A 57,933-nucleotide genomic window follows, 5' to 3' on the forward strand; every position below is an offset into this window, starting at 1 on the left:
ATTTTATCGGCCGTGCACCGATGTAGTTTCTAAAAAGTTACTACTTGTAAAACTTCCAGGCTTCGAGGTTCTGTTATCCGACATGTCGTAGCGAAATTCTGTGAGAACTACAAGTAATACAGACAAAGTTTGGGTTTCTGACGGTTCCATGTATGAGCTGATTATCAAGTTGAAATTATTGTGTGGATAGTCGTTGCTGCTGGTCCGCGGCGTGGCGGGAATTTGTCACGTACAAACATTCTTCAACTGTCAGCCATATAAACCTCTACAGTTTTCATCGACGGCTTTCGTGGTTCTCGGATATATTTCTGACAACCTCGGCTTAGAGGCAAAGTCGATGTCGTCTCGTAGTACACCCTGTGCGAGTCTCGGCCTTGACATGACACAAGCAGACATACGTCACTGTTCAGTCACATTTATTGGATGCGTCATACGGATAATTATAATATCATTATTCAGGGGGGGGGGGGTATCGGACTAAAGTGGGCACATAGTAGAGTTTTCTCAAGAAATGTAAAACGGAAAAGGACAGTCATATTATCAATTTCAAAGAATGCTGAAATGCCATAGTTTTTAATCGTTAATCGATGCAAAGTTCGTATTTTGACCTCAACGTATCCAATCGAGAAAGTAAACTTGGCATGACTCAAAGTTTGAAAATGTGTTGTCTTGTCTCCCGCGGCCTGGCATGGCCCGGAGGCACTGACGTTTCGTACTTCGAATTCTGAGAGCTATCAAATCGTCACGATCAGCGGACACGAAATTACTATTTTCAAATTGTCATCACTGAAAAAATACAGAGAAATGAGAAAACACGGTGAGAAAAAAGGCATTTCATCGATGCTGTTGATAACCTTCCTTTCGCTTCTGATCTACCCAGTGCAAAACTGGTACCTTTTCAAACCACTCATGACTCAGAACCCAACTCATTCCAACTGGCCCGATACAACCGGCCCGAATTCAATTTGTTGGGAAGGCAACGATAGCTTTTCCTGCAAACGTAGACAGACCTGCAGTGTGCACTGAAAGGAATAGTTGGCGACATCTTTTCGAAACTCTGAAAATATAGCTAAAGAAGGAGCCATATCTCAGTCAGTACGGCCAAACCTTAGCGTTCACACCGACTATGGGGACAGAGCATTTTCAAACGAAACGGAAATGTCAAGGAAAGGCGATGACTTATTTTCTAAAATTGAAGAAAATGCTTAAAATTTGGCTGTGTTAGTCAATCAAGCGAAATATTTTTGTTCCAATAAAATCAGTCTCGATTCTACCCTCTACTAGACTAAATCGACAACGGAGGGTGCATAGGTACGCGGTAGAACGTGTAAATCTCAAACAACGGGCGAATTGGTTTCGGGCGAGTTGATTCTGGGCTGTTCAAGTTGGAGAAAGTGCGAGTTAATTGTCATTCGTGCAAAACGGTCAAGAAAACTTCAGGAAAATAGGAAATCAATGAAATTTACCGCAGACGTGGTGATACACATACATGTAGGCAAAAGCAATTTAACTTCATAGAAAGTCAATGCTTAATTTACTTCAGTAATTTATCGGTCATGCAAAATGAACGGCCTCTACTTCACCCAACGGTGTTTTGATAAATAGACTGAAAGATGATCTGCCAAACTTCATGCACATAGCGATAGTGCTGCCAGCTAATCTCTTTGCGATGTAGGTATATTCCCAGCGGTTTCCCTAAGTATATTGGGGCTTGGGTGTACCAACATATCGCGAACAACGAACCACGAACAGTGAAACATAAATCTAAGGAGAGCAATCTCCAAAGAAAAGCGACTGAGGAAGAAACCACACACTGGTTTCGAAACGTAGCGTCAAAGGCCGGGGTCAAAGGATCACCCTGTCATTCGACAGCCAGATTACGGCTACGTCTCGCCATGGCTTATATCTACACAATAGCCAAACACACACACAAACACAGAGAACGAAAAAATAGTGTAGGCGATGTGTGCAGCCGCTTTCCCTTTATTACAAACGCTGTGAGATGATATTGTAGGCGATTCGATCCCTTGACGTGCCGTCCATCAGATTTTTCACCATATCTTCGTTCCAAATGCCTAAAAGACACTTGATTTCTTCCGTAGCCCAGTTGACTCCTCGACTCGCCATGTCTAAAATGATACTGAATCGTCGAATAGGTCAAAGACTACACTGCATGTCAACTACAGAGGGCGTCAACTGGGACCTGAGTCGGACAAAACGCGTTCACATACGCTGTTTACTGCTCGGCCAGAGACCTGGGTCGGCCACAAACCACCCCTCTCGACTAGGACAGAAATTGTCCGGACAGTGGCCGGCCAGAACCGTTCACACCTGTTTTTTTGGTCGGCCACGAACCTGGCTAGGACAAGGGCCTAGTCTTTTTTGGCTAATGTGAACGGCCCTATTATATCTTTCCAATGTTGACCAACCTCTAATAAGTCCACAGATTAGCATAATATATAAACCATTTATTTTATTTACTCCGATCAGTCAGAGGATGAATAAAGGAGAGAAAATGATAGAGAAAACAGTGTGAAATCTCAGTAATACTTTTTGGGTCGCCTGTGCTCTCATCAGTGCTTTCACGCTATAGGTATACTTTCCTGTGGATGAACTTCTGCTGCTCTATAAATTCATTAGCTTTCCTTTGCAACATTTCTATTATTCAATAACTACACAAGGTGGAAATCTTCTTTTTAATATGATCAATATCTCTTTTATTTACAAATTCAGTCATAGTGGTAAATATAAAAAAACACGCACAATTGTAAATTGTAACTTAAACGGAACAAGGGTACATGCAATGTTGGAGGTGTCATTCTCAAAATAATCAAACCACTTCAAAGGGTAAAAGCACAGTGGTTTTTTTTCAAGAGTCATTTTTTACCGTCAAAAATGAGAGTATTGTAGGGTTCTGATATGATTCAATACTGTGTACAGCATTGCAAGATAAATTTCCACTTATTTTGTTCTGACAGTTTGCACACAGTGTCACAAACCCTATTTCAAAATGTTCACAAGAACAGTGCAATTCATCACAGAGCAAATAAAAAAAGCGGTGCAAACTGAATAATACTCTTTAGGCACAAATAATACTATTTACATGGCACATAATAATGGTGAAATCTAGCTGTTTAGCTGCATTATGTGCTGATCTAGCCCTGATACCAGTTTAGTGGACACAAAAAGTGGCACAGAACATACATTCAAATCAAATATTATATTTGTCTCACGAGGGTAAAATGCATATCTATTTCAATAGGCACTGATCTTTCTAAAATATAAATTAAAGCTCTAGCAGGTGAATTCCCTATCTAAGAAAATCAAGCAGAACACGATTATATTTTTGAACATTTACTCTATGGAAGTGCACTTCAAAGGATCTGACTTTTAAAGCTTGAATGACAAACATTTGATCAAGGAGAAACTTTTCGGAAAAATAAATCGCAATAAGGCGCATTATTTTTTATTTGGTACATGTACCATTATTACTCATGGTTTAAGTTTTACAAATTTGTAACTTTTCACATATTTCCAGATGTAAATAATAGTGTCACCATAACATGAAGTAATCCAAACTATAGTTAAATAAAACAAACTCCCTGTACCAATACAAAATAAAAATGCACGCTTCGACTTTGATGCACTGCAAGAACACATTTTTTTTGTACAAAGTTGAAGATTTCAGTCATACAATGAAAAGAAATTAACTTTCAGCTACAAAGTTTGCATCCGGAAAATCCTTGGTTGTGAATGCACTTATGTTGCCAAAAAGATGGATTAAGTACAATATGTACAGTCATTTTCACATTCCTAACATCCTGCATAGACTCAGAGTTTTGTAAGACCTTTCTTATATGGACGGATTAAATAAGTACTACACCAAACCGACACTTTTGAATAGCACATCTTGTGGTTTTAAGTTTCTACCCTGCATGAAAAGCCTTGAAATATAATACTTTGAGGTCTTTTAAAAAAAGCTTCATGACTTTTACAGCATATTTGATTCACCCGAGCTTCAGTCTCTCTCCGCTGCAACACTTAATACAGCAAGGAGGAAAAGTGATAAAAAGTTTTAAAAATTCAAGGTTTTCTTTCACACCAGTAACAAAACAGGTTCAACCACCAGAAGTCATGAAGGGGTGGATGTGTACTTTCAGAAATTTCACTTTTTTGCTTGTTTGATATATGTGGTGTATGTACCACTTGAATTCAAACACTAAAAGTCTCTCTTTCCAAACTTTGGAAGATTGTACTCACTGATACTAAACAATGTTTTTTCTGTTTTATACATGTCTTAAAAGCCCTGTAAGTGTTTTGTGCATGCACTGAGAATATGTCTGAGATAAAAACAAGAATATACTGGAACTCTTATATACAAGGTGACAAGCTCTGTCAAAAGTGTAATAGAAAAAAAGTGAAATGTGGTTTTATACAATCATGAATGGTTTGCAGATACTCATTTACTTGTAGTGACAGTATTGCAAAATTTGAAGGAAATGACTTCTGCAACATCCCCCTAGCAAAATAGCCTTCGGATCTCATTGGAAATAGCAGTGACATCAATGGACATAGAATTGTAAGGATTTTTAGCTGAGTGGATTAAAGAAATGAGGAGTGATGTATACAGTCACATGTATATGATCTTCTTTTTTCTTTGTTTCTAACCATTCCACATATTTATGTTTTTATTGGAATAGTTAAGGGTGCTGGGTTTTGTAACTTTTGACAATCTACATGTGATGTCTACTCAATACACAATAGCACTTACGGAGAACCCATAAGACAGAGATCAGAGAGCAAATCATAGTTTTCTTTTGCGGCGTTGTGAGCTTGTAACTGGCAAATTCCATATGTCTTCAAAAGTGTAGAGTCAGAAAGGTCTGGAGGTTTAAGACTGTGAAGGCTTTGTGGGCATGCAAATTTTGAGGTACACGATATGGAGAAGAAAAATCCCTTTCACATTTTGATGGCATCCTCCCCTGGCAGGTCAAAGTTCATCTATGATACCACCTCGGCACTTTTGATCTTGTTAAACGGATTACCAGGTGGCACAAGAGTAACCATCTTTGACATGTGAGAGAGACGCTTGTAAGGTGAGTCGTTGGCTTCGATCGGTATTTTACTGCGAAGAAAAGGAAATATCGGTGTTTTGATGAACTTTGTAGATGCAAAACATAGAGGAAAATCACAGGTCTTTTGTAGTTAAAGTACACTGAAACAGCATTCATTGACAATGTTACAAAATAAACATGAGTTCATTTGGTTATTCATCAATAAAGAACAATTTTAATTTTTGTTAAATCCAATTCTAATATTTTTCACATGACATATAAAAAGCAGAATACAAATGACTTTGGGAAATGTTCATTGTATAAAAAGAGACAGCTGTTCTTGTTGATAAAAACAGCTGTTACACACAAAAAATGTAATCAAAGCTCTTGCAGAATTCTTCATTGAATTCCATATTGGTATAGCTCACATGTGATTGATAATTACACTATACACTGTATGCTTTGAAAGCATTAGTGCTTTGTATTACATGTGTTTGCTTAATGTGTTCCCTTCAGGCATAGTCGTTAATGCAAGTTTTCTGAACTGAACTCAGTACAACTGTCATTTTATCTCATACAGAATGCTACAATTCAATACAGAAACCAACAATCCTTACGTAAGCATGGTTTCCTTTTTGCTTCAATTCTCTCAGTCTAATATTCATTCTGGAAGACTTAATGGTACGCATGCATTTTACCTGTGAACTCTTGCTGTACTGGGTGGAGGAGGCGTTGGCAATGTGCTGTTTGTTGGCTCTCTACTCTGCCAATGGGTACAACCTGCATATCCAGGGATATTTGGACGACTGCAATAATTAAAATATAAATATTGATTAAAAAGGCATAAGGTAATTGAAACGTAAGAGCAATGGCAAGATAGTGATTTGTATCCTGCCCAAGGGATGGTGCTCATGACTGTAATATTGATGATGCCTAAGATGAAGGCGAGAGAATCATCAATATTACCGTCATGAACACCATCCCTTGGGCAGGATACAAATCCTGTGCCATTGTGAGTTATTAATATCACTTCACCAAACAAAAACTTTTGTTTTCCATACTTTGCATAAAATGCAGTCATGTGTCGAGACTTGCATCAGTGACATGTTCCATTTCTTGCTCGATCCCAGTGCTCCATGAAGTTAAAGGTCAACTTAACATAACATCCAAAACTGTGCTGTTTACACTTTTCTTGTACAATGTACAAAAAGTTGTCTAATTCAAGTCAAGCTAACTTCATGTACCTTTTCGAAGGAAATGCTGTACATAAAATACCACGTAATGTACATGATGATGTGATATGTACAGAAATAAAGCACTCACTGTCAAATAAGTCTACCTATTTTATAAGGGCACATCAAACTTCAGGAATGTAGTACCCATAATTGATAACGCAGGAAATGGAAGATGACTGACTTATAACTTACTGTGCTGTGTCTGTGTATCTTGGCTTGTTAGTTCTAAGTATCGTTGTTGGCAGAAAGAACTTCCTGGGATCATCTTTATCTTCAAAGTCGTATCCTCCGATACAGCCTGTGTAGTTTGGTATCTGATCAACCTTCTTGCTTTGACTACAGCTGTGAATAAAAAGGCAGATTAATTGGAAATGTTAAAGAGATGAGATTGAATTTTATAATCCTTTCATCTCCACATTTTAATTCATATCCACAGTTTTTTCAACTTTTCCACTGTGTGCATCCACAAAAAGGGAGTTTGATAAGGAAACAATTCTCAGCTAGCAGATGCAATGTCTTCACTTCTTTTTCATCACAAGGAGGTAAAGTGGTTGAATCTTTATAAAACGCCACAAAAGTTTATGATGTGGTATTCAGGTATTGTGATAAATAAGCTTAAATAATCAGTCTTACAAAAAGACATGTTTCTTGGAACATATATACTACATATTTGTATGAAGTTTGTTGTGACAGTACACTTTGAGCAAGACTTGTTCATATACAATTCCCCATCATAACAGTACGATAGTGACTTACAATTCCATTGGTTTTTGTAAATGATAACCATTTCTAACTTGGAACCAATCCCATGATCTTCCAAAGTTCTGGAATGAAGATAAAGAGTTGCTGGAATTATCAAAGGGGGCCTTCTTCACTCTTCATGGAAGCAACAACATTTTTGAGGAACTGAGTGCCTGTCCATCCAGCACAATGTGTTTGCCAACATTCCTCAATTTCCTATCATCAAAATGTGTGTTTCAATAACAGCACCAGTCTCTGTTCTAGGTGCCATATTAACTATTTCCTTTTCGAAGAATAAGAAGAAATGTTACCACTTTAACAGAATGGTTGAATGTATTAATTGGCATTAATTCATAGCTTACACATCCCTTACAAAATTTTTATACGAACCATGGTAAAAGTGTATGGGTACTTTGATCAAACCAATTTTTGAGAATAAGTGTATTTGCCTTTGTATTATTCAAGATCTCTGAATAAGACAATGAATCTAAGTGGCACGTGTGTGCATATTTCTATTTGTCAAATATTTCAACTGCCAGAGAATCACCTGCAAATTGCAGAGGAAGCCCAGCTGTGTAAGCAGGCCAGTGATATTTGCCAAGCACGGACTTTCTTTCATTAAGCTCTTCACATCTCAGTGATGCAGGAATGGCAGACGGAAACTTAACAGCTTTGGTCCGGAGAAGTGTAAACCTACCTGCCATTGTTCCGCTTCAGGTGCATAGCGTTTGTTTATCGTACATCTATGTGAAACCATGTCAGACTGTTTCTCCAGAGTGCTCTGCGGAGGTTTAACTTTGGGCGCTAACGTAGAATCCCAGTCAACTTCATTGTATGCCCTGAGTGAAAAAATAATATCAATCGATTAGTTAATAAAACAACAAGTTCACTGATTGAAATTACACCACATTAATGACTGAAGACAACTGACATCTCTGATGTAGTTATCTCTTGAGCTTTTGATAAGAAATATTGATTTCAACACTGTTGAAAATTAACCTTGCTTTCTGTGATACAGTTACTCAGTTTGTATGCTGCAAGAAGCTTCTATACCTTTGCCTTGTAAGATGTCGGGAAGAACACTTTTTTAGCATAGCTGCAAAACCGAATTATCATTACTTGTGACTTCAGCACTTACTCGCGAGTAAAGATGGCGGTCGAGTTTGAATTGACTTTGCACCCAAGTCATTAAACTGTGATTTTTCAGCTTCAAGGAGCTTAGGTGACCATTGATATGGGGTTACAACGATTCTAATATTATCTGGAAGCAGTAGTATGGTGAAATTGCATACCGTAAGACAAGATTTGCTGAAAAAGTGGCCCCGTGAGTGCCTTGTGCATGCACTACAGATCTGCAGTGCTGTTTATGTAGGCCAGGTATACGATGGAATTGTAGCCTTGGTTGGGCATCATGCAAGTCACACAACAGAGACCCAAGCCACATGACCCAGCCCACCAAGGCTACAATTATTGCAGCTATACGGGAACTTGACATACTGTCGAAATTGGGGAATTGCCAACTCTGTCAGGCATGATCTTCTTCTAGGCTGTGATATCAGTCACCCTTCTTCTAGGCTGTGATATCAGTCTCCCACAAATTGACCAACTCTGCAAACATTGTCTGAGGAGGTCACGCATAGTCAAAACAACACTACACACATCCCTCTAACCCTCCAGAATGCGTCAACTGCAAATGTTGTTTGTTGGTGGTGTTGTTTTGACTGACTCCTTCCAGGTAATGTTTCAACTTTTGCAGAGTTGATTTCATTATGGTTGACTGATTACCGCTAGACGATAGTTACACCTGACAGTGTTGACAATTAACTCCTCATTTTACACAGAATGTCCAGTTCCCTTATTGCCAATGGTTCAATGCAAACCACTGTATCTCAGTACCAATCTGTTGCAAAAGATATGCTGAAGAACCTACCTTTGTGTTGACGATGTGTACATGTATCTAAGAGCTAGCTTGTCTCTCCACTCCCTGCCCTGATCTTGGAGAACATCATTGACAAAGTGGCTCTGTTCATCGGACAAAATGTTGGCATGTTAAAAAGACAATCTCTTATCAACAGAACAACTTTATGGTATGATCTTTGAGATGAATCATAGCAAATATGTCATATTCATTTTGCACTAGTTTTCTTCCTCTGTCTGTCAGAATGCCATGCCTGATTGTCATAGATGACTGGTTTATTGTATAACTTAATGATAGGCATATTACATTTACTTTAGTGAAATGTGTCATTTGAGTCTCAGCAAATGGGAAGGAAAATGTTCCATGACTATATACGCATCACCGCCGGATATGACTTTGGACAATTTTTCATCATACTAGCTTTAAGATATGTATTGCAAACAACATTCTTGAAATATTCTAAAGAATGGTGATTTAACTTAAATTATTCTAAACAACATACAAAGACAGACCATATGACAATTCTTGATAGTTAATACATGAAACATGCCATGTATGAAATGTTGCTGTCAACATTTGCTATAACAAACTGACAAGTAAATATCTTAATTAATTTTGCATGATTTGTAAAATTTTTTGATAAATATATGAAAAACCAACAACTTTCTTTCTTTTATGATTGAAAGTCACCTTCATTGACAAGGGCAACCAGTTCTTCTTGATACCACTGATATGATAACAATAAACATTTATTACTGATATGAACAGTACCACCGCCAAAGGTCAATGGAATCCGTGGTCAAATGCATTGATCCACATTTTTACAGGCAGTGGACTCATTGACAGCTAAGTGGCATGCTGTTTGTATTTCTACAAGTTTGTGTTAGCTGGAACTGATAGCATATGCAAACACTAAATACCAGACAAACTAAATACAGTGTGAAAAAAAATCAGAACTTGTCAATCGGAGCTTCAAGTGAATTCTAACTCAAACATTATTTGGGAAATTTTGGGAACACTAAAACCTTGTCAAAAATGTTGGAAGATTTTGTATCAACTTCTTCTTTCAAATCCTCATGGCCGTTGTAAAGTGATGGAGTGATTTTTCATAGACATGTTTTTATAGATTATATAGTTTAAATTTTTACATGATTTTACCATAGTGAGTTCAGGAGCTAGGATGTCCTTTCTACTGTTCTGAATGTTGCAGTTTTTGTGACATTAACCCTTTGAGCGATGAAGTCAATCTTTGTCGCCTTGATAGAATACGTATCCCAGTCAATTTTTTTCAGATTTTTGCCAAAATTTTGATGAAAAATTGTAGCCAACGAAATGTTTGCTCTAAAATTATTTTAAAAACTCACCAAAAATTCATAAGAATTGGTAAAATGTTGCACTGAAATTTTGGTGGGAAAAATTACAGCACTCAAAGGGTTAAGATTGCCATTTCTGTGGATGTAAAAATAACATCTTTACACTCATGGTTCAGAAAATACAGTCATCTGTCACTGTAAGTTTATAGGCTAAACCATCACTTTTGTATCAGTGTGTGCTGAAACTTACGTGTGTCTTTTGTAGTTGCTCAAACTTCTTTTGCTTCTCTGCCTCTTCCCTTGCGACTTCTCTTGGATCCTTGTCACTCGTCCAGCCTAGGGTATATCAATCATATGAGAGAGAGAGAGAGAGAGAGAGAGAGAGATAGATTAGCCTTTGAGCTTTCAGTATGAAAATGCTGCTAGGATCGATATTATAGGATGTTGTTGCGTCGCCATGAACTTGTTCATCAATATTTTACATGTTCACTGGCAGTGCGATACTGATAAGATAATCGCGGACAAAAGACAATTTTTGACATACAGTATGTCTCAGTGATGAATATGTCTATAGTTTTTAGCTACAAGTATAATTTTGCATTTCTCTCCTGATTTTGTAATTAGGCCTAACTGATTTTTTTCCAACCTCAGTTTAACACTTCAAATCAGTGTAGATGGATGGAAACGTGGGTGGTTATAAAGCCTAACAAATGTCGAAGTATTGACACAATCTCTCCACTTTGCAACAATATTGAAACTTTGTTGCAAGTTTTTTGCCAATTAAGGATTAAAGCATTGTCGAACACACTTGATTCTCCGACCGACAGAGCTGAACTCTTTTTTATGATACAACGATATATGCATAAACTTACCGCCTAGTTGGGCTCGTACGTAGGCGTCACTTATTTTGCGTCCACTCCATGGCCCTGGGTCGGTGATCGACCTGTGATATGGAGGTGCAGTGTAGGGAGGTTTTGCTAGAACTGTTTCCGGTGGCACTCGATTGCTTTCGGTGCTGGACCTGACATCCCTGGCCTCGATGGATGTCTTTCCTATTGGATGTAACGGCGTCACTTGGTTTGGTGGGTTGTCAATTTGTTGCATAGAAGGCAGTTTGGCGACGCCGGTCAATCGGTCGACATCGCCTCCCGCCGATACAAACCCAGAAGTGGGGTCCAGTATAGGGACGTTGTCACGATTCGGTGCCAGCGTGTCGTCGTTATACTTCACAAACCCAGGGCTGTTGTGAAGCTGAAAACTGTCAAAATCTCCTCTACTGACCATACGTGGAAACTTCATTTGTCTAAGCCGTTGCTGGTGCCGTATTTGCTGCATAGAATTACCTCCGGCATTGGAATCAGACATCATGACTGTCTGAAAATCGGGACGCGGTCTCAAATATGCCTCCGTCATTTTGAGTTCAAAAGTTTCTAACAAGTCCTACGATGAAAACAAGTGAATATCGTAAGTTTAAAATACGTAGTAACCTATAATTTAAAGCGGAGTCAAAGCAAGGGGTTACCCGGACGCGACTTACATGTACCACCCACCGTTTCAAGTACAAGTCCTTATCCACGCTGCTCCGCTGGTCGACATTTAGCGAGTGACAACAACTAGTTGCTAGGCCTGTTATCCGCGAAGCATTGTTTACAGGTTGCCATAAAAGGTTAAGAGCGAGCTCATTCCATTGATCTGGAGGGGTGATTAATTATTAGCAGTTCAGTCAAATACTGCTACGCAGTAAAACACGAAATCCCGCGATTCAGAAACTTGATTTCCCATTTCTGCAGTGCATAAAGAGATAAAATTAGAACTGGATAAAAAGAGGTTAACGTAAATCAGATTTATGCAACGAACATGACTTACTCTGTAAGTGACAATAAAAAAATTACTTGCAATTTGAACCATGACAGTGGTTCCAAGATAGAAATGCTATATCTCACTCGGATACTTGTATTCCAGCGTGATTAATAAATACAAATTGCGCTTGTCAAAAACAATGTGATACAACATACATGTACATTTTGCCTGCAGGGACCTGAGGTTGTCGTTCTCCGTTATGGTTTGTCCCAGCTAATGGTCATGATAAACCGTGACGTCATCACCATCAAACCGGGAAATCCAAAATGGCTGCCAAAGGTAGCAGGAGACACACGGGCTCAGGGTCAATGAACGAAGGCCAAAGTCACCACCAGAAACCCCACCAACATACATCGAAAAGCCTACATAGAAAGGGAAAATTTAGAGAAGTCGATAGGATGGAAGAACCATTGACGGATACTAGCAAATCTCGCCTTGCTCTTATCTGTTTTATCGGTAGGTGGACTCCAAACTTACCGGTTATACGTCGCTTTCCGCATACTGCTGTCTGCAATTATGCAATTATGTGGTCTGCAACGTACAACATTTAGGAAGTTAGACTTTGCACATCCGGTTTATCATAGATGTTGCCGATGTAGAGATCTAACTTTTTCCTCTTCGTTTTTGTTTTGCAGCCGTGGTCGTTGGGATACTGCACAGGTTAGTGTCAATTATGGCTATTTATGTCCCCGCTTCAGTTGTAAATTGTGCCGCGGATGTCTCTGTTTTACATCCGTACCATAATAACATAATTGTGCTCATTAAGGGACTGGTCAGTATTTTCAGCCTGGGGGAAGGGGACTGGTGGATTATTTTTGCCGACGTCTAAAAGTGGCTGACCCGCCTATTCCAACTTTCGAAAACAGTATGACCCCCAGTTCCAAATTTCAAAGACAGGGTGACCCCCCTGCTTGCGACAAAGGTAAAACAAAAGGTGAAATACAAATTATATATATATATATACATATATATATATATATATATATATATATATATATATATATATATATATATATTATATATATATATATGTGTGTGTGTGTGTGTGTGTATGTATACATATATATATATATAATATATATATATATATATATATATATATGTGTGTGTGTGTGTGTGTGTTGTTGTGTGTGTATGTATACATATATATATATATATATATATATATATATATATATATATAGATATATATAGATATATATGTATATATAATTTTGGGGGTATATTTTAAACATTCTGTGTTTAGTCATTCTGTTAAAATAGTTGTTGTGTCAGTTGTAAGATAGGAATTTCAAAGTGTCAGTTTTAAAGGTCGAATACAGTATTTTTAAATTGAGATGTACAATTTATCCTTCTGCCTGTTGCAATGTTGGAGAGGTACTAAGTTTTGGAAACATCTCAAAATACTGATTTTTTTCACCGTGAATAGAAACTTAATAACACAGAAAGTAATTGAAAAAGCAGGAACTCATGCCTTAATCCAATGAACTGCAATTTCAGATATAGCTGGGCATTGATGAGCTTATCTTCAAAACATATCAAGTATGGTCTTTAAAAAATTATGGAAATTTCAACATGTTGAGAGAGAAACATTGTCTTTATTTTACCAGCTTTTGATGAACACCTCCCTGATGTGGAAACTAATTGCTTCGTTTGTTTTAGATTTGCCTGTTGCCAGGGAAACTGGTGCTCATAATGAGGTCTTCCAGATCAGGCTATTTCATGCAAATGAATAATTGAATAGATGAATGGAAATCTTTCTATCAATGGATGATTATAATGTTAATAATTTGTAGGTTATCAAAAAGTACTTATGGTGTTTTATTCAATTTACCAAATTAGCTTCAGTCTTCTATATAGAAGTGTAAATTTACAGTCTAATTTGTAACATATACAAACTTATACCATTTCATTTGTACATCTAATCATAGTCTGCAGTCGACAAGAAAAGTATTGGAAAAAACTGAGAGTCCAAATATCTGTCCAAGAGGTGCATTCTACCCTGAGTCCAAGAAATAGCTCCCCTTTCTGTTGACAGTATAACCTAGTATCAAAATATTCTAAAGGACTTCGATTTTAGCATTTTGGCAAAGTCTAAATATTGAGTGTGCTTATTAAAGATGATGTAGTAAGCTTCTACGGAATTATTTGAGAAAAAAGAGGGACTGATGCATAATAAATGTTAATATCAAAAATTGCAAGGGCCAGAACTTGCTGTTAACCTCCAGCCTTTACCACTGAAGACTTTGTTTACATGTATATGCAGAAGATTTTCAACCAATCTGTGCATAAAATGTGTAGCTTGGTCTTTCGCAAATTACACTGTAATATATTGGTATGGTAACTCGAGATTCAGAATATGTGCAGTCAATAACAACAAAAAAACAAGACTGCATATGTCCTGCAAATATGGTTTTCTCTAATGTGCAAGTTTATAATTACATCTCACTGAATGACAATAAGGCCAAAAAAATTGATTTGTTTCTGGTCACCGCCCACATTACTTCAAAGTGTGCGCGTCAACTCTTTTTTTTTCTTTTTTTTCCTTTGCCCCTATGGAAAAAAAGGGAAAAATGTATCACATACCACCTAAATTTTAAAAAATTGAAAAAAATGGTGTCACCGCATCATTTTTGCGTCATGTCAATGACAAGCAAACCTGTTATTTATTTTGGCCTAATATCCCATCCATCAGACTCAACATGTATGGCAAACTAGTCAAACATACGGAAAACAACGTATGGATGAAATTTCAAAATCATTTGGCAAATCTCCCAGCATATGGATCATATTCCTTCTAAATTCCGTCACAAAGTATCCTCTTTCTTCCTGATCTAAACATGCATACATGATTCAAATCAGGAAATGAAAATATTTCATTTTTTTATTGTGATTTCAGTGGTCATATATCCAGCATGTTTGAAAATGACCGATTTTTCTCTCATTTATCTGACTTGGAGAGAGAAATGACATTCAGAACTGAAATGGTGAGTAATCTTTCCGACAATTAACACTCTACATTGCTTATTTACATTTTTCATTTTATGTCTTGCGGATATATGAACTCTAAAGTCATTTGTAATCGGTATACTGTAAGTAAATATTTTCCTTACTTTCAGATGTAGTTCAATTTTCATTTTTGTCCCAGTATAGTAATACTGTGTTTGATGTACATGTACAAAATTATCTTCGTTTGCTTTCATGAACATTTAATGGTGGACTGCAGATTTTATGAATTATGGAAAACACATTAACTCTTTCCTAAAACAATTTAACTCTTCTACCACCATTTTGCTGTATATGAGTTCAAGCAATCTATTGAAAATAGTGAGTATGTACAATTACTGATTGGTGCTGACACGGTTAACGCTACCTTTAATTTCAAGTCACTGAGCAATATTTTTCAAGCATGCAATAAGCACTGGAAACTCATCTGGAAAATCTCAAGGATACCATTGTCTTAATAAAAGCAATATTTATGAAGGAGTTAAACACATTTCAAAAATTCAGACAGCTACTTATTGAACGCTACAGTGTAAACAATGCTGTTATATTGCTTGCTATGACCCCTACCCTTATCATCACCCATACAAACATTGATTATGTCAGCCATTGCTGTGTCCAAACACCCACAGGCAGCACTTTCTTCAGAACTTCTCAAGTATAAGCCATGGTTGTCCACAAGGGGATTTTTGAGTAATCTGTTCATATGTTAATAACTGTACAAAAGAATACATTTTCATGACAAAAGAAAATGCAAATTATTTATTGTTATGCAAATTGTTTTCCAAAGCTGTGGAGAACACTACAATCAAATGACTTTGAAAATATCATATTTCATTTCTCACAGGGCCTGTATTACTCATATTACAAAACTATAATCCAGTCACCTTCATTCATGGATGGTTTAAACTCAGTCATGAAGGACAATATCACAGAGTATCCAGACACCATAAATGTTCTGAAAAGATTCAACCTGTGGCCAGAGGTAAGAATAAAGTGGAGGATTTATGTATATTATGTGTATGTGTATGTGCACTGTGAATATTTATTGGGCAATTACAAGTAGTTACATCAGCACAAAAGGTCCAGAAGGATAGCCCACGAGTGACCATTGATAATCCAACCACATATGGCAGAATGAAATCGTGCATTTACTGGATGAAAATCAACAGTCGAAAAGAGATCTCACACAAAAATGGTTTGCTAAATAATAAATGGGTTGTATGTTGTCTAGGTAAATCTTATGTGTTACTGTATCAGTTTTAACAGACTTCATTTTTTCTGCACTTTGTCCAAAAAAAGCTTGTCCCCAAAGTGTACTTTTTTCATCATGTTTGACAGGTAGTTTTGGCAGCAGGGTTCAGGGTGTATGATGCTGTGACTAAGGCACTCAAGATTCAGACCAAGTATTGTTACACAGTCAACAGAGGGAAAGACCTACCTCCTGTACCCAACTGCGAAGGTAAGATCTAATGAAAGAGAAATATGAAAGATTGTGAATTTTTTGTTAAGAATTGAGTATACTAGAAGAAAAAGTACCAGTTATAAACAAAGAAATTCAAAATAGAGTACACTCTGTTATTATTTCTCGCAAAAATCCAGTAACATTGTCACTGATATTCCACAATTCTTACAGTCAAGTTATTCACAGTACTGTCGCCTGGCAATTTCTCTAATGATAAAAAATGTTAGAGATTTAATGTAATACTTCCATATCCAATGTCTGGATTCCTCATACTATCAGCAAGAAACTACAGAAAGTAAGCTACAGTAGATTCATTGTATCTGTATGTTACATGCAAGCCCTTGTATTGTGGAACCTAGCATATGTTGGCAATGTACATGTACGTTCCATGGCAGATTTTGCCTTATTCACCACATTGACTTAGGATTCAGATTCAGTCTGCCAAATGTGATGGTATTTATATGTGTGCTGATCATGATTACCCAGATTCCAGATGAAAACTTGAATCTGTCAGTCAGCCATGACTTTGTCATTTCTGGGTCATTCTTTTGATCCTGGTATTCATACGCTCTTCCACAGGAATGGGGGACCCGGCATACTTCTACATCAATGGTGTCTTCTTTGAAAATGGTTTGACCATGAGTACATTCTTTCTCTATGCAACCTACCTCAGTAACAGTATCCTAGGTGGACTGCTGGCTGTCATCTCTTTCTTCTACAATCATGGTGAGGTAAAATCTCAGATTTATAAACTCTATAAAACCTCTTTGGATAACTATACTTACCTACGACAGATATACTGTCCAAAGCATTTCTTTAACAGTTGTTAAACATGTATTTTAAATTAATCCATCATCCAAAAGTCCAGTTAACTGGATTAAGTACCCACTGTCCTTTACTGGCTGAAGCAATGAGGTGTAAAATGGCCTGCTAAAGTCTGGAATCACTATCCCTAATAGTATATCTACTACCCTTACCATCATCTAGGTTTTGAATACATTAAGATACAGTGACTCAGGTACCCTACATTCTATGCCACGATGCCTCCATAAATTGTCTTCTGAGTTAAGGTGTCTCTTACGGTATATACATATTTTAATTATCGGGCAAGGAAAGTCTGGTAGTGTGCTACTCAAAAACGAAACACTTTAATTTTTGCTCAAACCTTCCTAAAGCACCTTATATTATAACCATTCTCTTCTAAACCCATGAATAAAAATTGGGGGTCACCATGCAAATTTTGGTAACAGACAAACAAATTACCTCCTATTCTTAAAATTAAAAATGGCGCCATCCCTGTGTTAACTCCATGAAGAAATTTTCAATTTTCACAAAAGTAAGCCCATGGAAACACGATTTACTCATGAGCTTCAAAATAAGCCTGCCACAAGTAGTGTACCAAAAAGTATTCTAAAAGTATGAGAGTCCCAAAATCTACAGGAATGTGATTGCCGAGCAACATCGCGATTTGAACTGCCAGCTGGAATAAACAGAGAGTAGAAAGATAAAATCACAGATACTAATGTACAGATTACGGAGCAAACTGCACCAATGTTAGGTCAAACATTTGATGTTCATTGTCATTAAATTGTCTTTTGCAGGCAACCAGGGTCCAGTGGACGCCACCACTCCGAGAGAGTTTTTCCTATCCATTTTTTGTTCTTCAAATGTTCATTGTCACGCACACACTCAGGTAACTAAGAGATACATGTAAAGTAATTATTACTGACTGGAATGTGTACAGATGTTTTGCTCTTAGTTTATTTCATAATCAGATAAAAATGTTGTGTCATGCATTTTAGAGCGAGTGCTTACACAATATGTTTGGTCGAACTGATGTGTAAAAAAAATTTGAAAATGTACATTTACCCTATCAAGGTAAATACCCACCTTGTTGGTTACAGAAGTCGTGCATTTTGACACTGTTCAGTGTCTTCCATTGACAGGACACCAAGACCAAGTATTAGGCACACACTAGCGATAGCTGCAGCCACAGTGTGCTTCATGTTGCCATGGCAGTTTGCCCAGTACGCTTTGTTGACTCAGGTGAGTTGAGAAGGTCCAGAAAATTGTGAAAGATTTCTCTCTCCAAATATCTAAGAGCAATATCCAAAACAGTCTCCAGTGCACACTGATAGTTGAAACAATCCATGATACACTTGCATATATGTATCCATTTATTACTTTGTGTCTTTTCATGATGATTCCAAGAAATATTTTTTTAATTACTTCTCAAATTGTTCTTAGAATTGTGTAATTATTGTAATTATTTAGTTCAGCATTAAAGTTAAAGATCGAAAGAGTGTATCGGTATTATAATAGATAAACCACTTCACATACAATGACCCACCCAATCACACCATGAATGCTAAACATTCAGAAATTAATTCATCACTTTTCCTTGTTTGCAGACAATTGCTGTCTTTGGTTGTTATGTATTGGGTTACATAGGATCAGGGAAAATGAAGTGCGTCCTCTATGGCCAGGCTGTAAGTGACGTGTAGCTGTTGTTTGATACACAATTTAAAATATTTTTCATTTAACAAGTGTGACCGCTGTGTACCCTTATATCTGCATTGGTCTTATCTAGTTAAGATGGTATGCGCCTCGAAAGTGAAAGACTTAAACTTTTGCTCCCAATTTCCTAAGTGAAACTTTCAACTATTCTCTTATCAAATAAACAATAAAAATCAGGAGTCACTATACAAATTTTGGAACAAGAGAAACAAATTACCCAAAATTATGTGATATTTGAAATTCAAAATGGCTGCCATCCCTGCGTTAACTTTAGGGGGAAAAAAATAAATTTTACATTTTTGGAGAACTAAGACAGTTACTCTTCCTCTAAGACCTTTAAAACCACCTCCCACAATGGTAGATCAGAAAAGAGTTGTAGAAATTTGAAAGTCCGAATATCTGTCCCCGTGGCATGTTGTTCCTCAAGTTACACGTTCGATGTTAATACAGAATGTGGAGAGTTTACCCACACAACTACATTTTTTTATGTGTAAAATATTTCCAAGTTTGATTGGTTATTACCAAATTTAAGCACTTCTTTTCTACCAAAGTTGGCAGAGCTAAATACAGACTGGATCACAGTTGCTCATGTCATCTTAATAACCTCCACTGGCCCTGTCTGGTGTCTTTCAGATTGGTTTATTTTGCAGTTATCATTTGCTGTTTGGCAATGAAATGCTACTTACATCATTCTATGCATCCGCTCTCATCACAGTGTGGGTAAGTTGATGAATTTTCAATCGTTCCCTGTAGTCAATGAAAACACTACTGTCTCTTTGTATAAGTTACAAAGTCATCTATATTTTGCAATCACTAAGGTCAGAGTAGTAAAAACGTGTCCAACACATAGTTTTGCAGATTCAATTATTACAATGAGAAGTTAAGCTATAATTGTTAAAAAAAAATCATACATATTATTCAACATAGAATACTTTCTACTCTACAGTACGTAATCATAATACAGCAATACAACTTTAAATAAGAGTTTGACATATGAAGTAATATGAAATTATCCTTTTTTCTCATTTAGGTAATTGTTCTCTCAGAACCAGTCGTAGAAAAGCTACGCATCAGACTGCTTATCTGGGTATGTGAATATCATTGGTGTTTTGGCCATATGCAATACAGTTACTTACCAGCTGATTGTGAAAGAATGGTATACATTGTAGATACAGATGTCGTATGGCCTGATTTTTTGACATGTAAATGATTCTTTGAGAATTGTGCACAGTAATTACTGAATCAGAAGTCAACCTTCAACTCAACACAATGTCTGAAGCTGAAAAACATGACGTATAAGTGTATGATAAGTATTGTTTGAGTATGCAAAACCTAAGATCAACACCATCGATGAAAAATATTCATATAACTCAGATCATTCACCGTGTGAGTTAGGAAAATTACACGTCAATTGTATAATTCTATTTCTCACAATCATGACATTTTATCTCTGGATATTTACAAAAAAAGTGTGTTTAGATAAGACTTGTTTAACCTTCCAGATTGTGCAGGGAAGTGTGCTCATAGCTGGTACAATAGGATTCAAGGTTCTCATTGCAAAAATTATTAAAGTTGAAGATGATGTAAGTATGTAGTTCATTCAATTTTTCATCCAAATACCTTAGGGGCCACGGATAATTAAAACATGCACACGGTAAACGAAACTAATTGCATTTGGCCTCAACCCCCTCCCCCTCCCCCCAAAGAAAGTTGGGAAGTGCAAAAATCCAACCAAGCCTCATTCTGTACCTGCATACAAACAATCGGTAATTACGTCTCCATGAAATCATGCATATGCTACCGACCTCCCTGCATACTCCCTCTAAAATCACTTTCTGTTCAGCACCAACTCAACAATGACGCAACCAATAGAATGAAATGAAACTGTGTATCCAAACTGATTGTTACGTTATTTTACTCATGCACTGATTCACATGTATGTGATGTAGCATGTCCCACCTGAACACAACCAATGACGTTATGATCAAATTTGTATTTTGTTCATCCAGGCACATGTTTTCAACATATTTAGGTCCAAGTTCTCCGACTACAAAGATTTCCACACTATGCTATATACATGTGCAGCGGAGTTTGATTTCATGCAAGAGGAGGTACGTGTGAACATGAAGGATGCATGCCAACAAATCTGTCACACCATATTGGGTTTTATGTTGGGTTTTAAAAGCTTCAATGATGGTGGGGAAAGGTTTATGTTAGGTTTGGTCCGTGCACCTGCTTTAGGCGACCACATGTATATTGGTATCCTCATTTGAACAAAAAAACCAACTGTAAGTAATACGCATGCTTCAGCTTGTACCTTGACCGAAGAGAATTGCTTGGAATATGTTTACAATTTGATCAGCAGTAAACAAATCGTGGGTCAAAGGTTTCTACTTCCAACTCCCTGCTTTACAGATTATAGGTGCTTGCAGTGTTGCTTAGATAGTCGGGTGAGGGTGGGGAGTGTGACACCAAAGGCTGAACCTTCGTAGTTGCTACAACTAGTGGAACTTTGTGACTTGTCATATCAAACCTGCAACTCTTACAATACATCGAAAATTTTGCACAATATTTCATGAAGAGTAATTGCAGAGCACAAACTGTGACTACCCTGTTGTAGCTTAACATGTAGTACACTCCACACAATCACAATAAACAACGATATTATTCCCTAATATTTTTCTTCGTTCAGCGAAGGAAAATACGAGTGACGTAATGACCGTGTCACCACGAGTCGAAGACGAGTGGTGACACGGTCATTACGTCACGAGTATTTTCCGAGCTGAATGAAGAAAAATATTAGGGAATAATATACTTATCACATGCACAAGCCAATAATTCGTTATTTTTTTGCAAAAAAAATAAGTTTTCCATGACGATTCCGCGTTTAAACTTTTGAACTACTTTAGGAATAAATATCAGTACGCCGTGCACAAGTTGTCAATCATTTCCAGTCGTCCGTCGTGTGCATTTACGCTCACGTTCGTTCGTGTGTGGAGCAAATGACAGCTCTCGGTCTACATGTAGGCTACCTTCCGCAAAGTTATACTCTATTTCAAAGATAGCATAGTCCTAGAATTTATCACAGACGAAGATACGCTATTTTTCGGGAACAAATATCGACTGAATCTCGACGGCGCGAACACTAAACGTCGCGCCTGACCCTGTTTGCAATGCGTACGGAACCCACGGTATACGCGACCAGCTTCGAGTTCGTTGTTTCCGCAAATTATTCACGTAATTCCTTCGGAATATACAGGCGGTACACTCTTGTTTTTACATTGTTCGGATTAGTAATGTCGTAGTCTGTGAAAATATCGATTTCATTACATGACTTTTGATCGTGGGAGAAACATCGGCCACCATGTTGTTTGTTTACATATTTACGAGCACACCGAAGATCGACAAAAAAAGGTCCGACGCACCAAAATTGATGACATAGACGCGGGTTGTCGTGACGTAGAACGACCAGAGAATAAATCCCGTATTTTTTGTTCGGAGACGACAAACTTGGCTTGTGCATGTGATAAACAACTATATTGTTCATTTTAGGAGGATGTATAAAGTATATTATTCATTTTATTTTCTTCTCACACAGACAATATGGAAATTTTTGCATTCCCTGTTATTACCAAGTAGTCTTGTAGCTGTGGCAGTTGTCTCATTCCATGTGAGTATCAGTTTTGCATTTCACTTTCTTTCAAGTAATATCCTGTCACAGTGAGAGATCCCCTCTGTTTGTGAAGATCGGTCTGCGTTCATCATGGGATTTAAGTATCACTGATGTGCGCCCTCAGTGACAGGTTACCAAAACCAACAAAGCATGTTGTCTCTGCTGTTTCATTTTTATGATCTGGGTTCATGCATGTATGCTGTATTGTAATTCAGATTTACTGTACAAGTACGGTATTTTCAGTCATCCTCTCAAGTTCAAGGTCACCCTTACTCACATTATACCCTGCAAAATTAAATCTGTATGATAGATATTCCTGAGAAACTTCATTTGAAAGACATATATGTATATGAACTGCAGATGCAAGATATATTGATACGATTCAAAATTGAAAATTTAAAGTAAGTGCAAGTAGTAAGACACTCTCATCTACTTACAATAATGGATATTCATGTCTAGCTCTTGTGAATGCCAGTATACAGCAGATAGCCATTGTTTAAGCAATATTTGGTTTTATATATAAATACCAAAAAGAGCTTATATGATGAGTCTGAGTGGCGTCTGTATGTCTGTATATTTGTTGGTATGTATGTACGGATTTATGTCCGTCACACACAAAGGCTCCCATACCGCCAAAGCTACCGTCTCAGTATTTGGTGTACAGGTAGATGTAGGGGTTCAGATGTGAATTTGTTCAAATGAACACATCAGTGTCAAAAATGTGCAAATGAGGTAAGAACAAGGGAAATACTGCAAGTGTGCAGGAGTGGTGGCAGTGAACTGAATCAGCCCACACATCTGAATAAGAGGATTTCGACCTTTAACCTATTTGTATGCAGGGTACCTATTATGTTTGGGAGTGGTAGCAGTAACTGAAACAGCTAATTGGTCATTTCCTGTCATTGTTTATGAACTGTGACATATTAACAGATCTGCTGAAACCATGGATGTCTATTTTTGTACATCCATGGTAGAAAGATTCTCTGCTATGCATGTTGCTAAAGTTGACCTTCAGTACCTAAAGTTTCAGACCTTATTTACTTTTGTCATTCTTAATTTTCTGGTTTAAATATTTCTTGTTGTTTTTCTTGTTGTACTGTGCAGAAATTGTCATAACATCAATGTAGAATTTTCCTGCACTGAACAGATAGAAATAACACTTATTGTTGATCTTTGGTATGTACCAATTCTGATCAAATTTGAGCGACACCGTATAATTGCGGTATTGTTTAAGCAAAATATGGAAGTAAACAGTTGTCCTACAGTCCACAACAAAGTTCATGTTATTCAATATAGATATTTATTCAGAAAAGGTCAAATTGGACAGCACATACCAAAAAGTGTTTACTTTGATTTTCATGAATTAATAGCATATGTTGTCCTTTTCTGTGTGACGTTTCCAGTTACTTCAGAAAGAATACAGAGATTTCAAGGAATGCCAGAATCAAGAAGAGCCCTCACAGGCAGAAGACAATGCAACCGAACTAATAGATATGGAAGATAGGTACGCACCTAAACTCAGAATAGTTATAATTTCAAATTTGCAAAACAAAAATGAAGTTGCCGGTACAATGACATTTTCTCTGATTTGCAGACCCTTAAAATTTGTTCTTCTTTTGATAAAATTAGCAACTTTTTTGCTCTTTGATTCTTTTGATGGCCTCCTCACAGATTTCTTCAGCGTTGTGGTTTTCTGTTGGTTTCCCTAGGAAGGGTCTCATGAAAATTTGCTCTTCCAGTTTTTATGAATAACATCAGCAAATGACGTATTATTTTGACATTGAAAGTATAATGTGTAAAATTTGGTATTAGAGTGTGTATCTTACTACTGAAGTCAACTATGCATATTACAAAACTTGAACGCATTACTATTTTGACTCATTCATGCAAACAATTTTTTTTTCTGTGCAGGGTGTGGAGATCAAAACCACATGCTGAGGTGAGTCACCTAACCTGCTCACTGGTGTCTTTACAAGCATGTACATTGTAGTATGGTTCCATTGTGTCTGTTGATGTGTTGGAGCTATATGTGGGTACCAGGGAATACAATAAAAAATTTCTATATGTCAACAGGTAGCAAGACAAACAACCCAAATGAACGAAGAAATTTTTCATAACCAAAATTACAAGAACAAAAATTGGGAAATCAAAGCAATTTCTTAGCTAGCTGATAATCAAATTATAACTCAGCTCGCAACTTATGAAGTTCTCTTATCATTTCTCAAAATTTGTAAGGATGTCTTCATCTTGTACATGAGCCATGACATATTTATATTAATTTATGCAAAGGCTATTAATGATTATTGTTTGTGAATGCAAATTCAGGGATTATAGATTATCATGGAGCTTACATATATATTACACCTGCTAGGTAAGATACATTTCGTATATTTCTTTTCCCAGATTTTGTATAATCTGTTTGAGTTGGTAGCCTTTGCAGTCATGGCCATCATTATCATGAGACTCAAGCTGTTCTTTACACCACAGCTGTGTCTGATGACATCCCTGCTGACTAGCAGACAGGTGAGAAACTACAATCGACTCAGCTGATTCCAGTGTGTGAATGTGAAGTTTTTTCATTACATTCCAGGTGTGTACTCAGGTCTGAAGATTTGAAAAGTCTCAAGGTTTCAAAAGTGAAGGCATAGCCGAGCGGAAAGATCTATGAAAGAGAATGGTTACTGTCATCGATAAAGTTGTCTGGCAAATGTTTTCTGTTTTTACAACTTTAACCATTAGAAAAGTCTAACCATATGAGTCTTTGCATTTATAGAAAACTTAGTCAATATTGCTGACATTATTTGTAAGCTTACCACAACTCATAACTCAATGATGGAAATTTTTGACCAATTTGTTTGTTATTCTCCCTCTCTTGTTGCGTGGTGCAGTTCTTTGGTTTTTGTCGGTGACAAGGCCAGGCACTATGCATTCCTGGCTATCCTGGTAGCTGTGATGAGTGCTGCCGGAATTGGTAATCTCCAACATCAGTGGAGCATCCGGGGAGAATACAGCGACATGCCGCAGGAACTGTTGCTGGAATGGGCCAAAGCTAACACATCGCCAAGTATGTCTCCTTGTATCAACCTCACTTCTCATATTTATCTGAATGCATTTACAAAGAAGATGCTGTTTTTCAATATTTCATGTTACAACCACCGACATAAGAACTGGTATTTCTCTGTCTCTTTCAGATGCAGTTTTTGCAGGTTCTATGCCTACAATGGCCTCTATAAAATTATCAGCAGAAAGACCAATTGTCAATCATCCACACTATGAAAATGTAGGACTCCGGTAAGATGGCGTTCAGTATGATAAGATATTAATTCAATAATGTCTTTATATCGCCCTATAATGAGGGCTAAAAACCAACATATAAAATTAAACAAGAAATGTTAGAAGTTGTGTGTCAGTGTTATCAAAATTTTGACATATACATGTAATTTAAAAAATACATTACTTTTGGAATGAATTAAGGTCGCTTTAGATACAAAGCACAATTCTAGATTACCAACCATGCAGAGGGAAAGTAAACATAGATTTGAACATAATGTAGTTCCTCGATCATAAACTGAAAATTTCGTCTCTGAGCCCCTGTCCGTCTGTTAGTCATGAAAATGTGACTGGCACTTTTCTCCATGCTGGCATTTTCATCTCAAATATCTAGTATTTACTTATGTGACTTTGTTTACCCTAGTTGTCTGTCGATTAAAGTCAGATATGTTTTTCAAAAGTGATGTTACACCAAATAATTTATACTGGAAAAAGTTGAACGTCTTAAATTCTATCCCCGAAGTGTATTCTACCTCAAGGTCAAGGCTGTCACAAAGTTATGATATTTTACATGTAGGTGTAGTTACTCAGGATTAAGTGAAATTTGCTTATACTTGAAAATATGTACTTGAAAGTAATATATATCAAAGGATATGGGTCAAGTTCTGGCTCATGAAGCTACTGGCTTCCTGTGTCACTATAGTTCAAAGGCCACATGATGTCACATCGCACGTCAACATTTCATTGAATTAGAAGTGACCCAGCTTGACCTTTCACCTCTACAGGAGGCGAACAAAGCAGGTATACACGATCTACAGCCGGAAACCTCTATCAGAAGTGAAGACAACCCTTGAGAACATGGGAGTTAATTATGTCATCGTTGAGGAATCTTGGTGCCGTAAAAGTCCAAAGTAAGTCTGACACAGCAAAAATCAAAAGTAGTGAATTTGCCATCTTATGCTCAAAGCCCTTCACATTCTTATTCATTTATGCAAAATGTAATAATGAATTATTTGCGTATCTAGCGATAACAAATCAGTTATAAATGGAGACATTTCTGTACCTCAGATTGTCTTCTGTGCAGAATTTATCCCATATTTCATTTTTTATTTGCCATCAGCTTAACTTGAGGGAATTTTTCCAGAATCTGCTAAGAAGATGTGAAACCAATTGTACTCGTTTTAAAAATGGTTTCCACTCTTCCCAGTATAGATGTAGCCTTAGTATAGTAGTATATGTAGACAGTTTGTAAACAAGAGTTAAACAACAAAGGAACAACAAGTTGACAGCAGGAATTTTCTCAATGTCTTTGATTTGAATATGTGTGTCCGTTTCTTACCCATGAGCAGGTAAAAACTTATGAACATGGATGTGTATCAATTCATAAAAAACTTAGAGCATATGTGGCAATGTACCTTCAACGTAAAGCTTTGTGGTTTGTTTGTGTTTTGTTTCCTCTTCTAGAATTGGCTGTTCACTGCCAGAAATCTGGGACCTTGAAGACGTGGAAAACCGAGGAAAGACGGCTGCCTGCATGCTGCTGAAGAAAAAACCAGAGCCCCATTTCACAAAAGTCTACGAAAATCAAGTATACACAGTGCTTGCTGTGCAGCCAGAGAAGAATCCGGTGGTGAAGACGAAGCCAAGAAGTAAAAGAAAGAAGTGATAATTTACAAAACTGCAAATTTTGAAATTCTTTCATTTTTCTTTCTCTACACTCAGAGAAATAACAATACATATCTTTTACAGCAATTTACATTTTCATGGTATGTGATTTCTGTATTGTGTTTTATTCTATGCCAGTTCAGTTCATTGCCTTATATCTGACTTCTTGCCATCGATCTTCCGTTTCCTTTTTTAATTTCTAAAAGTATGATAAAAACTGCTTTGTCTACATGTACTTAAGATTTTCTTTCAAAATTGTCACCAATGAGAAATTTTAGTCAAAAATGAACTTTGTCAAACGTTTTTGATAATTCTTTTGTTGAATTTGAATTTAATTTACAGGTTCATTATCTGGACTATCTGATGCATATTCCACTTTCCTTTTTTGTTGTCGTTCTGTTCGCAAAATGTATATACATTTTATTCAGATACTGTTTACATCACATCAAAATGTCCAGTTTTGAAATTGACAGTAACGCCTGCATGTGTGTGACAGGTAACGTACAATACTATTGTTGACAAACCGAGTTTCCTCAAGACTAGAATTCGTTCTCAATAATTTATTTGCACAGTTTACACTGCTGGTTGTGTTGGCGAGGCAGACGCTTTATATCAAAACATACTTCAGGGAAATGAATACGAAAATATACTTGGTTTCTTGGACAAAAATTATGAAGATATTGTTAAAAGTTACAGCTGATTTTGCCTCCCCCCCCCCCCCCCCCCCCCCCCCGGTCAGTTGTGAAAATGTCACATGCTTATCTTTCTCAGGGTTCTCATTGTTTATGTGATTTTAGTCCTTTGCTCTCCTTTAAAAGTTGTGCATGGTTAGTAAATTTGATCAGAGATAAAAGCTGATAAAAAAGTTGCTCGTTAAATAGTACTATTTTTTATATCAACAACCTTCAGAGATCTGATGGGAATAAAGGGCTTTGTTATGCTGTGAAATGTAGAAATGAAAGATAGCCATATAGAGAGAAAAAAAAATATTCAGAGAAGAAATATAGGGGCATCTGAACAATGAAATCTGAATGTCACCATCTAGTTTCATGTAGACATATTTTCACTGAGATGAGAGATACAAGGCTGGTTGGAACATGAACGTAGTATTTGTTACACAGCGCACAGTCGTGTGACTTTTCCTCCGGCATTGAGATTGACCCTTTGAGCGCAAAGTCAGTTTTTGTCGCTTTTATAAAATATATCCCCGTCAATTTTTTTTTTTGAGATTTTTGCTTAAAATTTGATAAAAAAGTGTTGCCAATGAAATGAAATATACACTCGGTCAAAAATTATCAAACAAATTTCAGAAAAATTCATAACAATAAGTAAAATGTTGCACTAAAATTTTGGTGGGAAAAATTACCGCACTCAAAGGGTTAAAGCAAGGACTTTGCTAAATGCTAGAACAAGTACCCAATCCTTGTATTTCTTTTGAAAATGAATGCTGAAAGCTGTCCTCCTATAGGATAGACAAGTCATGCTATCCTTTGTTACAAGGCGTATCCAGCCAATCGAGAATGCAGTATTGAAAGCTTTGATACCTTGTGTGTTACATGTACTTAAATTTATACAGACCAGCAAGAACAGAAAGATTTGCTGACAAGTTTCTAACGTGTGTTTTTCAATATGGAATCACTCTATTTTCCAAGCTAATAAAAGGGACTATATTTCAGCTTTACAGTCACAAGATGCAATGTTTGTGTTGAAGAGTGTGATTTTTGTACAGTAGTATCAAGAAATATTCTACCTTTGTGTAGGTCAACCATTTTAATGTGTTTTTTGAGAGTTGTTTGATCGTTTGTTGATAGTTTTGCAATAAAGAAAAGAAGAATTTTTCAATGTTTGTGAACTATAAAGTTGAGCGGCAATTACATTATTGCCATTTCAATATTGCCAGTGGAGAACTTTTACATTAATTCAATTGTCAATTCTGATGTTCATGACATCAGCAAACTTTCATGTTAATGAAATCTTGGTACTTGCATTGTTCTAACAGAAGTTCTTATGATACTACTCGATGCATCAAGCATTCATATATAAAAGATTATATAGGTAATCTCTACCACAGCTTTTTTGGTTTCTATTGATACATTTTATGAAATTTCCATGAAACTGTAAATTTTATGAAATTTTCATAAAATTGTACAGAAGACGCAAAATTTTTAGGATGCACAAATCATTCACTTTTACTTTTTCGCTTTGTTTAAGTTCATTAGAATTGTTTTCACCAAACCTGAAGTCAACACTGTCAATCTTAGTCTTTTTTCTTTTTTATGTTAATGGACAGAAAATGAAGTTTAGTCAATTTGTAACAACTTTAGCAGGTAAGTTACTCAGTCATGTAAGTTTCATGTGTTAATTTCAGCAAATCATTCAGCAGTGTTTATTTTCACCAACACAAACATTTTAGATGGCCTTCTACTATATGCGACAATTTTACACCCACTTATGCCAGCAGAAATTGCCACTTTGTGACCTCATTTAAATGTACGTCATATTTCATACCAAAGGTCACTATACAATGAGTTATGCCAGCAGCTAAAAAAATACACATTCGAAAATTGACAAGCTTGTCACTCCAATTTTTGACTAATAGAATCTGTACAACTGCTTTGTTCAGTAGGTTGAAGACCAGGTTTGGATTTTGTAGGGAATTCTAATGTAAGAGAAGAAAGTGATTTGATAGATTATGAATTAGAAATGTGGTAAGACCCAGTACATGCAATTTGAAGGTAAAACAATATTGGTAATTGAGGCCATGCAATTGTGTCACTTTTAGAATTAAATTCCCCAAAGCCAGCTCATTAAATGTGGTCAGTGGTGTCCTTGACATCAAAAAGGGAGGCCAGGAGAGAAATCTTGACTCCATGGTCTTACTCTTGATCAAATACCGAAATGTTGTCACTTTTGGCAATTTGTATCACACTCTTTGCCTGTGAATCCAGACTAAAATTATGCTGGCCAAGTTCCTAGGTCTGACATAAGTGTCCAATTTGCTCTGGCAGTGCTTGGGAGCACTGGTACCTCTCTGTGGCAGGGATAAGAATTGTTAGTTGTTATCAGGTGTCAGTTATTCATCTTTGTTCATTTGTTGCCCCTTTAAGGTAACTGTGCAATATTTTTTTTTCAGGGATTATCATGTTTGTAATTGAAATACTGCAGGTCAATATTCTCTGGTGTTGATGACAGATATTCAATTAAAGTTGACCTAAAATCACTGCCCGTGTTTTTTGCTTGTCTTTCAATCTTACATGACATTTGAGTCCCAATGTTTAGTGTTGTTGTCTTTTTTTAAAAAGGAAACGAAATTCTTTAAATAGTCCAATATGAATCATGACACGATGAACAAATTTCAATATTATTACTGTATGATGAGTGACAGTGTAGATGCAAAGGTTTATGAAGAATACTCTACTAAGTTGTCTTTACCTGCCACTGGAAGCAGGGCACAGAAATTGGAAATCATGATAGAATTAGCCCATGATGCCTGCCCATCATTGCAGTAATTTGTGTGAATCACTGCTTCCTTGGTACCTATCTCCACAGTCCCTCCACAAAAGGGGGAGGGACTGTGCTATCTCCCGTCTACCTGTATAAGGCTGTAGGCAAAACTTGTCTGTGCTGCCAATGGCACATGTAAGTATTCTTCGTAGTCGTTTAACCGCCGTGAAAAATACCGCAAAATGACAGTTTTATAAAGCGGAAAGGCTACAGATTGAAGAATTGTGTTCGATATAGGAGACAAATTCAATGACACGTTTTAAAATACACATCAATGGGATTTAGTTTATTTTCCTTGAAATCATCACGTAACCCGACTAAATTTTGATTGCGAGATTACGACAAAAACTCCAAGCTTCTAGTTCTGCAACTAAGTTTCCGTTTTCGGATCTGTGGTTCTGTAAAATACAGTCGCAACCCCGATGGAATGTATAGCGGCTGCTGTTAGTGCGCATGCCTCGTCCTTGAGGTTGATCGTGGAACAAATTAAATCTGATCTTGCGATTTGGGCGGGGGGGGGTGGGGGTGGGGGTGGAGGGGGTTAATTTAACGAAGCCAGGTCAATCCTTTTGTAGTATTGTTATGAGAAAAAAGACGCCATCCAAATAACATCGAAATAGCGCCCGTATGAAAAATGCTAAAATTCTTTAATAATATTGATGAATTGTTATTATTGTCACAATATATATAATTTCACAACTAGTCTCGCTGATGACGTAAGCCTATAATAATTATTGAACAATGTCCTATATATCATGTGAGTATAAGCTTATGTACCTCAGAAGAGGTCATATGTCGTTTTTACAGGCATTTCTTCTTCTGAAAGCGAGTGAGATCAGCTGTACTGGAACACGACCGAAACTTGATCACTGTGTTGAAAACCCCGCATGGAAGTGTGAGACGCAACTGACTTGTCTTCGATGTGACTGTAAATTTTCCTCACAGCGTTTGTGTTCTACTTGGCAGTGCATTCGACATGAGCCTCTATATAATCTTGATATTTTCAATTTTACATTTTCAAATTATTTTCCTTTATCTTCCTAGAAGTCAAATAGGCCTCCCTAAAACTTCGTTAACTGAATTCAAAATTGTGTTATTTGTTTTCAGCGTGTTTAGAGCGCGCTCCCTGTTCCCATCAATAAAAACTCAGCAATATCGCATATGATTCGCTGCACCTAAACGCAAGCCAAACTAGCATGGTATCCATGTGGAACCAAAATTCGCCAATGGCAACCAAATGGCACATTTGTATGCATGTGTCATACATTTCCAAATGCCAAAACAACCGCGTCGATGGTGGTTAAATAGTAGATGCGTGCACGTCTGGTGGTTATAGGTCCAAACATGTTCCATACGGAGCAGATAAATTTCTGCACATCGTTTGATATTCTAATCTCTGTCCTTACGTGACATTCTAAAGTCTGACAATTGAACGGGCTTGTACACTACATGTATGTCCACGTTGTAACCACATCCCATGGCTGTTGTCTGTTGGAATATGCAGTCCAATCCCTCTGCTGTTTGACCGAAATGCGACTGTGTTTAAGACGAGTCCTCTGCACCTCGTTCGGTGTTAATACGGTCGTAAATGTTCGAATTAAGCAAGTGTAATAATCGTGGTGAATAGAGCTACCAATGACAGAAATATTCCTCCTAATATTAGAAACACAATGGCTCCCGTAGCTAAGTATAGCAACACCAACAGGGAGCAACGAGTGCCTTCTATTTCAAAGCAGTCATCATCATCCCAGTGTGCGTACTCCATGGTAGCATGAACTAAATTCAACGATGTGATGAGAATGGGTATAATCACCGGAGACACTTTTTGTACACTGTTCTCTGAAATTAATTTTGATATAGGCTGTCCATCATCAAATGGAGATCGCTAACCGTGATGCTGCAGATGACGCTATGCCAGTACTAAGTCGAACAAGTGGTTGCTTGTTGAAAGAGCTGTATGAAACGCGAATGCAGGATCTTTGTCCATTTCAGCGGGGATTTGACATCGGAAAAGATGAAATTAACAGGTGTCGAAAATGACATGTTACAAGGTCCAGGATTACCGGTGCTCGTGTCAGTGTATGACGCTATAACAGTAAGTCGAACTAGTGGTTGCTGGTAGAAAGAGCTGTCAGAAACGCGAAAACCGAGGCTTTATCCAAAACAAGCAGGGATTTAACAAAAGTTGGAATCAACAGTTGTCTGCGAACATTGTTAACTTCGAGACTGACATGTTACAAGGTCCAGGATTAGCGGTGATCTTGACTGATTGGGTAAAATGCAAACCTTCAAAGCCTATAAGCTGTAAAATTCTATGAATAGAAATGCAACCTTCCTGCATAATATTTTGATGACGAGGTGAATAATAGCCGCCGTTCATTGAGAGGGTTTGCGACTGGCATACAGACTACGGTGAATCGACAGTGAGTCAGAGATACGAATAAATACGAATAAATGGTAACAAAATACAAAAAAAAAAAAATTAAAGCAGCTTCAAAGTTACAATAATAAACAGATAAACATGCATTATCTAAATTTAGAAAACATTGAACTTTAACAGAGTGGACAAAATGTTCATGGGCATTAAAGGACCACGGTCATCGTGTCTGGTCACATGCAGTATTTTTCGGCCCTCATTTAAACCCATGTCATGAACGGATCTCCTGAAAATATCTCCTGGTGGCTGATGTCATCTCTCTCTCTCTCTCTCTCTCTCTCTCTCTCTCTCTCTCTCTCTCTCTCTCTCTCTCTCTCTCTCTCTCTCTCTCTGCGCATTCCAAGGTCGTTGCTTATAATTTTGATGATTTATCTGTGAATGCAACTGTTACATAACTACAGTCTGGTGGTTTTGGTAAACATCCTTGTGTGCTTGGTCTATTGCTTGGGTATCTATCATATGGCATTGGCTTAAGTCCTGCTGTGAATATGCAAAGCTGGGATTGTGTGAGAAAGTTAGTGTAGTGCATTTTGTCATTGATAAGATATTTGGTAGACCCTGTATTTTCAATGATCTCTTGGTGTTGTACAGTTTAAAGGGGAAGGTTACTTATCAACTTTATCTAAAAGTAAATTGACCAACTTGATAAAAGTTTCAATATGCGTGTGGTGCTGAGTTACCCTGAAGAGGGTATGAGAGTGGAATGGCCATGTGCATGGTATAAGCCTGATGGGATGGAGACATGGCTGGGATATGGTAAGGCGTCGTTTATGTTTTTGTTTTTCAACAGGGAGTAAATTCCTTTGCACCCCACATTGATGGAACATGAGGAGGGCGGGAGGAAGTTTGGAAGGGAGTAAACCGCTGTGCAATCTGGTGGAGAATCCGTGTGCGGCAACCCAGTACTGTGTCCTTTGCCAACTTGTTACCCAACCACAGTCCCTCCAGACACTATGACCCAACCAACAAGAGTTACTGATCAGTCAGCATTACTGTTAGATCATGCATTTTTAGCAATGCTGAGTATGTTTGCTGTGTCAACATTTCCAACAACTATTACCATTGACAATTATCTTAAGTCGGCGAATTGCCATGCAAGACGACGTCGGGATACAGAGACAGCGTAGAGACTTGGAATCTTCAAAGATAACACCATTTATTTCTTATATATGGACATTTCATATTTTCAGATAGTCCCTTCTGCGTTTATCTAGCGTCTACCTGCACCCCTCTACCTTCTGGGCTCGTGTCCGTAAAGACACCTTCTATATACAATTCGATCAGTACAATCGGCACATACAAATGAAATGCAAACGCGCCGTGGATGATGTGACACCATGTACGCTCAGCACCTGTTACATTTTTACGCCAATTTCATTATCATTTTATGGACTTGTTTATCACTCGAGAAAAGAAACAAGTCTAGATATTATGCTAATGTGACAATAAAGTAGATGACCTCAGTAACACGACAATAGTCAGGAAAATGAATGGAGTCCCAAAAGATACTTCAATCAAAATAAAGTTTCTCAGGGAACTTGGTGAGCTCCCATGGTCAGTCTTGGAAGCATTTGACTATCCAAATGATTGTTTATAAGGTTGGTTTGAAATTCATATTAGTGTGATAAACAAATATGCTCCACGGCGTGAAAAACGTGTTGAAAACCAATGCTGTTTAATGACTACCAAGCAAAGTCCTACACTCACAAGATGGATTGATCAAAGCATGGTTATTTTTTTCTTTTAAAGATAAAGTTTTATTCATCATCAATACATGAACATGGATAACTTTTCAAAATCAATTTCTGTATATCACAACATTATACTTAATGATTCTGTTATCATCTGCAATTTGCATTATCTCTCACAGAAAACTTCCTAAATTCTTCAAGTCCTTGTTTTTCCTTATCAAATAAGCTAACTCTTCTTTCAAAATTTCCATATATTTCCTTTGTTTACAATTCTTTCTTTATACATACTAACGGTTGCAACCATTGCAAGATTTAATAGTAATAACCGTTCACAAACTAACAGATATCCATATATTACATGCTTCCATATCAGCTTTACCTGGGTTCAATATTTCATACATAATATTTCCATAAATTTGTTTAAATGCAACCTTACAGTCAAAAAGAAAATGCCTACAATCTTCTACGACATGGCATAATTCACATTTTGGGTATTGCACTTTTTTCCATTTACATATATTTAACTTGTGTGGTATTTTGTCGTACAACAAATAATAATTAAATTGAGATATTTTTTGATATTCATGCTTTTCACTTTTGTTGTCCAAATAAGATTTCAGTTGTATGCAAGTCCTAATCTGTTGGTCCTAATCGTCGGTGCATATGATATAACAACACTTTTGCCGATAAAGTGCAGTAAAAATCTTTGCACGTGAATTGGTATACATTTATATTTTCCTTGATGATTTTTTCTCAATGTTGTTATGTTTTCTCTTCGTACAAATTATGCATTCTTAGCCAACGGCATGATATTTTTCCACTCCCGTGGTGTTGCATTTTTTCAAAGTAACATATTGCTTCTTATTTTGTAATTTACTTAAAGATAGTATGCACCTCGAAAGTAAAAGACTTGAACCTTTGTTCAAACTTTCCTCAACGTATATTTCAACCATTCTCTAACAAAATCATGTATAAAAATCATTGGCCACCGTGTAAATTTTTGTACTGGAAAAACAAAACCCAAGATTTACTGATATTTGAAATTCAAAATGGCCGTCAACCCTGTGTCAACTCTACATGGAAAAAAAATAAAATTTTCGATTCTCGCATAACTAAGATGGTGAAACTTTTCTTGCACCAAAAGCTTCAAAATTAAGCCCTACAAGTGGTAGAGCAGCTAGAAAAGAATTGCAAAAATTTTGAGAGTCTGACTGTTTTGTTTGATAAAACACCATTTTTGAATAGATCTGCCGTATAGATGAAACCTGACTCGGTCCATTCTACACAAAACATGACTTTCTTATTGCTTGCAATGAAACGATATCCCCAAATTATCTGTTTACCTATATCATTTGGCAACTATGCTTATTTGTTGAAGGGAAATGTAACACAATGTCTTGTCGAGCATATGACAATAGCTCTTTCAACAGTTTTTTCTCATGCAAGTCTAGGTGATAGGCGTCCGAGCACTGTCAATATCCCCCTAATTCTTTTCAACATCTTCAATCTTCTGTCGATTTGCCCAGAATGCTGCCAAGAAAGCTAATAGAGAACTGAAAAGAATAAGGGCAGCTCCGATAAGTTCCAAATTGGTAGGAGTGTTGCCGAACAGGAATGTATCAGCTAAAAAACCGGTAAAAACATTCATGTTGAAGAGCAGGGTGACTTTGGCGGCCGTCTCAAGTTGAAGAGCCTTATTGAAAGAATAAATGTAAAGCAGAAAGCATGCAACCATTCCAGTCAAAAAACCGACATTTTTGGGATTACTTTGAAATGCCGCAAGAAGGGGCATCGTGCTGAAGAAATACACTGTCGGGGCTGTAACCACAATGCCACATATTCCGTTAAAAAGTAATATCAAGAGAAGTGAAGTACCGTCGCTCATCATTTTAGTGAAGAGCGCACCCAGTGAGAGCAGTACTGCCGCAGCAATTGATAGCACGTAGCCCAGCGAATCATACTCCCCATGCTCGGCTGTTGTACCGAAGATGAACTCTGGACGGGATACCAGCAGAATTCCGGTCAGATTGATGATTGTTATAATCACATCGATAACTTTACACTTCTCTGAGAGAAAGAGACAGGCCAACAACGATGCCAAGATGGGTATGCACCCTACGGCAATGGCGGTCGCGTCGCCGACACCTATTAAGACCAGCGAGTAGTTGAAACATAAAGTGTTACCGGCTTCGAAGGTGCCTTTCAGTATGTTTAAGATTATGTCCTTTCTCTTGACTTTCAGTAAGTTGACGGAGTGATACATCATCAGAGGAACAATAACGATCACTATCACTATCGATTTCACGAGTAGTTGCTGAAATGGGGACATTCCACCTTCAACGCCAATAACCACAAAGATATCAGTTGCACCAAGGGACAACCCGCCCAGCAGCGCGTAAAAGGCACCAGCAATGGCACCCCAGCAACCTTGCGGTCTCTCGTCCTCAACATTTCCGCTCTCTTGGTGATGAGAAGGCCGACTGTTCTCATTTCCATTATTAAGGATGGAATCGTTTTCAGTTGGTTCAGAAATGCCGCCATTTTTTCTACTTGCAACGTCACCCATACTTCCTCACTATTTTCCACAAATTGACCTATGTTGGAACTTTCTGTCAAAATGAAAAATAATGATATAAACATACTTAGTATATTAAGATAGCATGCGCCTCGAAAATGAAAGACTTAAACTTTTGTTGAAAGTTTCCTCGTGGAATCTTTCAACCACTTTCTTTCAAAACCACGAATAAAAATCGGGGGTGGGGGGGGGGGTCATCGTGCAAATTTTGGTACTAGAGAAACAAATTACCCAAGCTTTGCCGATCTTTGGAAGTCAAAACGGCCGCCACCCTGTGTTAACTGTATAGATTCAACAATATACATGTTGGCAAACATTCGGTATCCACAAAGAAACTGTGAGCATAGGCATGTTTCTGGTCTCCCAGAAGTGAATTAATGCAGTCTGGATAAAATGACTGCTAGATACACTATAGGTGAAATTTACTTGCACACTGCACTAAAGGGGAAAGGATGACCACCACCATTTATGATCATAAAAAAACAGAGGACGATGGGTGCGTTTAGATTTTTCGTAGAACCTTGTTTCATCAGTTCATTGCTCCATTTGCTGAGAACTGCGGTATATCACTACTTTCTAGTGTACACCTCGTCAAATTCTTTGCAAAACCGAAGCTATTACCATGAAACCGGAAAACTGTCCTCCAAGCAAGACTTGTGTAGTGAATTAAAAGCGTACCTTACAATCCGTGATATTTCGCGGCCAAATTATATATGTATTTCGAATAGACATATCGACTTATAGGCCAATGCTAAAATGCCATTTTTCTTTCTATCAAATACATCAAAACGACACACTTTTACAAACTTACAACATGCTATTCTACTTTCGCTGTTCACAATGCGGCCATTCAATTATTTCATTCATTTGGTTTGATGATTACGGATATCATATAGTCGAGACATGTGATTTAACTGAAGTGATAACGTGTATTCAGTATTTCGGTTTTTAGCCTAGTAGATTTCTCTATTGCCCGAATGTCATATTCGATTTTGGCGGGAATTTGGCCGAAGGGTGTTAAGGGTTAAATTGCTAGGTAATTCGGTGACATTGTGGCAAGATGTAAAAATGCAAAAAATATCGGAAAATGTCAAAGTATAAAGGGTTTATACAATCTTAAGTCCTATAGATGCGTCACAAAGGTTAAAATACCCATTTTCCAATATAACTTTTTCCAATTCCCCAAGAAGCGTGTTTTATAAAACTCAAATAGCGATCGTTTCGAATAAACAAGAAGAGTTGGAGAGATTGATAAAAGTTACTCTTACGCGGACATTTTCTTACATTTTACAGGTTACATATATCTCAAAATTTCATATATACAAAGAAGAAGGCTACATCAATACTAAACCCCTTACGTCTACTAATAACTGTGCGTATACTCACTTTTCCCTTGATCAATCAAATTTACTGGATTTCCCCGATTCATGAAAGTCGCGTACACGGAGTCACGTATGCAATTGAAGCCCGACTAACTGAGCCACATGAAGATGCTAATTCAACGTGACCTGACACAACCTCAACCAAAATAGCTCAAGGTACCATGAGAAACCACTAATTTATGTATTTATTTATTTATTCCGAAATCCTACGGGATCGAGTCCATTTCCAGTTTCCTCAAAACTCAAAAGAAAACGGTTAAGGAAACACCGCATAAAAGTGAACAAGCCAGTACAAAAAAAGTAACAAAAAATATTAACAAAACTAAAATCGAGTGTAGGATACACACAGAAAATAAAAACAAAGCAAACAAATCAACAAGAACTGCCATCAAAAATAACATGGCTCATATCAGTCTTAGGGGCGGACCATTAGATCTTGGGAGGGGGTGGTCAGAAACAGAAAAACAAATTCAGAGCAGAAATTTAGGGAAAAAAATCTTCAAACTAATTTGCAAAATAAAACAAAAATAAATAAGAATACAAATGCGTAAAAAAAATCTACAAAAGTCTTTAAAATCTTGAATTTTCTTTAGATTTTACCGACAGGAAGCAGCTTTCTGTATTTTTAGTACATCCTTCAGGCACATTTTTAATTAAGAGTGGCTGTATCCCTTATACTGGAAGTTGTGATCATCTTATCTTTTCAGGACTTTTGTTTTCTGATCACTTGAAAATTTTAAAATTATAGAGCCTGTTTTCTACTTGTTTCATGCGTACAAACCAAGCAGGTACACTAGGTAAAACATTGAAACTATGGTATGGTTGTCAAGACAGAAATTTATATTTGCCTTTTAAGATCAAGGTGAACAGATGCAGGCCACATCAGGTTCATTTTTTTCACAGCAATTTATTGCGATGATGAATGCAAGAATGGGTGAACAAGATAAATTTTTGTCTGTCGCTATGTTTCCGTTTTCAAAAAATGTAATCTTCAATGAAATCAGTGAACTGGAATAAAAGTTATAGTACACTGTCTCAGATTTCTTTTTCTTTGAGTTTTTTATATGAAAAAAGTCTAAAAAAAATACTCCCCAAGTGCCACCAAATAACACCATTTTAATCTCTGTTTTTCAAAAGCTCCAACGGCAGGAGGGGGCGCCGTCTTCTGACCCCCCCCCCCCCCGCGACCGCTTACGTGGTCGCAGCATCACTTCTTTGCCCTCTTGTAAAAAAATCCTGGGGAGAACACTGATTTCTCTATAGTTAATACTGAATAAATCCGTATGACATCGTTTGTGTGTAGCAAATTCTGAATGACAATTACCTGAAAATTTTTGCCACCACAAAAAAGAGCATGATTGATTTAAATAAATTTTAAGGGACTTATGTGGCAAATTTCAAAGAAATTGGACAAGCCCTTTCAGAGAATACAGATTTTTTGACCATGAATGGCATAAATTGCCCTAAAAAGACAATTATTGAAATTTCACCACATCCATACACATCCAATCAATTTGGACATGCTGCTACAGAGAAATCGATGTTTTGATCAAAAAGGGAAAAAATTGTCCTGAAAACACATATATGCAAATTTCACCATATTCTGCAAAAAGCTTTTCAGCTTGTCAAAAGATGATCTGCAACATTTCGCAAAATCTATCAGCAATATAAATCACTAGGCCATATGTATGTTGGGGTTACAGCACGCAATCTTATTTGCGCTAGTGATATGGATGTACATTGTATCCTCAGACAGCGTCGAACTAAAAAAATTATAAATCTGAAAATTTACTCAGAAAAAAATTAACACAGCTTTTCTCATTTAGAAAAAAAAATTTTAGAAATTTACAATTGTAACAAATTTTTTTTCACAATTTCATTGTGACCACCCCTTTCCAAGATCTAATGGTCCATCCCTTAAACGAATCATCACCTTATAAATATTATGATTGCTACGAACCAATTCATTAAAATTGCTTGTACATCCGTTGAGTGGAGAAAACTTGTACCGGCTATGGGGTAGTCTGATTGTGGGACAAAATTTTACAAGGTGCATTAAAGCAAAGCTTAAAACATTTGGCAAGTGATAACACCGGGTTTCACGCTTGTGTAAGAACACCTTGTCAAGATAAGACCGACGTTGCTCTTAAATCGGTAAATTAAAATAGTGCAGAGAACTTCATACTGGTGAGCAGGATATGAAATATGAGATTTGAAAAACAAATATTTTATGAACTTACATTGATTCCATATCTGGCTTTTGCAAAGAGTTCCAGACAACAGAACTATACTCGAGACAACTCCTCACAAGGGAAGTATGAAGAGATTTAAAAGTTTGAACCCGAGTAAAATTCTGAGAGTTTCGTTTTATAAAACCCAACATTCTAAAAGATTTAGCTACAGTAAAAGAAAATTAAAAACTTAGATTTGAGGTTAAAAGAACTCCCAAATCTTTCACTTTTTGTAGTCTATTAAGGATGGTTTCTCAAATACAATGCGATGTTAGTAAAAGAAATCACAGCAAAGTGCGACTCTATTAACATTTTCTTTAAGTTTTAAATAGTCTGAAATAGTTTAAATAGGCGTAATGAGTCAGTAGAACACATTGCATTCTTTTTATTCTGAACTAGAACCATCTAATTACGCCTGCCTTAGTATTTCACTGAGTTCAGCAGTTCAATTATTTATGTAAACTTTATTCAAATATTCATACGCTCTGAACAGTGCAGAGTTCCAAACCTGTTGTTGATATACTAAAACTGGTTGACTGCGATTAACACCCAGGAAAAGGCCAAAAAGGTCATATGTATTAACCCTCTGAGCGCCAAAGTCAATTTTAGTCACTTTTTATAAAATATACCTCAGCAGTAAATTCTTTTCTGATTTTTGCAAACATTTTCACAAAAAATTGTAGCCAGTAGAATGTAATATCCATTTGTGCCAAAAGTATCAAAATACTTACAAAAAAATTAATAAAAATTGATAAAATGTTGCATTAACATTTTGGTTGAGAAAATTACGGCACTCAGAGGGTTAAACCTTTCCGCATTAGTGTTTTCCATGAAATTATTGACTTTTAAATTTTATGGGTGCTTTACAATATATAGATGGTCCACCCTGCGGGGTATTCTGGATGAAGAAACGAGATACAGTAGGGCCGTCAGTGTCTCGTCTATTTACTTAACACCTCATTCGTTTCAACATCTTTACTCTCGTGTCGGTTTTCCCCGAATGCTACCAAGAAAGCTAAGAGCGAACTGAAGAGAACGAGGGCGGCTCCGATTAGTTCAAAATAGGTAGGAATTTTGCCGAACAGGAATGTATCAGCTATAAAACCGGTAAAAACATTCATGTTGAAGATCAGAGTGACTTTGGCGGCCGTCTCAAAGTGAAGAGTCCTATTGATAATGTCGGTCACTTTACATTTCTCGGAGAGAAAGCAACAGGCCAACAACGTTGTCATGATGGATATGCTCCCTATAATGGTTGTCGCATCGCCGATACCTAATACGTAGACTAGCGACCTAGCGTACTGAGTCGAACAAGTGGTTGCTTGTTGAAAGAGCTGTATGACACGCGAATGCACGACCTTGTCTTGTCCACAACAGCGGGGATTTGACATTGGAAAAGATGAAATCAACAGGTATCGAAAATGACATGTTACAAGGTCCAAGATTAGCGGTGCTCGTGTCAGTGTATGACGCTATGTCAGAAAGTCGAACTTGTGGTTGCTGATAGAAAAACCTTACGAAACGCGAATACCAAGGCTTTGTCCACAACAGCGGGGATTTGACATCGGAAAAGATGCAATAAACAGGTATCGAAAATGACATGCTACAAGGTCCAAGATTAGCGGTGCTCGTGTCTGTGAATAACGCCTTGTCAGTTAGTCGAACTTGTTGTTGCTGGTAGAAAAAGCTGTACGAAACGCGAATACCGAGGATTTGTCCACAACAGTTGGGATTTAACAAAAGTTGACATCAACAGGTGTCTGCGACCATTGTTAACTTCGAAACTGACATGTTACAAGGTCAAGGATTAGCGATGATCTTCACTGATTGGAAAATATGCAAACATTCAATACCTAAGGCATACAATTCTATGAATAGAAATGCAACCTCCATGCATAATATTTTGATTACGAGGTGAATGTCCGCCGTTCATTCATTTGAGAGGGTTTGGGACTGCCATATAAATTACGAGAATCGACAGGCAGGATTAACAGCCAGACAGATAAATAAATAATAACTAAATACAAAAAAGACTTAAAGCAGCTTCAAAGTTACAATACGTGGTATCCAAATTTAGAAAATATTAAACTTTAACAGAGTGGATGAAATGTTCATGGGCGTTAAAGGGCCACGGTCATTGCGTCTGCTCCTTATTTAAATTCATGTCATAAACGTATACTATATTGTTTTAGAATATCTCCTGGTGGCTGTTGTCATCTCTCTCTCTCTCTCTCTCTCTCTCTCTCTCTCTCTCTCTCTCTCTCTCTCTCTCTCTCTCTCTCTCTCTCTCTCTCTCTCTCTCTCTCTCTCCATTAAACTGCCAAGGTCGTTGCGTATAATTTTGATGATTTATCTGTAAATGCAACATAACTCCAATGGTTGGTTTGGTAAACAGGATTTCTTTTGTGCTTGGTCTATATCCTGGGTAGCTGTGTATCGGTAGTACTGTAATCTATGGCTACATGTGTGGATATGTGTTGATATGATTTTGTAGGTCTTTTTGCCTCTATCGATAGGAAAATTAAAGTTGTCCGCACACCTGTTTTCTGGCCAATATAAGTGTAAGTAAATCTTATAGTTTGCCAATGCAGGTAAATGAGGGATACTCCAGGCTCTTTGGCTTAACACCTTGTCCTGACCGTAGACTTCAATTATCCATGTCCGGCAACGCCCTTGTTGTCCTAGCAAAACACTTAGAACCTTTCAACGCATTTGCATGTTTACACAATTTATTCGTTTTCAACATTCTGCAAATTTCATGCTAGATTTACTGAATCTCTACGCAGTGAAGATTATTAACAGAAAGTAAGTTGACTTGAAATTTTGGTATTTTGTGTTTTTTGTTGATGACATCGATGTGACACTTCCATTGACTCTTCCATATTGTCTTCGTTCTCTCGAGAAATGATGTATTTTCATTCCCCATCCAAATATGAACAGATTGTTTTTTATGAATATTGTTTTGAAAATCGATTATGAAAGGGAAAAAGTCGGCTATTTTTCATGAATTTTGTTTTTTACGAGATATTTATTATAAACAAGATTTGAACTAATTTGGGATAATTGGATTTTCATATTTTTCAAATTTCATAAAAGTGTTATGTGCCGTATGGCTGAATGTTGCAATATTACAAATTACTCATGAAAACAAGTGTGAAATGTAACAACACAGACAAACATGGACAGACTCGCAACGGGTATTGTTTAAGGCGTGAAGCGGTTACGTAACCCATCCATGTTCGCCTCGCCTCAGGTTGCTCTCGCCTCTCTTTTCCGAAGAGTGCCGACCATGCATCATTCGGTAATTTTCTGATTTTCGCCAACTGTTAAGCCAAAGTATGTTCGGCAAAGTTTGCATTGTTGTTGTCGTGTGGTGCTGAGCGGAATTGACGTGCTGGCGAAAACGGGAGTGTTTTGAGCTTCAGGAAAGTGAGTTTTACTGTTTTAAAAATTCTCTCATATTTTTATGAATATATAATAAGTGTGTTTGAACCAAATTTGAAAGTCTTTTATCGATACTGTCTGGTTTTACTCAATGGTTTGCGGTCAGTCATATCGTCTTTTACACGTGCGTCAAGGAAGGACATGTTTATGAAACTGCTGGCGTGTTATGTTTTGATTGGCGTGAAGCATTTTTTCTGGCCTGAGACCTCACAAAGTAACTATGGTCGCTACGCTACTGGCAGAACGATGCCATCTCGTCGTATTTTTCGCATAATCTCTTGCAATTATCAACCACAAACAAAGCCTCCAAAAAGTTTAACACCTTTGAAGCTCATTTTAATATGAAAAGCCAATAGTCTACCGAGACGACCATGGAACAAAAGGCATGCCGCGTTTCCAGTCTGTCTTTATTTGTCTGTGGTAAAAAGAAAAGTAGATGAGATTACATTTGTAGATTAAATCGACATTACTTCACCACCCAATTATCCAAAATTAGTTCAAATCGTGTTTATATTGTTTGATATGTTTACAGATACTGAATGAATGGATGACCATGCATACAGTCGACTCAGGTTTTAGACAAATTAAATGAAACCATCACGAGAATGAAGTAATGGTCATGACCGTTAATTCATTCTCGCGATGGTTTCATGTATCGTGTCGAAAACCGGGGTCGAATATATGCATGGTCACCCATTCATTCACTATTTTTAAACATGTCAAACAATATAAGTAGTCTCTCGTAACAAACAAAATTCATGAAAAATGGCCGACCTTGTCCCTTTACTATTCAAAGTTACGATTTGTTTTGTATCTCTTTATATTTTCCAGTAGGGTCATATCTGTGTTGACCATTTTTGCTAGTAAATTAATCGAGAGGACTGGTTGCATGATGCTGCGATAAACTGGGCAAGATTTGGCAAGGCTTTCAGAAGACTAAAAGTCTTCGTCACCAGCTGCTAAGGTAGCATCAGTGATTGAAACGGGCAACATAATTTACCAAAGGAATCAACGACGAAAATTGCCGGAGTCTATCTGCTGTTCGTTATTTACAGATCACGCTTAAGGTAGAGCTCCTGATTAAATTAAAGTAAAAAATTAAAACCCTGTTGATGGGCATGAAGGGTATATAAAGAACTTGCGGTCAGTAACTTCTTTCATTGATAGGATTCCCCCCCCAACTGTGGAATTAAGACACGTTATTTCAGAGAGTCTTGTGAAGCAGTACTGTTGATTTATTTTCTCGACAGAATTTCATGGTCCGGTGGTGTAACCAGATGGCCAATTTCATCTGTAAGGCCAATTAAGAATAGGCTGAACAGGTAATGTTTGTGCTAGACAAGTGTGTTTGCCAATAATCATATGACTAAAATGCAAGAGTTGTTTGAGTAATAATTTTGAAGATATCTGGTTTCCTGTGCTTTACAACATACGTTGTTATGCCATATGCATCGGCATCACAATCACGCACGTTAGTTGGGTCAAACTGTAAATATGCAAAGCTGGAATTGAATGAGCAAGTTAGTGTGTTGCCTTCTACTTGAAGTGTGCATTTTGTCATTGATAAGATATTTGGTAGACCCTGTACAATGATCTCTTGGTGTTGTCCAGTTAAAAGGGGCAGGTTATTTATCAACTTTATCTAATAGTAAATTGACCAATTGGTAAAAATTTTAATATATGTGATATGCTGAGTTACTCTGAAGAAGGTATGAGAATGGAACGGCTATATGCATAGTATAAACCTGATGAGACGGAGACAAGGCTCGGATATGGTGAAAAGCAGTTTATGGGTTTTTTCTACAGGGATTAAATTCCTGTGCTGCCCACATTGATGGAATATGAATCCCCGCATGAGGAGGACGGGAGGAAGCTGGGAAGAGTGTAAGCCGCTGTGCAATTTGGTGGAGAATCCGTGCGCTGCCACAGAGTACTGTCTTTCACCCAACCAATGACAATTACTGTTAGATCGTACGTATTTTAGCAATGCTGAGTTTGTTTGCTGTGTCAACATTTCTATATTAGGAATAAGTGATCATTTTCCAATAAAATTAGCCAGGCAAATAAATGTAGTATGAAAAGATACTTCAGTCAAAATTAAAGACTCACCAGCTGTGTCTTTTAGCATTATTTTTATGATTTTACGCTCACGTGTGTAAACACGTGGGCTATTGTCATAGCGATGTCTGTCTGTCTGTCCGTGTGTGTGTGTGTTAGTGTGTGTGTGTGTGTGTGTGTGTGTGTGTGTGTCTGTCTGTCTGTCTGTCTGTTTACACGATAACTCAAAAACGCCTGATCGGATTCAAGTTAGATTTGGTACACAGGTACCATATGCTACTTGCAAGAGCTGATTAGATTTTGGTTAGTGTGGCTTGCATATTAATGAAGTTATGCAATATCGTTTTTTTTCCGTACAATGGTTTCCCTATGGAGACGGTAATGACAGTGTAGACATATATCAAGAAATACTGCACAAAATTTCATGAAACTTTTCACAGATGACAATCTCAGAACATTATGATGATACTGTGAGTGTCATGTCAATTGCCTTCTCATTTGCATATTTAATGAACTTTTGTTATTAGTGAGATAACTCTGAAATTCTTGCACCAAACTTGATGATACTTGCAACAAATATTGATCTGATATATATCTAATTATACTTAGAAGCGTCAAGTTAAGAAATAGGTCATTTGCATATTTTATGAAGTTTTGTAAGTAGTCATATAACTTCGATATAACTTCAGAAAATGTGATGAAATCGGCTTCAGACACTGATCAGATTGATATCTAACTGTAGTGTAAAGCATTCAGTAGTGTGAAATTAATTAAGGGTTCATTTGCATATTTAATGAACTTTGTAATTAGTGATATTACTCCAAAATTACAGTGTTGAATTTGATGGAACTTGCTACAGATGTTGATCTGATAAATATCCAATTGTACTGAGAAGCATTGAACAGTGTCAAGTTAATAATTAGCTCATTTGCATACTTCATGAAGTTTTATAAGTAGTCATATAACTCCGAAATAACTGCATCAAATGTGATGAAAACTGTTGCATATACTGATCTGACAGATATCTAACTGTGTTGTAAAGCATTCAGCAGTGTAAAGTCAATTAAGGGTTCATTTGCATATTTAATAAACTTTGTAATTAACTCTGAAATTACGGCACCAAATTTTGTGAAACGTGCTACAGATATTGATTTGATAAATATTTAATTGTGCTATGAATCATTGAACAGTGTCAAGTTAATATAGGGATTATTTGCATATTTAATGAACTTTGTAATTAGTAACATTACTCTAAAATTACTGCATTAATTAAATAAAACGTGCTACAAATGTTCATCTGATGGACATCTAATTGTCCCATGAAGCATTGAGCAGTGTCAAGTTAATTAACAGCTCATTTGCATATTAAATAAAGTTTTGTAATTAGTGATTAAAATCTGAGAGTACTGTGCGATGTTAAAATAAACCTGCTTCATTTAGTGATGATATATCTTATTGTTCTTTGAAGCGTACTACTATTAATGAACCTGTTGTAAAACACGTGAGCATATTCAGTTCATATCTGGTTATGATTGTACTTTCAAGCTAAAATAAGTTTTGAGAATGTACTAATTCAGGTGTGAGTATACACTAATTATTAACCAGCCGCTGGGACTTTGTGTGCAATTTTGAACAAGATAGAGATTACACTCATTAAAATCGCAGCCTCGTGCGAAAAGCAAAAACCGTTGATACTATGCATACCTGCACTGAAATCTTTACATAAACTGAACAGAGTAGTCCAATGTGGTGAATGTTTTCAACTGTGACATTGTATGTTTAGTTTCCTTATTTAAAGACTCTGTTATCATCTAAAACTTGTATTATCTCTCACAAAAAAAATTCACAAATTCTACAAGAACCTTATTTTTTCTTATGAAAACTGGTATCAGCTATCTCTTCTTTCAAACTAACTCCATACATTTCCTTGGTTTACAATTCTTTCTATATACACACTAAAGGTTGCGAACCATTACAAGATTTAATAGTGCTAATCGTTCATAATCCTACAGGTATCCATATATTACATGCTTCCATATCAGCTTTTTCTCGGTTCCATACTTCATATCTAATATTTCCCCCAATTTGTTCCAAATATTATTTACAACCTTTCAGTCAAAAGGAAAATGCGAATAGTCTTCTACGACATGGCCTAGTTCACATCGTGGGTATTGCACTTTTTTTCCATTTACATAGATTGAACTTGTGTGGTACTTTGTCATGTAGCAAATAATAATTAAATGGCGATATATTTTTGATATCTATGTTTCTCACTTTTATTGTCCAAATGAGATTCCAGTTGTATGTAGTTCCTAATTTGATGGTCCAGATCGTTGGTGCATATGATTGGACAGCAATTTTTCCACTAAATTCTAATAAAAATCTTTTTCATTTGACTTGGTATACATCTGTATATTTTCCCTGGTGATTTTTTCTCATTGTTGTTTTGTTTTCTCTTCGTATACATGTGCATTCTTAGCCAACAGCATGACATTTTTCCACTCACGTGGTATGGCGATTTTTAAAGTAGCATATTGTATTAACCACTGTTATTTTGCAGTTTACTTAAGATTCTGTTTTGTTTGATAAAAACACCATTTTCGAATAGATCTGCCGATGAAATCTGACTCGATCCATTCCACGAAAAACATGACTTTCCCGTTGCTTGTAATAAAACGATTTCCCCAAATGACCTCTTCACCCATAGACCCTCGAGGGTCTATGGTTCACCCATGTCATCTAGCAAGTATGCTTATTTATTCTTGTTATAAGGCAAACGTAACACAATTTCTTATCTCTTATGAAAGTGTCGAGAATATGACAATAGCTCTTTCAAGATAGATTGTTTTCATACGAGTCTCGGCAATAGGCGTAGGAGCATTGTTAATATCTCGTCTAAATTAGCTAGTTCTTTTCAACATCTTTACTCTTGTGTCGGTTTGCCCTGTATGCTGCCAAGAAAGCTAGCAGCGAACTGAAAAGAATAAGGGCAGCTCCAAGTAATTCCAAATAGGTAGGTGTTTTGCCGAATAGAAATGTATCAGCTATAAACCCGGTAACAACCTGCATGTTGAAGAGCAGAGTGACTTTGGCGGCCGTCTCAAGTTGAAGAGCCCTATTGAAAGCATAAACGTAAAGCAGAAAGCATGCAACCATGCCTGTCAAAAACCCGATATTTTTGGGATTACTTTGAAATGCTGCAAGAAGGGACATTGTTCTGAAGAAATAGACTGTCGGGGCTGTAACCACAATGCCGCATATTCCGTTAAAAAGTAATATCAAGAGAAGTGAAGTACCGTCGCTCATCATTTTAGTGAAGAGAGCACCCAGTGAGAGCAGTACTGCCGCAGCCAATGCCAGTGCGTAGCCCAGGGAGTCATACTCCTCGTGTTTGGCTGTTGTTCCGAAGATGAACTCTGGACGGCATACCAGCAGAATTCCGGTCACATTTATGATTGTTATGATCACATCGATAGCTTTACACTTCTCGGAGAGAAAGAGACAGGCCAACAACGATGTCATGATGGGTATAGACCCTACGGCAATGGCGGTCGCGTCGCCGACACCTATTAAGACCAGCGAGTAGTTGAAACATAAAGTGTTACCGGCTTCGAAGGTGCCTTTCAGTATGTTTAAGATGATGTCCTTTCTCTTGACTTTCAATATATTGACGGAATGATACATCATCAGAGGAACAACAAATATTACTGTGACTATAGATTTCACCAGTAGTTGCTGAAATGGGGACATTCCACCTTCAACGCCAATAACCACAAAGATATCAGCTGCACCAAGGGACAACCCGCCCAGCAGCGCGTAAAAGGCGCCAGCAATGGCACCCCAGCAACCTCGCGGTCTCTCGTCCTCAACATTTCCGCTCTCTTGGTGATTAGAAGGCCGACTGTTCTCATTTCCATTATTAAGGATGGAATCGCTTTCAGTTGGTTCAGAAATGCCGCCATTTCTTCTACTTGAAACGTCACCCATACTTCCTCACAGTTTTACACAAATTGACATATGCTTGACCTTTCTGGCTTGACCTTTCTGAAAAATAATAATATAAACATACTTAGTAGTATCAAGGTAGTGTATGTCTCGAAAAGGAAAGACTTAAACTTTTGTTCAAAGTTTCCCCAAGGAATCTTTCAACCACTTTCTTTCAAAACCACGAATAAAAAGTGTGGGGTCACGGCGAAAATTTAACAAATCACCCAAGCTTTACCGATGTTGGGAATTCAAAATGGCCGCCACCTCTATGTTAATTCTATGGAGAAAAATAACACTTTCGATTTTCAAAAACCTAAGACGGTAAAAGTTTTTCCTATTCAACAGGCTTCAAAATGAGCCCCCACAAGAGGTAGATCATAAGAGAATTGTAAATTTTTGAGAGTTTGAATAGCTGTTCCCGAGGAGCGCCCTACCTTTACATTGGCCTATATGCCAGTATTTTGAATAAAAGTTGAACAATGTACATGTTGGCAAAGTTCGGTATCCATCTAGAAACTGTAAGCATAAGCATGTTTCTGGCCTCCCCATGTGAATTAAATTTAGCCTGGATAAGATAACTGCTGGGGACAACCTAAGTGCGTTTAATTGCCAACTGCGCTAAACGTGAAAAAAACCACTGCCATCTATGATAATAAAAACAAATTGCAGAGAGGGTGCAGTGGCGCTTTTATATTTTTCTTAGAAGCCTGTTTCATTAGTTCGTTGCTTCATTGGCTGAGAACTGCTTTTTATCACAATTTTCTGATGTACAGCTCGTCAGGTTTTTTACGAAACGGAAGCTATTAGGGACTGGTCAGTTTCTTCAGCCTGGGGGGGGCCGGTGGATTCATGGGGGGGGGTCACCCTGTTTTTGACTTTGGTGATAGGGGGGTCACCATGTTTTTGAAATGCCCAATAGGGGGTCAGTGTGTTTTTGAATTTTGACACAGGCTCATCATTGCCTAAAATGCTAGTGTCAGCCACAAAATTCATCATTCAGTTGTATTTTTCGGCGCGCCCTTCGGGCGCGTAACTTTAATAATCAGTCATATTTTTCAGCACGCCCAACTTTAACATATCAAGCATACATACATACATCAGAGATATCTGTATGTTCAATATTTTTCAGCGTGCTCTTCAAGCTCATTACTTTAATATATCATACATCTTTCAGCATGCCCTTCAGGTGCATGACTTTAATATACAAGGCATATATATCAGAGATATCAGGATGTTTCATATTTTTTGGCGCGCCCTTCGGGCGCCATACTTTCAGAGATATCTTGATGTTTGCTAAGTGAAAGTGTACCATTATGAAATCTGCATTTCATATGAAAAGGATGACAAATTCCTGATACTTTTCTGTTCTCTCTGTGAGAATTCAGTATGAGAAAGCAACATGCACAAATATTTCACAATATATATTTGATACAGTGACTTATTTTAGAGATAGAAAAATGACAAGATATCTTTCCTTCTCATTGATTCAATTATTTTCCTTTGTTTCATAGGTTTTCTGTAGAAAGATGCTTTTTTTATTGAACAAAATAACAGTTAAAAAAGGCAGTTTTTGTCATTATTAGCTGTGCTTTTATGGTTTCAATGTTACACAAGAAAAGGTCCTCTCAGACACTGTACACATCAGATTTGGCTAAAAAAGCTCTCTATGGCTCCTCAGTAGATTTAATTGGATGGTTGGCAAGTCTTAACACCCATCAAAGTTTTTGATTCACTGCTTTTTCCTCTTTGATATTAATGATTGACATCCATTTCTGTACAACAGTTCAGGACATCTGGTTAAGCAGAGAAAGTGTGAAATACATTCACAGCTCATTCAAAATACAGCTCATTCAAATGTACTGTATTTAACTTTAAGATTGACACTTTGAAATTCCTATCTTACAACTGACATGTCAACAATATATATATATATATATATATATATATATATATATATATATATATATATATACAATTTATGTCCACCTTTTGTTTTACCGTTGTCGCGGGGGGGGGGTCACCCTGTTTTAGAAATTTGGAATAGGGGGGTCACCCTGTTTTCAAAATTTGGAATAGGGGGGTCAGCCACTTTTTGACGTCGGCAAAAAATAATCCACCGCCCCCCCCCCCCCAGGCCGAAGAAACTGACCAGTCCCTTACCATGAAACCGGGAAAGTGTCCTCCAAGTGAGACTTGTGTGTAGTGGATTGAAAGGGTACCGTTCATTTGTAAAATGTGCATAACCTTTGACCCCATGATAGACAATGAGTTCATTGTATGCCGTATATGTGTAAACAGTGCACAGTATAAAGGATCCAAGTGCTCTTGACATTTCACTAAAATCACAGCATCACAAGCATTTCCACCAGCGTTATCTTGAACTCAACAAATGAAACGAAGTCTTCAATGGCGCATTAATATCGATATTTCACCTCATTTATCTTTCATATTTCAACAATTATAAGGGACAAGGAGACTATAAAAGCTGATTTTTGTGAAGTGTGCTTGGCAAATGTAAGACGTGTCTATGACTAATTAGAAAGACCACGTGGTCCTGATACGTCCTATTGATATCCGTAAATAGCATCAAACGATTATTAAATACTAATTTTGCTATGTAACCCTTTCAAATTCCTCAAGTAGCGTTTTTATAAAACTCAAATAATGATCGTTTCGAACACAGGGACTGTGTTTCGAATAAACAATACGGAGAGAGTGATAAAAGTTACTCATACGTGGACATTTTTTACATTATTTACAGATTATATGTATCTCGAAATTTCATACAAACAAGAAGGATACATCAACATAAAGCCCATTACGTCTACTAATAACTGTACATATACTCACTTTTCCTTTGATCAATCAAATTTACTGAATATCACCGAACGTTAGTCATGGGAGTCGCGTACATAGAGTCACATCCGCAAGTGAACCCTGACCAACTGAGCGACATCAATTTAGTGATTACACCTCGACCTGACACGACCGAGACGTAAATAGCTCAAAGTACCATGAGAAACCAACAAATGTATTTATTGTTTATTTATTTATTTAATATTTATGTATTTATAATTTATTTATTCTTATATTTATTCGGAAATCCTACGAGATCAAGTCCCATTAACAGGTTCCTAAAAAACTCAACAGAAAACAGTCATCGGAACTGCGCGTGTGCGACTTGCTTGTTTACAAAAAATGTATTTTATGCATGATACCTCCATGCACTAAGTTGACATAGCTGCAACATGTAAATTTTACGATATTCATTGTCAACAAAGATGTTTTAACTTTCATCAATCGCTAAGTACCCTAGATACAGTGTTTAAATCTGACGTATGCGTCCCTCTCAACCTGTGAGCAGACTTCCGATGACTGCCTCCCTTTAAGAAAACACTAACAATTTACAAGCCTATGCAAAAATAAGTAACAAAAAATATTTACAAACTTAAAATCGATTGTACGATACACACAGAAAATAAAACAAAGCAACCAATTCAACAAAAACAGACATCAAAAAATAATATCAGTCTTCAACGAACCACTTAAAATATCAATATTATGATTGTTACTGACCAATATAAGGTAGAATGCGCCTCGGGGACAGATAATGGGACTCCAAAACTTTTACAATTCTTTTCTGATATACCTCATGTGGGAGCTCATTTTAAAGCTATTGGAATAAGAAATATTTTCACCGTCTTAGTTTTTCGAAAATCGAAAATTTCATTTTTTCTCTCAGAGATAACATAGGGAATGCGGCCATTTTGAATTTCAAATATCGGTAAGCCCTTAAATGTTGGGTAATTTGTCTCTCTAGTACAAATATTTGCACTGTGACCCCTGAGTTTTATTCTTGATGTGGTAAGACTGTGGTTGAAAGTTTTTGAGCAAAAGTTGAAGTCTTTCACTTTTGAGGTGCATACTACCTTAAAATTGCCAATACATCTCTTGAGTGGAGAAAGTTTAAAAACATTATTGGGGCTACTGGGTGGTCTGAATGTAGGGCAGGTGCGTAAGTTACAAAACCCAGTTGCACACTTGTGCAAAAATATCAAATCAAGATAAGAGAGACGTTACAGATTGCGATCTCGTTTCGGAGTAACAGGTGTAGTTCTGAAATGGCTACGTTCATACCTGTCAAATCGTGTACAACGTGTATCTATCGACACAACAACTTCAAAAGATGCCTTTTTACACTATGGTGTTCCACAAGGTTCGGTACTTGGACCCATCCTTTTTACACTGTACACTGCACCTCTTGATGATATAATTTCTGCTCATGGTTTGGAATACATGTTGTACGCAGATGATTCTCAGATTTATGTTGTTTGCAATAGCCCCGCAGATGTTAGATCAGATCTTGAATTATGTGTTCAAAATATTCGTCAATGGATGATGTCAAATATGCTGATTCTTAATGATGGCAAGACTGAAGTAATTCAGTTTTCATCGCGTTTCAGAAGAGGTGCGATGAAGTTGAATTCCTTAAGAATTGGCACATTTGACATCAGTCCGTCTGCATCCGTAAAAATCTTGGAGTACATTTAGAGTCTGATGGTTTCGTGACGAATCAAGTAAATAGTATTTGTAAATCTGCTTTCTTCGCTTTGTACAGAATCGGTAAAATTCGTTGTTTGATCGACAAGAAATCCACAGAAAAACTTATACATGCTTTTGTGACATCGCGACTTGACTATTGTAATAGTCTCCTGTACGGGATTCAAAAATACCAACTTGAAAAATTGCAGTCTGTTCAAAATGCTGCTGCACGCTTAATTAGTCGTACACGGAAATGTGAACACATCACGCCTGTTTTAATGGATTTGCATTGGTTACCTGTAAAAGAAAGATTCAAGTTTAAAATTCTTCTCCTCACTTTCAAAATCTTAACCGGTAAATGTCCAGAGTATTTGAAGTCACTGATAGATATTCAGGTTCAACGACGTGTTCTCCGTTCCTCTGATAAATTATTGTTAATTCGGCGTGATACGAGGAACACCACTGTAAACTATGGTTTCCGTGCTTTTTCAGTTGCTGCTCCAATATTATGGAATGAACAAGCGTTTACTAATGCTATTTTAAACTGTTCGGTTCAATCCTTTAAGCGCCAGTTGAAAACTTATCTTTTTAAGGAATGTTACTGTGTTTAATGATATGTATTGATTTTCTTTTATTTCCATTCTTATTTCATTGTTTGTGTACAGAGCACTGAGACGAAGTGTAGTGCGCTTTTTAAGAAATAAATAATAATAAAAAAAAATAAGTTACTTCAAAATCGGTAAGTTAAACCACAGTCCCTCTATCCACAGAGGGACTGTGGTTAAACATAGTACAAAGAGCTTCATATTGGTCGGCATGATCATATGAAATATGAGTTTTCAAACACAAATATTTTATGAATTTACGGTGAACATTTTCAAGTGACTCCATATCTGATTTTTGCAAAGGATTCAAGACAACAGAACCATATTCGTGACAGCTCCTCACAAGGGAGATATGAAGAGATTTACAAGTTAGGACCTGAGAAAAATTTTTGAGAGTTTCGTTATATAAAACGCAACATCCTAAAAGATTTATGTACAGTAAAAGAAATATGATCTTAAAAACTTGGATTTAACATTAAATGAACACCCGATCTTTCACATTCTGTAGTCTATTAAGAATGGTTTCTAAAATACAAAAGTCAAAATCAATTAAAACCCTATTGTTGGTAACAGAAATCACAGAACATTTTTGACATTTAACTCAAGTTTCAAAGATCGATACTAAAAGACAACTACATTAACATCTTCTTGAAGTCTTAAACAATTTGAAATAGTTTGAATAAGTCTAAAGATTTCGGCATCGTGTGCATATAAGAGACATTGCAAATCTATACAAACACTTGTAGATCATTTACATAAATACTGAATAACAGTGGACCAATTAGTGTACCCCGGGTACCCATGATGATACTGGGCCCATTCAGAAAAGCGACCGTCAATAACTCAGATAACTATACTCTTTGTTGACGGTTACTTAAATATGATTTTAATAACTGTAGACTTTGACCAGAAAATCCATCACATGCTAGTTTTGTAAACTTACAGTCTATGGTTAACAGAGTCAAAAGCTTTACAGAAGTTGTCAGTGTGGATGCCATCAACTTTTAGTTTCTTGTCAAAACAATGTACAAGAAAATCAACTTAGGTTACAAGATCGGTCTTAGTATAGAGTGAGTCTTAATAATCCATGCTGTGAGTTACATATATAACACGATTGGAACTAATTTGGGATTATTGGATGGTGAAGTAGTGTCGATTTAATCTGCAAACGTAATCTCATATGCTTTTCTTTTTAAGGTACACACTTATTTTAATGAGTAATTTGCAATGTTGCAACATTCAGCTTTATGGCACGTAACACTTTCGAGAAATTTGAAATATATGAAAATCAAATTATCCCAAATTAGTTCCAATCGTTTTATACACTGTTTAACATGGTTGGATTTATCATCAAAGATCACTTTCTCAAATGTGTTACTTATTTATGAGAGAAGTGACACTGGTCAATAGTTGGTGACATCGCATTTGCTACCACTTTTAAAAATTGATACAACATTTGCTTGATTAAACAAGCTTGGAAATGTACCTCTCTCAATTAATTTGTTCAATAAAACCATAGGTGGGTAAGCAAGTTGATTTGCACAACGCTTTAACAAAATACCTGAGATGTTATCTGGACCCATGGCTTAATTAGGATCCAATGTATTGAGATGTTTGGGAATGATGTCTACAGAAATATGTACACAAGGCACCATTTGTGGCATCATCAAAAAGTGGAACAGCTGTGGTTTGGTCGTCCTTTTTGGAAACGGACTGAAAGAAAGCATTAAATAATTCTGCATCTTCCTTCGATTTACAGGCAG

At 37.0% G+C, this 57,933-nt stretch overlaps 4 protein-coding genes across 4 annotated transcripts; 1 reads left to right on the forward strand and 3 right to left on the reverse strand.

Annotated features, from left to right (window-relative positions):
* Nucleotides 1-2,690: 2,690 nt before the first annotated feature.
* LOC139140668 (protein SPMIP7-like) lies at nucleotides 2,691-11,901 on the reverse strand. Its single transcript, XM_070710046.1, has 9 exons — nucleotides 11,799-11,901; nucleotides 11,134-11,701; nucleotides 10,512-10,597; nucleotides 8,961-9,052; nucleotides 7,728-7,869; nucleotides 7,046-7,113; nucleotides 6,482-6,631; nucleotides 5,753-5,860; nucleotides 2,691-5,125 (listed from the first exon to the last, which is right to left on the reverse strand). Exons 2-9 carry the CDS (start codon nucleotides 11,672-11,674, stop codon nucleotides 5,002-5,004), a joined length of 1,311 nt encoding a protein of 436 aa, XP_070566147.1. The 5' UTR covers nucleotides 11,675-11,701; nucleotides 11,799-11,901; the 3' UTR covers nucleotides 2,691-5,001.
* A 380-nt stretch (nucleotides 11,902-12,281) lies between these two features.
* Nucleotides 12,282-30,935, forward strand: LOC139140669 (protein C-mannosyl-transferase DPY19L1-like). Its single transcript, XM_070710047.1, is given in 22 exon segments — nucleotides 12,282-12,577; nucleotides 12,757-12,781; nucleotides 15,021-15,108; nucleotides 15,972-16,109; nucleotides 16,466-16,586; nucleotides 17,169-17,320; nucleotides 18,191-18,282; nucleotides 18,536-18,635; nucleotides 19,001-19,078; nucleotides 19,740-19,826; nucleotides 20,137-20,193; nucleotides 20,609-20,689; nucleotides 21,116-21,217; nucleotides 22,705-22,776; nucleotides 24,183-24,283; nucleotides 24,691-24,718; nucleotides 25,183-25,302; nucleotides 25,668-25,676; nucleotides 25,678-25,843; nucleotides 25,971-26,070; nucleotides 26,835-26,960; nucleotides 27,514-30,935. Coding segments are annotated over 22 exon segments (2,235 nt in total). The 5' UTR covers nucleotides 12,282-12,387; the 3' UTR covers nucleotides 27,716-30,935.
* A 3,859-nt stretch (nucleotides 30,936-34,794) lies between these two features.
* LOC139140670 (solute carrier family 35 member G1-like) lies at nucleotides 34,795-39,398 on the reverse strand. Its single transcript, XM_070710048.1, has 2 exons — nucleotides 39,308-39,398; nucleotides 34,795-37,955 (listed from the first exon to the last, which is right to left on the reverse strand). The coding sequence occupies exon 2, from the start codon at nucleotides 37,910-37,912 to the stop codon at nucleotides 36,830-36,832; it is 1,083 nt and encodes a 360-aa protein (XP_070566149.1). The 5' UTR covers nucleotides 37,913-37,955; nucleotides 39,308-39,398; the 3' UTR covers nucleotides 34,795-36,829.
* Nucleotides 39,399-49,774: 10,376 nt separating this feature from the next.
* On the reverse strand, nucleotides 49,775-53,960 carry LOC139140671 (solute carrier family 35 member G1-like). Its single transcript, XM_070710049.1, has 2 exons — nucleotides 53,874-53,960; nucleotides 49,775-51,080 (listed from the first exon to the last, which is right to left on the reverse strand). The coding sequence occupies exon 2, from the start codon at nucleotides 51,021-51,023 to the stop codon at nucleotides 49,941-49,943; it is 1,083 nt and encodes a 360-aa protein (XP_070566150.1). The 5' UTR covers nucleotides 51,024-51,080; nucleotides 53,874-53,960; the 3' UTR covers nucleotides 49,775-49,940.
* Between the last annotated feature and the right edge of the window lie 3,973 nt (nucleotides 53,961-57,933).

Source organism: Ptychodera flava, chromosome 9, assembly GCF_041260155.1.
Source record: "Ptychodera flava strain L36383 chromosome 9, AS_Pfla_20210202, whole genome shotgun sequence".
Taxonomy (NCBI): domain Eukaryota; kingdom Metazoa; phylum Hemichordata; class Enteropneusta; family Ptychoderidae; genus Ptychodera; species Ptychodera flava.

Coding starts and splice junctions, on each gene's coding strand:
- LOC139140668 (XM_070710046.1), bottom strand. CDS start 11,674: ATGACGGAGGCATATTTGAGACCGCGTCCCGATTTTCAGACAGTCATG. Junction 7,870..8,960: donor TACACATCGTCAACACAAAG/GTAGGTTCTTCA, acceptor TTTTTCACTCAG/GGCATACAATGAAGTTGACT. Junction 6,632..7,045: donor TTACAAAAACCAATGGAATT/GTAAGTCACTAT, acceptor TTTTATTCACAG/CTGTAGTCAAAGCAAGAAGG.
- LOC139140671 (XM_070710049.1), bottom strand. CDS start 51,023: ATGGGTGACGTTTCAAGTAGAAGAAATGGCGGCATTTCTGAACCAACT.
- LOC139140670 (XM_070710048.1), bottom strand. CDS start 37,912: ATGGGTGACGTTGCAAGTAGAAAAAATGGCGGCATTTCTGAACCAACT.